This window comes from Thalassophryne amazonica, chromosome 11 (assembly GCF_902500255.1).
Source record: "Thalassophryne amazonica chromosome 11, fThaAma1.1, whole genome shotgun sequence".
Taxonomy (NCBI): domain Eukaryota; kingdom Metazoa; phylum Chordata; class Actinopteri; order Batrachoidiformes; family Batrachoididae; genus Thalassophryne; species Thalassophryne amazonica.
Window position 1 is genome coordinate 73,614,018 of NC_047113.1, and position 72,089 is coordinate 73,686,106.

General features: G+C 41.9%; 1 protein-coding gene across 1 annotated transcript; it reads left to right on the forward strand.

The window, feature by feature from the left end:
* The first annotated feature begins 18,683 nt into the window (after window positions 1–18,683).
* adad1 (adenosine deaminase domain containing 1 (testis-specific)) lies at window positions 18,684–48,879 on the forward strand. The gene is made up of 12 exons (XM_034181366.1): window positions 18,684–18,881; window positions 19,022–19,143; window positions 19,500–19,670; window positions 21,647–21,730; window positions 22,498–22,623; window positions 23,824–23,947; window positions 27,646–27,816; window positions 28,863–28,938; window positions 29,079–29,235; window positions 31,493–31,727; window positions 31,916–32,048; window positions 48,173–48,879. The coding sequence occupies exons 1-12, from the start codon at window positions 18,715–18,717 to the stop codon at window positions 48,284–48,286; spliced, it is 1,680 nt and encodes a 559-aa protein (XP_034037257.1). The 5' UTR covers window positions 18,684–18,714; the 3' UTR covers window positions 48,287–48,879.
* The last annotated feature ends 23,210 nt before the right edge of the window (window positions 48,880–72,089 follow it).

Sequence of the window (72,089 nt, forward strand, 5' to 3'; positions counted from 1 at the left end):
CTTTACCTATCACTGGTATATTGTAATTCTTATAACATTGTCTACATTTGTAGATAGTACAATCACTAGTCAAATTTCCAAATGAACATTGTTCATTAGCTGCACAAGTAAAATTGTCTTGGGTCCTGCTTTGGGTGCTGTTTTTCCATGAAAGAGTCACCACTTGATCAGCAACCACCAGTTGATGTCCTTCTGTCATTCCCCAGCAACAGGGGACCATGGCACCACCTACAAGGAGGAGTATGACCCAGCAGCCGACACCTCCAATCCCGGGGCTTCCACTGGTTGCCATGACGACGCCCACCTCCTGTGGTTCTTGATCGCCCGATCAGCAACTCCCACCAGGGCATCAAGCCTAGACAACACAAGTGTAACTACGGGTAGAATGACAACGATTAGTCTTCTCTTACATAACACTTTGATACAGGCACATTTACCCATTTTTCTTCACCCTGATAGAGTATACTAACAGTTGCATCATTCCCTTGAGCTATAATTTCTGCCGCCTTAGGCGGTCCGTTAGGTTGTTTAACCCAAACTTTGGCACCTGCTTGATCTGAGGAACCAAAACCTTGTGTTCCTCTTGTAGTTATCACTACAGGTTTTGGTATCTCCTGTACCAACCCCATTTCACAGGGTTTAATTATTAATTGAGCAATTTTGTCCCCTTTGTTCAATATCAGGGGTTGTTCTCCAAACAATCTACAAACCACTCCAATTTCACCTTGATAATCTGCATCTATCACTCCGGCTTGAATAGTTAGCCCTTTGAGTGATAGACCACTACGTGGCAGGACATGCCCTATGTCCCTTTTGGACACTGTAAACCTAGTCCTGTTTTTACCACTTGAATTTGGTCAGGTACCAATGTAACAGTTGCCAATGTTCTCAAATCCAGTCCTGCTGAGCCTGGAGTTGCTCTGACAGGTAATTCCGCTTGTGGATCAATTTTCCACATTTTGATGCTGTCAGTAGTCTGCTCTATCATTTCTCCTGAAATCATCCTTATCAATGGTGTGGATCCGGACCCTATAGGTCGATTGTTTAACTGATCCACTGCAGTAGTCAAGTCCTGTTTCCATTGTCGCATAGTGCGATCTTTTGACAACTTCAATAGGGTCTCTTTAAGGAGCCCATTCATTCGTTCTACTAGTCCCGCCGCTTGCGGGTAATAGGGAATATGATAAATCCATTCAACATGATGTTCTTTGGCCCACTCTTTTACTTTATTCCCCGTAAAATGAGTACCATTATCAGTTTGAACCTGTACTGGTCTGAGCTGGTCCCTGAATTTTTTCTGGATTGCCATGAATTAATGAGGCCTCCGCTCCTGTGTCCACTAAAGCCGAAGTAACTTGAAATCTCGGCGGGCCACAAGAGCTTGACCATTTTCCTAATCCTCATCATAACAATCAAGACTCCGGGAACGCCTTCCCTTATTCTTTCCTTTCTTTCTATCTTTCTTGACCTTACGCGTAGCAGCTATGTGCACCATGTCGTCATCGGAATCCTCCTCCTCTTCCTCCTCAATGGGAGGGGCACTCGGCTTAACTCCTTTTTCTCCTACCTGCATGATCACCATATGCACAGCCTTCAACTCCACCCACTGACTTCTTTTTCCTTCTCCTAATTCTTCTAAAGATTGACCTAATTGTGGGTTGAAAGCTCCTGCTTTCCATCGCCTTTTTCCTGCTTGATATTGACAAGAACCATCCGTAAACCATGCTCGACTTCTCTCATCATCTGACAAATCATCCCATCTTTTTCCCGCTTTCACAGGAGATTCCTCTAATGGTTGAACTTTAAAAGGCACCTCATCTTTCTCAGGAGCATCAGCTACTTGTTCATGTAGCAACGAAACCCCCTTCTCACCTGGTTTCACTCATTCTGACACATACCATTTCCATTTTATTACACTAGCTTCCTGAGCTGTTCCTATTCGGTGTGTGGTAGGATTACTCATTACCCATGAGAGAATAGGTATCTGAGTTCTCATCATTACCTCATGTCCTACTGTTTGTGATTCAGTTTCAATTAGAGCCCAATAACATGCTAAAAGTTGTTTCTCAAAGGGAGTATAACGCGTACCCGCATCTGGGAGTTTCCTCGACCAGAATCCTAAAGGTTTGCGTATCTTATTTTGTTTCTGCCATAGACTCCAATTAGCATAGTCATTTAAAGCAGACACTTGAAGTTCTACTGGTCCTGATTGCATTTTCCCTAAAGACACAGCTTGTTGTATGGCTTCTTTTGCCATGTCAAATGAGCATTGTTGTTCCTCTCCCCATACAAACTCCTTTAACTGTCCCTCCAACTGTTTTACCTGTTGTTCTAATTTTGTCACTTTTTGTGACTTAGCGCATTCTGATGAGCGAACCGTATCTAACATTAAAACTCGCTCTTTCCAAGCTTCCGCACAAATCCACATCATTTCATGAATACCTCCCAACGGAGCTTTCTCTTTAACCTCCACCCGTTTTAACATCTCACATAAAACCGGTGGCGTTGCGGTGGGAATCGCTCCAGTCCACGGCCCAGGGCGTCCCCCGCGTCGCCGTAGAAGCTGGCCTATTTCTTTAAAAGTAATCCCATCCCACCCCGGACCACTTCTTCTGTTGAGATGCCACCTCCGCATCTCCTTTTCCCTTCCTAAAACAAGACATTTCTGTGTGTAGTCTGAGCGCAACCGGATCCTGCCGACAACGCCAAAAATGTTTTGAAACAAGGTTCGGTCAGATCGGCACACAGAAATGATCACACAGACTGCATTTTGCTAGAACAAACAGGCGTATATTTATTCCCCACAAAAGCAGTTACATCAAACACAAGTGGTTGCAGCGCATAAAATATCTCTTTCTCTCTTACCGTGACGCCTTTAAGGTGGAGAGCCAACACCTTTCGGTAGAGTGCGCTTGTCAACCGGCTGGGCGTTCGTACGAAACCCGCAGCAGACTCTATCGAAACTTGGCTCTGCCTCCTTTTATGTGATTCTAGTGTGTGCACGAAGGGAGGGTGAGTGGCCATCTCAAACTCCCTGGCGCACATAATTCCTTTAATCAACAGGCATCTGAAAGTTATTTTCTCTTGCAAAAACATAATAAAAGCAGTTCTTCACTCCCAGTTCAGAATGACCCCAGCATGCTTCACTCCCAGTCGTTAGTGGCTACAAAAACAAATTCGTGCAATCAGTGTAATAATAACAAGTACATCATTAGGGTTACTTTAAGACAGGGGCAAAACAACATAATCTTTTCTCCACACACACCCCCAACACCCTGACATTCTGGCCCACCCACCCCAAAAAGAAAGACAATAATGGTTATTTGATCAGACTGAAAAAAATCATCTTTTCCAGCTTCATTAATGGGAAAACCTGGTTGCGGATGAGGTCACACAGCCAAGTGACTCATGTTTGTTTCCTCCATGTTACACGCTTATAGGACGATTATGAAGACACCGGAGACTGCAAACTCATTTCAAACCACGTCCTTTCCCTTTTCAGCTGTGACTGATCAGAAAAATGAATTTGGTCCCTACAGTCTGTGGGGGTGTGAACCATATTTGTTCCTGCGGTGACCTCACTGCTCGCTCGCTGTGGGCTGCCTTGTTCCATTTCACTTTTGCAGTCCCGCACATTGCTAAGCATTGCCCACAAGAGGGTACTTCATAGATCTAGAGGAGAATTATGAGTGAGACTCTGGCGTCATTCGCCAAACGGACCCTTGCTTTGAAATAGTTTCAGTTTTGACTGTTGTGTTTAGAAAAGTGATTGTCTAAGTCTCAAACACAGGAAGTCACCCCCCCCCCCCCTTACCCACACACCAACGATGGACGAATGATCTGACAACATTGTTTTAGCAGCTTATACAGTGAGGCAAATAAGTATTTGATCCACTGTCAATTTTGCAAGTTTTCCCTCCTACAAAGAATGTAGAGGTCTGTAATTTTTATCGTAGATACACTGCAACTGTGAGAGACAGAATCTAAAAAAAGTCATAAAGTCACATTGTATGATTTTTAAATAATTAATTTGCATTTTATTACATGAAATAAGTATTTGAATAGAAAAACTTACCTTAATATTTGGTACAGAAACCTTTGTTTGCAGTTTCAGAGGTCAGATGTTTCCTGTAGTTGACGGCGTCATGTGTTACTAATGTAATCTTTGTGACTGTGGTCCCAGCTCTCTTTAGGTCATTGACCAGGTCCCCCTGTGTAGTTCTGGGCTTTCTCAGAATCATCTTTACCCCACGAGGCGAGAGCCTGCATAGAGCCCCAGAAAGAGGAAGATTGACATTTTCTAAGAATTGCACCAACAGTTGTTGTCTTATCACCAAGCTGCTTGCCTGTTGTCCTGTAGCCCGTCCCAGCCTTGTGCAAGTCTACAGTTTTGTCCCTGGTGTCCTTAGACAGCTCTTTGGTCTTGGCTATGGTGGACAGGTTGGAGTGTGATTGATTGTGTGAACAGGTGTCTTTTACACAGGTAACAAGTTCAAATAGGTGCAATTAATACAGGTAAAGAGTGCAGAATAAATTTCAATTCAATTTATTCATTTCATATAGTGCCAAATCACAACAGAGTCGCCTCAAGGCACTCCACACAATTCAAAAAACAAAAAAAAAAAAAAAAAGAATTACAAGATTATAAATGCACAGCAAAAGAGTATAAAAAAGTAAAAAGCATAGTAACATAATGTGCCAATATGCTAGCCATATGAAATAGAATAGGAGGGCTTCTTAAAGAAAAACTAACAGGTCTGTGAGAGCCACAATTCTTGCTGGTTGGTAGGTGATCAAATAGTTATTTCCTGCAATAAAAAGCAAATTAATTATTTAAAAATCATACACTGTGATTTTCTGATTGTTCTTGTTTTAGATTCTGTCTCTGACAGTTGAAGTGTACCTATGATTAAAATTACTGACCTCTCCATTCTTTGTCGGTGAGAAAACTTGCCAAATTGACAATGCATAAAATACTTATTTGGCTCACTGTATCTACAGGTCTTTGTGGCATCACAAGTTGGGTATATGTGATCTTTGTGATGTCACAAGGTGAGAACATTTCAAAATGTAGAATTATTGGAAAAACACCCTATTTCACAATTTGAAAGAAAGAGATCAAAGAAATTTTGGGGGAGAAAGGTCCAGATCTGGCTCAAAATCAAGCCAGCTGTTCCAAAACCAAAGGATATGTCCAGGTGCGGTCCTGGAGGCAGGCCGACCGGGCAGCCGCCTGGGGCGGCATCGCGGGGGGGGGCACGACCGTGTGGAGAAAAAAAAAGGTAAAAAAAAAAAACCCGGGGTGGGGGGGGGGGTGTCCTGACGGGGGGGGTTCGTGGTTATATTACAGCAGAGCAGCGCCCCCACCTTCCCCCCCCCCCGTCCCATGGTAGCTTTCCTCTCACTCATATTCCCGCAGCTTCACAGTGCTTTAAACAGTGTGGACGCTGAGCATCCACAGAGTTCAATAGCGAAGCAAAGAGTGCAGTGAAACGAGACGAGTCATTGGATAAATGCTGGGCTTTGTCCCGCCCATCGGACGCTCAGCGTGTCTGGTGGTCTATGGGGCAGTGGGCTGGCCTCGGCTGGCCCGGACGCTCAGCTTCTGCATGATGATTGGATGATCTGTCTGAGGCTGAATCCCTTTTTGATTGACAGCGAAATGAGCGAGTCAGTGATCTTTAGGTGTAAACATCCGTGGGAGCATTTTTTAATTTTCATTCTGTTCTGAGTTGAACCCGAGACTTTCCTAATCCTCTTAGCGGCATTTTCTTTGTTAAAAACGACTAGCGACAAATCGAGCTTCTATTTCTGGTGTTTTTTTTTGTAGCTGCTTGTGTTTGGAGACTGACTTCTATCACTCTTTCTGACTTCTATCGCAGTTTCTGTCCCTACGGAGCAGCGGGTGCTGCTGAGCTCCTCCACCGTCACAAAGCACTCACAGGCGGACACACTTCACATTAGCCTCGCGCCAGTCCCAGCTAGCGAGCTAGCTAGGTAGCAAGCTGCACATAATGGCAGACAATTTGAATGTTGTGGACCGGATTTTGGCGAAGCCATTTGATAGTCTTCCTTATGAAGAAGCCATGGCTGCTGTCATGGCTTCAGCTCTTAATGGTTTGCAGGCCAAAGTTAAAGCAATAGCCCCCAGTGCAATGTTTGTGCATTGCTCTGCACACAGACTGAATCTGGTTCTGTCTCAGGGGGCTAAATGCTTATCTGAGTGCAGAATATTTTTTGCATCACTCTCTGGGTTTGCCACATTTTTCTCAAAATCCACAAAGAGGATGTCTTTTCTTGAGTCTGCAGGCTGCTCAAGGTTGCCCAGAAATGCTCCTACTCGATGGAATTTCACATCACGGATAGTGAGCACTGTGGCAAACAGTTATGATGCCCTCCTACAAACTTTTGAGATGATCATTGCAGATAAGTCCATGGATGATGACACATTAGACTGTGCCAATTTCTTTGCATTTGTTATTGCAGTAGTCATTAAAACCGGAAATTTGTTCTTGAAAATAGCTGTTGTGAGTTAATTTGTGGGATTGTGGGTGTTCTGGACGAAGTTAGTGTTTTCATGAGTGGTGGGGCCACGTTAGTGTGCGCGGGGGGAGGGGGGGCACGTAGGGGGTTTCGCCCGGGGAGTAAATCACTCTAGGACTGCCACTGGATATGTCACCATTATAGAACTCCTCCCATTACTTTTTGAGATATTTTGCTGAAAATCTCAAAATAACACTTACTCTCTTTGATAAGTATAAAAGCACTTGAAGCTGTTATGGATGAACACTTCTGGAATTTTACAATGGTATTAACAAACTTTTTGCACATTTGCAACCCTGTTTCTTACAATACACATAAGTTGGAATGAGGACTCTACAACTCCTGCTGGACTGAAAGTCAGTTCAATCACACTTTCTGTGTAGGCTCTCAGTTGTCCAGGTGGTTTCCATAGTAGAGAAGCTTGAATCTTCGACTGGACTGGGTTGCTTGACGTGAGGATGTTTCACTTCAAATCGCAGAAGCTTCCTCAGCTAAAATTCTTGCTCTGGTAGTCTGACTTCCGTCTTGACTCTTGTAGAGAAGAATAAAACAGAAGCCAACAAAAGCTGGAGTTTTTAACCTAACCAGACCCCTCCTACCGAGAGGCAGACTGCTACAGGCTAGTGACTAAACAATAGCTCTAATTAGCACCTATTGTGCTCTAGTTAGCACCCTCCTAATGATGGGACGGACGCCTCTCCTGATGGCTCCCTTGACGACTCTCCTGATGACGTGAATGACTCATTACCATGAACAAAAGACTGAAACTGCTTTGAACTGAGTACCCCATTGTAAACAGGGGACAAAGCGTGTCTCAGACCCCCTCCCCGGTTAAGGCTGGGTTTCAACTGTTTTACAAAGAATGCTTCCTTGACACCTCTCTCAAACTATTTCTTCTCTCTGGCTAATATTTTAAGTTCCTTGTCCTCAAACGTGTGGTTAGTGTCTTTCAGGTGGAGATGAACTGCAGACTGAGGTCCACTGGCGCCCTCTCTGCGGTGCTGGTATAGCCTTTTGTGTAAAGGTTGCTTAGTCTCACCTATGTAGTGTTCATTACAGTTTTCCTGACATCTGATAGAATACACTACATTGCTCTGTTTGTAACTAGGGATCCTGTCCTTAGGGTGAACTAATTTCTGTCTCAAGGTGTTAACCGGTTTAAAGTAAACTGGGATTTTGTGCTGTCTGAAGATCCTCTGTAGTTTTTATCCTACTCCTGCTAAATAAGGGAGAGACACTCCTCTTCTTCTTGTCTCCGTCTCCTGTCTATCTGGTCTCTTTGTTTCACAGGTTAAACATCCCCAGCCAAGGCTGGTACCTATTTACATGAATTGCCTTGTCCAAGGATAAGGGCAGGTTGTGTGAATGGGAATTGAATCCACTTCTATAGTGCATCACAAAAGTGAATTTACTCCATTTTGGAATAAGGCTGTAGCCTAGGAGTGGGCAACGAGGTCCAAGACACTGCAGGTTTTCCTTGCAATCAATCACCTCAAAAGGTGGGTTTGCTGATCAGCTTCTCCCCTGAACATAAACACCTGATCAATGAAATCACCTGCTGAGGTGATTGATTGCAAGGAAAACCTGCAGTGTCTTGGCCCTTCATGGCACATGATTGCCCACCCCTGCTGTAGCCTTATTCCAAAATGGATTAAATTCACTTCTTCCCCTCAAACTTCTACTCACAACACCCCATAATGACAAAATGAAAAACATTTTGTGAAATTTTTTGCAAAGTTATCAAAAATAGAAAATTAAGAAATCACATGTACATAAGTATTTACACCCTTTGCTGAATACTTTGTTGATGTAGCTTTGGCAGCAATTACAGCCTCAAGTCTTCTTGAATATGATGCCACAAGCTTGGTGCACCTATCTTTGGGCAGTTTTGTACATTTCTCTTTGTAGCACCTCTCAAGCTCCATCAGGTTGGATGGGGAGCGTCAGTGCACAGCCATTTTCAGGTCTCTCCAGAGATGTTCAATCACTCAATTTTTAGCTTCATGGCAAAGGCTGTGAATACTTATGTACATGTCATTACATTGTTTTTCGATGCTTTTTGCAAAAATTATGGGATATTGTGTGTAGAATTTTGAGGGGAAAAATTATTTTCATCCATTTTGGAATAAGGTTGTAACATAACAAAATGTGGAAATCATGAAGTGCTGTGAATACTTTCTAGATGCAATGTACATATTGGTCATCCAGTTTCTTGCCCAACTGAGTTACCTGCTCTGCGCTGTGGAAGGAGTTCAGTTTGCATAAATTCCCTCTTCAGTTTATGCATGACGGCATCCATGACACCCCGAGTTTGTCTTCACTTTGACCATGGATTGAGACACAACATGTTGTGCTGCTGGTGGTTTGTCCTTTGCTGCAAGGAGCAGACTGTCACCACCATGTGCATGTGGTTCTTTTACAAGTATGATGTTGCTTTCATAATCACAAGTAATTGTAAAATCTTGGATCATCAGTGATTAACATATATGCAATGACACTGTGATGAAGTGCGTTACATATAAAAAATGTATTGCATGAATTTTGTGACATGTGAGAAGCAGTTTTTTAGGGGGTGGGGGACTCTGCTGATATCATAAAATCATTCATTTTCTATACCCACTTACTCCAGTCAAGGGTCAAAGGAGGGGCTGGAGTCTATCCCAGCAGTCACAGGGTGTGAGGCGGGGTAGACCCTGGACAGGACACCAGCAGGGTCACATACTCGTATAGACAAACAAACGCAGTCACACCTACTAACAGTTTAAAGTTTCCAAATCACCTAATCCAAATATAGAGTAAATTCACTTTTTCCCCTCAAAACTCTTCTCACAACACCCCATAATGACAAAATGGAAAAAGTTTTTTTTTTTTTAATTTTTGCAAATTTATTAAAAATAAAAGCTAAGAAATCACATGTACATAAGCATTCACACCCTTTGCTGAATACACATGCGAACACGGGGAGAACATGCAATCTCCACACAGAAAGTACCAGGTGGGAAGCGATCACACAATCTTTTTGCTGCAAGGCAACAGTGCTAACCACTACACCACTGTGCTGCCCATCACAAAATCATGAATTTATTTATTTTTTAAAAGATGGGAAATCCCCTCATTCACCACGAACACACTGTGTGTGCGAGCTGGTCCTGGCTGAATGAGTCATCTGGGGTTGGCAGAAACATGTTTCCATCACAGCAAAAAACACATGATGAAGGCGCTTCACACAGGTAAGGTCTAACCTTACCAACCCCCAGAGCAACAGTGGTAAGGAAAAATTCCCTCTGAGGAAGAAACCTCAAGCAGACCAGACTCAAAGGGATTACCCTCTGCTTGGGCCATGCTACAAACATAAATTACAGAAACAATTCACAGAACAATTCACAGAAGAATATACAAGAAATGCTGTTGGTGCACAGGACAGGAGGGTCGCCAACACAAACACAACTCCCATCTCTGAATGGAGCTGCACCTTAAACAGAGAAAAAACAGAATCAGGCATCAGAAAGACAAGAAATACTGTATAATTTGCCAGCATTAAACAACAAGAAAAACAAAAGAAATACTAAGGTGATCGCCGGACACTAGCCCTAAGCTTCACTAAAAGACCCAGAATTTAGGTAAAGTTGAGGCCGCGGCACACTCCAATTACTAATAAATGAATTAAAAGAGTAAAAAGCACAAAACAAAACTATACCAGTATGCTAGCCATATGAAAGGGAAAATAAGTGCGTCTTAGGTCTGGACTTTCAAGTCCAGACCTAAGACGTACCATAATTCATATATGATGATACTGATAATACTGATGATATTGACATATGACCTCCACATTAGAGATATTACAAGGACTGCTTTCTTTCACCTGTGAAATATAGTGAAGATTCATCCCATCCTGTCTATGGCTGATGCTGAGACCCTGATTCATGCGTTTGTCTCTTCTAGGTTGGACTTGTTCTATTTTCTGGTTTACCGCAGTCTAGCATTACGGGTCTCCAATTGGTTCAAAATGCTGCTGCCAGACCTTTGACGCTAAGCAGAAAGTTTATGCACTTAATACGCACAAATCTGTGTGTCCAAATGGTTGATAAATGAGGCCCCTGATGCTTCCGGCCTAAAGGTCATGAGCTTTAAACGCAGTAGATCTGTAGTAGGTGTCTCCAGCAAATGCTTGGCTACTGTATGAATTATTCTCTGTCCAAGGAGGAGGATGAGGTTTTTTTTATGTGCATTATCATGGAGCACCAGTTTTGACACAATGGCCATGCAAAGGCCCAAACCTACAGACCTGTGCCTTAGCACTCACGACGCCAGCTAGTGGACCGGCGGAAGGGCACATCCACCTTAAAAACTGGCTCGGCAGACGTGGTGACTATCAGGAGATCAAGATGGGCAGGTGATCACCAGTCTGGACCTCAAGCAGCTCCTTCTCGTGATGGATGTGGCAAAGAACACCACCATCTTGACAGGTCATGTTTAGTTCAGATTATGTGGGTACTGAGCATCAAGACATTAAAATATCACTGATGGAATTAATTATGTCATGTTTAGAAATGACAAGGAAGAACGCAAGCGATACAGTGCAGATGACCATCATAATACACCCTCTGCTGGAGCTGTATAGCGCCTTTGTAAACTGTATATCCGTTGTAAAAATGCAGTCCCCCCAACCAGACAGGATGTCTGTGTTTGCTAAGTGGAAATAATTGCCTATGTGTGAACTTCTTCGTCATTCTGTGATCAGAAAAGTTGGTTAATATTCTGCATTTATGATAAACAACTAAGTGGGAGAGGGTGAACCCCACTCAAACGACCAAATTAACCAGATTCCAGCAACTCTTTTGTAAAATGCAGTCGGAAAAACTATTGCTGTGTGGTGAAATTACGGCTAAAATTATTATTTTTTTAAATGTTCCACTTCCACCCATTTATCATGAGTGGTCCCAAGTAAGCATTGGTGCTGACATCCTTTTTGTAAGTTTCATGTTGTTTCTAATTTCTGTCAATTGTTTTTCTGTTTTTTGTTGGTTAACCTTTTTTTTTTTTTTGTAATTATGACACGTTTCTAATCCCATGTAAAACGACGCACAACATGTAGTGGATTTTTTTTTCCCAAGCCTTGTAATCCTTCTGGTTTCTCTGACGATCTTTGTGAGACGTCAATCACAATATCGACCACCGCCTCACGTGCCAGTAGACACGCCCACTCTCTGGTAGCTTTTGCGGCACGCGTGTCGAAAGTTTCAAACTCAAGTAAGTGACTGAAAAAAAAATGCATTTCTTGTGTTTAATTCTTATTTAACGGCCGTGTTACTTAATGTTGTTAGGCTGCTCGCAGCGTTGAAAAGTTAAAAATGCGATTATTTAACGTTAGTTTCCTCACGAAGCTAAAGCTAGCTTATAATTGACTTTTTACCTTAAGTGCCATAACGCCTGTAGAGGGCAGCATGGTTATACCTTCAGTGCTTCTGGAAAATGCAAAGGGAGATTTTTATTTTATTTTTCTAAAATGACAAAGGTTCAAGAGATCATTAATGTGACAAATGACATTACAAACGTTAAATTATTTTTACTCTAGTCTTTGTCAGACTGTCCCATTAATCATATTTATTAAACAAAAATGCTGCTTTACTCCTATCTGGCAGTAAACTGAATATATTCTGGCTATGCTCAAAAGGCATTTGAAGGTCATCTTGGGCTCTGGATAACATTGATCAAAGTGGCTATTTGTACATAGTTGTATTAATAATTCCAAATTCTATTTGCATGTAGTGCAGCCATGTTATGATTAAGGATTATGATTAGGGGTTGAGGATATGTAGCTACTTTTCCGTAACACAGCTTAGGAATCTACGTATCAATAGCAGGTACGCCACTATCCATTCTGTTTATACCTGCATCTATTTTTAGCATCCAAATGCTGTCATGGTGAATTATAGTATCGTCGATCAGACAGAGATGACCTGCATTACTGTAGATTGCTGAAGCTGATCAGGAATCAGGGCGAAGTTTGTGGAAAAACTGTGCCAGAATGTGAAAAGTGATTTTCTGCAATTATTTTCATGGATCTAAGCCCATTTTATTTTTAAACCTGTTCATTGAACATTAAAATCTGGATGACAAACCATGAATCAAACATTTTTAACTGTGTTAAACCTGTTTGAGCTCCAGGCTATTAATTATCAATGGCTAAGATGAACAGAATCTGAACATTGTAAAAGCACAAACTCCCACATTTCAGATTTAACAGTGGTGGATATTCAAGCAAGTTAACTTTAATTTGAAAAGTATTTAACATATACGAAGTCTGTCCATAAAGTATCGTACCTTTTTATTTTTTTCAAAAACTATATGGATTTCATTCATATGTTTTTACGTCAGACATGCTTGAACCCTCGTGCGCATGCGTGAGTTTTTCCACGCCTGTCGGTGACGTCATTCGCCTGTGAGCACGCCTTGTGGAAGGAGTGGTCCCGCCCCCTCGTCGGATTTTCATTGTCTGGAAATGGCGGAATGAAAAGGACTTTTTTCCATCAGAATTATTTCAGAAGCTGTTAGAGACTGGCACCTAGAAACCATTCGAAAAATTTATCTGGCTTTCAGTGAAAATTTTACGGGCTTCACAGAGAATAAGGACTTTAACTACAGCTTTAAGGACGGTCGGTGCGCCGAGCTGCGACGATGCGGCACAAACCACTGGATCATTTCTAAGCTGATGGCTCTGTGGATACGAGACCGTCGTGTGCTCTTTCTCTGGTTATCACAAGACCTGGACATCAGCCATTTTCCGGCAGATTTCACTTTTAACAAGAGATTTTGTCATGAAAAGCCGCGCGGAGGCTTCGCGCGTCACGACCGATTCACTGATGAAGCGAGACAAAGGAACACCTCCGTTTCGGAGTGTTAGAGGACAAGTTGGGACATGTCTATCTCGGCTTACAGTGCTTACCGGTCGAGTGAGTATAAAAGAACTTGTGGAGAGCTGGACATGTCCCAACTTGCCAGAGGCATCAGTGGAGGCTCTTCACAAGGTGTCAGCTAGCTCGGAGAAGGGGAGAGTGGGCATGAAAAGAAAGCCAAGACCACAAGAAAAAACAAAGGCACAAGCAGCAAACGTAAACACATGCAGAAAGTGCGGCGGGGCGCATAAACCTCGTCAATGTCCAGCATTTGGCATCATATGCCACAACTGCAACAAGAGGAACCACTACGCGAAGATGTGCACGTCAACACAAGATAAAGGAGCCACTGCCCGAGGCGTGCGTGATCTTGAGGTCGAATCTCTGTTCATAGGGACTATGTCCTGTGCTGGACCCAAAAACAGTCAGCAGGATAATGCGTGGTACACAACAGCCAAAATACAAAACACAGAGGTCAAGTTTAAATTGGACACTGGGGCAGACGCGAATGTGCTCCCTCTGAGCATTTTGCAGAAGATTCCGGGTCCTCATCAGCTGCAGCCCATCTGCATAGCTCTTGTGGCTTATGGAGGAACACGTCTGAAGCCAGAAGGCACCGTGAGTCTTACCTGTGATGTGGCCAGGACGAAGTCAGATCTTCAGTTCTTCATCACCAAGCACTCCTCCACTCCAATATTAAGCAGAGACGCATGTGAACAGCTGAAGCTGGTGAAAAGAATGGAGGCCATTGCAGTCAAGGCACCAGCCACAAAAGAGGAGTTAGTGGACACCTACCCCTCCATCTTCAGTGGTCTGGGACAGTTTCCCGGGGTGCATCACATTCACACAGACGCACATGTGACCCCAGTAGTGCACGGCTGCAGGAAAATCCCCATCGCTGTCATGGACAGGCTGAAAACCACGCTGGAAGAACTCGTCGAAAGAGATGTCATTGCACCTGTGACAGAGCCCACAGAATGGGTAAATAGCCTTGTCATTACAGAGAAGAAAAACAGGTCGCTCAGGGTGTGCTTGGACCCTCGTGACCTGAATGAGTCGATCAAGAGACAGCACTTCTCAATACCTACCCCAGAAGAAGTACTCCACAGGCTGTCAGGGAAAACCATCTTCTCCATCTTAGATGAAAAGGATGGATACTGGCAAGTGAGACTGGACAAGCCCTCCTCAATGCTCTGCACATTCAGCACACCGTGGGGCAGGTTTCGCTTCAAGAGACTTCCTTTTGGCATTAAGTCAGCCAGCAAGGTTTTCCAACAGAAAAACTGTGAGACATTCGGCAACATTGAAGGAGTGCATATAATTGCAGATGACATGATCATCGCCGCTGCATCTGAGGAAGAGCATGATGCCATTCTGTAGAAAGTCATGGACACTGCACAGAGAAACAACATCAAATTCAACAAAGAGAAAATTCAATACAAGGTGGACTCAGTCAGATACATGGGACATGTTGTCACCTCGAAGGGTGTGAAGCCGGACGAGTCCAAGGTGTTAGCCATTAGAAACATGCCGCAGCCTGAGGACAAGAAAGGACTACAGAGGCTACTGGGAATGACAAGGTATCTCTGCCAATACATCCCAAATGAAGCCATGATCACAAGCCCACTCAGAGAGCTGCTACGAAAAGATGCTGCCTGGCACTGGAGCCATGAACACACTGCTGCACTAGACAAGCTCAAGACCGCCCTCATGCAGGCCCCAGTACTCCAGTTCTTCGACCAGAGCAAGCCACTCACCATACAGTGCGACGCATCAAAAGACGGACTCGGCGCCTGTCTGCTGCAGGAAGGTAGGCCACTGTCTTATGCTTCACGAGCACTCACAGAGTCTGAGAAGAATTATGCTCAGATAGAGAAAGAGCTGCTGGCAATAGCTTTCGCAACCAAACGCTTTCACCAGTATGTCTATGACAACACAGTGACTGTACAATCAGACCATAAGCCACTAGAAGTCATCTTCTAAAAGCATCTGAGCAAGGCACCAGCACGACTTCATCGCATGCTATTGCAGCTCCAACGGTATGACCTGAGAATAACCTACACTGCAGGCAAGGACATGCACGTTGCTGATACCCTGTCCCGCGCTGTTGCCACTGACTGCAAGGATGACGTGAAAGAGGATCTGTTCAAGGAGAAAGTAGTGCATACAATGGAAGCCACAGACGCACTCGACGCAGACACACTCTCAAAGCTCAAGGTGGCCACGGCGACAGACAACGTACTGCAACAGGTGATGGAGCTACACAACAAAGGCTGGCCGAGGCGACGGAGCAGTGTTTCCATCAATCTACACCAGTACTGGCCTATGCGAAACTCCATCAGCATCAGGAATGGCATACTGATGACTGGTGACAGGATTGTGATCCCACAGAGTGTGAAGCAGCTGATGCTTGACAGACTGCACTTCGCACACCAGGGGATACAGCGGATGAAAGCACAGGCAAGAAAAGTGATGTACTGGCCAGGTATGACGCATGACATTGAACACATGGTGGAAAGCTGCGGCCTATGCCAACAACTCCAGCCACAGAATCACAAAGAACCTCTGATTCCACACGAGGTACCTGAGCTGTCATGGCTGAAGATTGGGGCTGACATCTTTGAGCTACATGGACAGTCATACCTCCTGATGGTGGATTACATGTCAAAATACCCAGAGGTGCTCCACTTACCTGACAAAACCGCCTACGCAGTCATACGCAAGATAAAGACCGTCTTTGCCAGACATGGAATCCCAAAAGAGCTGGTAAGCGATCATGTTCCTTTCGCCAGCTCTGAAATGAGACAGTTTGCGTCGTCATGGGGCATAAAGCTTGTCCACTCCAGCCCTGGATATCCACAATCAAATGGCCTTGCAGAGAGAATGGTAAAGACAGTAAAGCATGCACTTATAAAGGCAACACGGACTGGCACAGACCTGCACTTAGCTGTCCTGTCACTACAAAACACTCCAGTGACTGGCACAGAGTTTTCACCAGCACAAGTCCTGATGTGAAGAGTACTGCGAAGCACCTTGCCAAGCTCCACAGCTGTCCTGCAACCAGCTGTCCCGCATGGATTTCACTCTAGGCTGAAACACCTACAATCCAGGCAAGAGCACTACTACAACCACAACACAAAGACTCTGCCAGAGTTTGCTCCTGGTACCACAGTTCACATGGCAACATGTCGTGGCTGGGAACCAGCTACTGTCCTAAGCAAAAGATTGGAACCACGTGCATACAATGTACAGACTCCCAGTGGTGTCACATTCCGGAGAAACCGACGTCACCTGAGGAGAATCAACCCCAGTCTACACAGAGAAGACGACGATGAAATGCTGGAGCAACCCATCGCTTCACAGAGAGAGGACAGTGCATCACAGGCCCTGCAAGACCAGCGCACTCCTGCCTGTGAACCAAACAACCCCACTCCAGTTGCTCCCACCTACAGCACCAGAAGTGGGAGGCTTGTGAAGATGCCTACAAAGTTCAGGGACTATGAGTTAACATAATACTTAGGTTCAGCTTACAGATCAGTTAAGTTCTGACTTTGTTTACATTTACGCGTTTCAGTTTAATTAGTTAATTTTTTACTTCCATATCTTTATAATCAACAGAGTGACTGAAATGAAAAAGAGGAAAAGACAGAAAAAAAATTTTTTTTAAAAGACTTCATTCATGTAATGTGATTGTTTTTACAGTATAAGGATATCATTTAAAATGCCTAATGCAGATGTTATTTCTTGTTGTGATGTTAAAGTTAAAGATGACTCTCATGTTTAGAAAGGGAGGATGTAGTATATTGTTGGAATGATCTGGGATCATCATTGATCGATTAGTTCACCTGAGGGGGCGCATCAGTATTTGATATGTCGAGTCTGTTCTTCAATGTAGTGTGTGGCGGGAGAAAAAAGGTTACATACAAAGTGTTCACCCAAAAATACGCCTCACCGTTTAATTTTATAGTGTAACAAGTACACAACAATGTGTGGCAGAGCAGGCAACTTTTATGAAGGAGAACAGCAAAAATGATCCATGCGTTGTGGATGTGCTGAAACGTTATTCTACCCAGCCACAAACTGGCTATAGACATCCAAGCTTTTGTAGCTTTTCAAGTCCTCTGAGGTCCAGGTGAAAATAATGAATAATTCATTATGCCCATGTACATAACACCAGGCAGTGAACTCTCACTCTCCAACCAGCAGATGATGGTATTTCACATGATCTTCATCACCAGTTAACTTCATCACACTGTGCCTGCTGAGTCCAACTCTATATCTCACAGCTGTCTCACAAAATTTTGCAATATTTTTGCAAACTTTCACCATAGGAGAGTGTAGAATGTGCCCTTCCTCTATTGTTTACTCGCCGATGTTGCCAACATGGACAAAACGGCTGGCGCACTAAAAATTCTGACATCAGTGAAAACATTCATACATGTACAAATACGTAGCATTAATCATGTGACCTATATTAACCACTGAGAGGGATGCTATGTACAGATAGAATTTCACTATTTGAGTTTACTTATTTATTTTCATTTATATAGCGCCAAATCACAACAAAGTTGCCTCAAGGCACTTCACACAAGTAAGGTCTAACCTTACCAACCCCCAGAGACTATATGGACAATGATCCACATTCTTCACCATTTTTACCTGAGACCATAATATGGCCATCAGGTTTTGTGAAGACTTTGCGTTTGTCCATCTGTCCATCTTTCTATCTGTCTGTGGTCAGCAGAACTCCAGTCCTATTACTGCCAGGGTCTTCAAATATACATGAAACATTCTTGGGACACAGACCTTAGACAGGTTCAAAGATGGCTAACCTTTGCTTATTTGAAATGGTCAAAAGGTCACATTCTTTCTACACACTCTCTCATTGTTTACATGCTCATATGGCTGAGGGTGCTGTATTTGACACTTCATGGACCTAACAGCTAATTGAGAAAAGACTGAATAATTGATTATGAACATAATGTGTAGTTGCTCCTTGAACATCCACCATGATGCACATCCTTTCCAGCTCGAACCTTTTGTCTGGCCAATCGGTACAAGTCCTTTTCTCAAAATTGCTTCCCCTCCATCCACTGCCTTGGTCATCAGATAGAATAGTATAAAATGTTTTTAAAGTAGAACTGATCAGGAAATGGTTTAAAATACTTTGTTCGTAGTATGAAAGACATAATTATGTTGTGCTTGTGTTTGTTGTCCATCCCAGTTCAGATATTTGGATTTTGACTGTTCTCAGGACTGGCAAAAAGTTTTCAAGATGTTTTCAGCCCGAGGTTCAAGAGGAGCCTGTTTCAGTGAAATTCTCATGAAGAATTTTCCTGGCCCATCAGAGCGGACTGAATCAGAGAAACAGCCTTCCGTTTCAGATAATTTGAGTGAAAATGGCTTTGGCCGCCAAGTGAGAAACAAGGACAAACACTGTGAGTTTCAGTGAACCAGTACTCAAGTTTTAGAGGAAATCAAAGAGCCATGAGTCTTTTGCATATGAAAGGTGTTTATAAAAAAGGAATTTCATAATTTTTTTTCTTTCATTTTGTCAATAAAGGTCCTGTTATAAAGCAGAGTTTCACTCCTGAGGTGCTGATTAAAAAATACAAGCAAGGCAAGACGCACGCTGTGTCTTTGCTGTATCAGCTGGCCCAGGTTTTGCATTTCCACTTGGAAATGAAGGAGACGGTGACCACAGGTGAACGCTGTGTTTGTGTGTGTGTGCGTTGTTTTTTTTTAGATTTCACACATTGGTGCTGAGCAACTGTAGATGTTTCAGTCTGAATGTGACTGACTCTAGTGGTATCTACAGCCGCTCACTGGTCATCATCATCACAAAGTCTGATAGTTATAAGTACTGTAATGCACATTGTACCTCAGTGTTCTGTGCTACATTTCCCAGCTTTGGTTTGAATGAAATCCTACAGGCTCTCAGCATGTTGATTCCCTTCATTATTAGGTTTATGATCCTACAACAGTGGCTGAAAGAGAAAACAAATGTAAGATACAGAATTAAGAATTTGGTTGTAGTTAATCTGTTTTCATTTCTATTAGGCAACATTAAAGGGTTTTATTTTGCCTTCTGCGTGGTGATTGACGGGGTGAAGTACAAAACCGGAATGGGGATAACTAAAAAGGATGCCCGGCTCAAAGCGGCAGAACTCGCTCTGCAGGACCTGCTGCCCTCTTTGAACACTGGGAAATCTTCCCTTCCTGATGTGTCAGGTTAGTTGACCAATGTGTAATGCATTTCTGCAGCAGACCGGTGGTTCCTCCAATTTTAATGACAGGAGGAATAATCTAAATGTAAATATTGGCTACTAGTGAAATCTAGCCTCGTTTACTTTATTGGGTTCTCTAAAATTATTCGTGTCACAAATTAAAATCTCTTTGAAAGGTGTCTGGCTGTCCTGGCTGTTTAGATAATACATAATTGGCATTTTGATGTTTATTATAATCATTTATGACAAAGGGAGTGTAAACTCATGTCACCGTAAAGCAGGGGTATTCAACTCGTTCCAGAAAGGGCCGAGAGGGTGCAGGTTTTATTTTCAACCACCCACTCCACCAGGTGATTTCACAGATCAACATCACTTTGAGCAGATTGAATCAGTGAATTCACCTGGTGGAGGGGGTGGTTGCAAATAAAACCTGCATCCTTCTTGGCCCTTTCTGGAATGAGTTGAATCCCCCTGCCATAAAGGGTTGTTGACCTGACCTTACATTGTAAACCTAAACCAAGTGAGCATGATTTATTTTCAAGACCCCAGATGCATGTAAAAACTAGGGGTAGAAGAAGATAGTCACTGATCCTGGCTTTGAGCTAAACAAGGAGAGGGGGAAGGATGAGAGGAGGAGGGGGGCTTCACTCATTTTTGTATGAAAACTGTCAACAGTCTATGATGAATACAGAAATTAATGGTTTTCATGGAACTGTTAAAAAATGTACAAACTGTTTATAAATGATCAAATGAGGGGTTACTGAAGAAACTGCGGACCTGCTACTTCTGAAAGCAGCGAAGCAGAGAACCAGTGAATCAGCGGGTCGCAGCGCTGCTTCATTGCTTCAAGCAGAGCCGCTGCAGAAGCAGTGGGTCTGCAGTCAGCGTAGAGAAATGATCATTTTTCTGATACACACCATTAAAAACAGCGACCGCTTCAGCGTGATGTGAACTGAAGGACTGAATCGTTATCGGGAATCGTTATGCAAAAAGGCTGTTGATGTTGGATTGAATCATTTCTTAAAAGGAACCAGTATTCCGATACCCAACCCTACCAAAGATATTCCAGAAAGGGCCAAGAGGGTGCAGGTTTTCTTTGTAACCTCTGACTTCCACATGATTTCACTGACAAATTCATTCCATCAGCCCAAAGTGATGGTAATCAGCGAAATTACCGGCCGGCGTCAGCGGTTGCAAAGAAAACCTGCACCCTCTTGGCCCTTTCTGGAATGACTTTGGACACTACTTGATTACATCAAGGATCGGTTCTGCGCCCTTTCTTTTTTTGCAGTGATGAACAGGTTGACATGTGAGGTCAAAACCAGAAAGATCCGCACTGCCACAGTGTTCCCATGCAAAAAGCTTTATTAATGAAAATGTGACATTTCGGGCAAACTGCCCTTCCTCAGACCCTTCCTGAGGTCAGACAGGAGTCTCCATGGACTCTGCTGTTGGCAGATGACATTGTGATCTATAGTGACAGTAGAGGGCAGGTTGCAATTAGACTGGAGAGCTGGACATCGGCTCTGGAAAGAAGGGGAATGAACGTCAGTCGCAGCAAGATGGAGGTCCCAGGGACGAGGAGAAAGGGAGGTCAAAGAAGAGGTGGTTGGTGTGACAGGAAGATGCAGAGGACAAGGCGAGATGGAGTCAGATAATCTGTTATGCTTCCCAAGGGGAGCAGCTGAAAAATGAACATAAAAACACAAATTATTAAACTATTATCTGAAATGGCCAAGTGTACAAAATAGTCACACAAAATGTAAATCTCATAAATCTGTAACTACTATATACTGGCGTGCAGGTTTCTGTGCTGTGGGCAGCTTATTGGTGGGATTTATATCATTGTGAACCATTTTGAGCAAAGTTCCATCTGATTTTCATTGGGAGTCTAGCATCCTGGTACAAATTCATATTTTGTAAGCTAGCTCATATGCTGTACCTAATGAACTCCTTTGACTGTTTCATTCCTGTCCATAGAAATGCCTCCTCCACTACCAGTCAAAGAAAATCCCTCCAGCTCCGAAACCATTCCAAGTCTACCTGTACATCGTAGCGTAGGAGGTAATTTATTTATTTTCTTTCTTTCTTATTAACTGAGATGGTTCATGTTCCTGTCACGACTAAGGGTTGGGGGGAAGGGGGTGGTGTTCATTCTAAATAATGGCTAATTGGCTTGAAAGAGTCTGTGACAGGTTGAAGACGCCAGCTGTCACCCAGTCAACAAATGTGATCTTGATTAACTCTGTAGTGTCAGAAATATGATGCATGTTAAGTCATTGTCTTTGCCAGTGACTATAATGATTTTTATGTACATCAAAACTTCTGCTCTGGAATGTGAATTGCAGTACCTTTTTCAGATCAGTATATAGGGAAAGCTCATCACACGTCTAGACAGTGCCATCTTATTATGGCCATAGATCATAATGCAGTATTTTTTTTCACTTTTTTTTTTCTTTTTTTTTCCAAAATGGAAGTTGTGGGACCAGCTAAACAAGTTTAAAAAATGTGATTAATAGTCTGGAAAATATGGTACTGTCAGAACAGAAACAGGAAAGAAACAGCGAACAATATTGTCAAATTGCAGAAATCCAGATGAATACAGACTTCGGCAAATCAAATTGAAATAAATTGAAATTACCTGTAGATGTTAAATATCAAGTATGACTGTAGCATGAACCATTTTTCTGTCACTGGCTGCATAATTTTTTCCATATGTGCATTAATGTGAATGAGTAAATCTTGTCTTGATTCAGTTTTATTTATTTTTTTACATTCAAGAACCAATGAAAGTTGAAAGGTTGCGCACCCCCCCCCTTTTGTCCCCCCAGAAAGGTCAAATTCAGGGATCCTACCGATTCCTCAAGCTGTGCGTGATCAGCTTTCTAAACTGATGAACAGCCACTTGGAGTTTTCTGTCTGTACAGGCACCACAGCAGCGTTCATCCTTCAGACATGTAAGCTTGCGCCCTCTCGGGGAGAGCTTTGTGGTCGATAATATTCTGAAGTGTGGCTTTGTGAGAAAGTGCTGTAATTTTATGTTTGAGGTTTATTTGTAAATTAAATGTGACTTCAGTTGCTGGTTGAGCAAAACGTGTTCTGGGAATTCATTTTTTCTTTTTCTGCTGCTTGTCTGGGTTGCAGTGACAGCAGGGTAAGCAGCTCATCCCGTACTTCCCTATCCTCTGCCAAGTTCTATAACTCTTTCTGGGGTATTGCCAAACAAGCTGTGAGATGTAATCCCTCGAACATATCCTGGGCCTTCCCTGGGGCACCTTCTCAGTTGGACGTGCCTGGAAGACCTCCTGAGGGAGGTGACAAGGGGGCATTCTCACCAGATAACCAAACCACCTCAGCTAGTACCTTCCAATGCAAAGGAGTCCCTCCCAGATATTCAAGCTTCTCATCCTGTCCCTGAGCGGAAGCCCAGATTCTCAATGTAGGAACTTCATTTCTGCCACTTGTATCCACAATCGTGTTCTTTTGGTCTGTACCCAAAGTTCATGATTAAAGAGTGGGACAGGAGTGTAAGTTGACTGGTAAATCGTGAGCCTTGTCTTCTGGTTCAGGTCTTTCTTCACCATGATGGTGTGGTACAGTAGCCACAGGATCTTAGTTGCAGCCCCATCCATCTCTCAAGCTCACGCTTCATCTTACCCCCAGGTGTGAACAAGACCCCTAGATACTTACTCCTCCACTTGCGGCAAAAATGGTCGCCCTGATCCAGAGGGGACAATCTGCCATTTTCCGACAGAGGATCATGATCTCAGATCAAGCATGCCCCAAGATGTAATTCTGAGATCACTAAACTGGACACCCATCAGTCCCTGACCGTGACTTGAAATCCTGTGCATGAAAGTCATGGCTGAATAATAGTATTGTCATATTATTTATCATGTGTTTCCTGAAAAAGCAGACTGGTGTGTGCATGTGAGAAGGGAAAATGTAAGCTCATTTATATGAGAAATCATTTTTCTTTTCTGTGTGTCTCAGCTCCTAATGTCCTGTTGGTCAGAAATCTTAGGTGCTCTCGAACTTCAGTAGACCAGGACCCACCTGCTTCAATCTACTCTCTTGGACTTTAATATTCATATTTAATAGCTAAGTACATGTGCTGCATTTAACTGTGCACTCAAACTTGCCTTTCTACTCTCTAGCCAGCAGATACCAGGTGGTCGCTTTTGGTACTGGAGACTTCAATGCCAAGGAGAATGCCTCGCCAAATGGACGAATCATTCATGACTCCCATGCGGTGGTAACTGCCAGGAGATCACTGTTGAGGTCAGTCAAAACATGATCCTGACAACACTAGCTCTTGTAAAATTACATTTTACGAGAGAGTTTGTTTTTTAAGTGAGAGAAAGAAAAATAAACAAACAAAAAAGAAAACCTTGTTAAATTCACTTTTCAATTTTACACCAGTAAAATTGAAAAGTGAATTTATTCTGCTCTTGCAGGAAACTTGTTTTTTGAACTCTGTGTGCGAACATGAGTTTGGATCACAGAGAGCAGCATCTCACAAACCTTAGGGCCCTTTCACACATAGCACAATTGAAGCCGACTAGCGCACGAAGGAGGAATTGCATGCCATTCATCAAAACTCGGAGCCACCTCAAACACCTTGTACATCTGACGCCACAAGCATTACTGCACACAAACTGTCAAAAGGCAGTGAATGCCCTGCACGTTCTCATTCAATCCCCCTCTCAGCAGGTGTCGGGCAAATTCCCGGTGCCACACACAAACATCTAACATCGCTCGCTGGACACTTTGAAAAAGCCGGGCTATTCTTGCTCCTGCTACAATAGTAGACAGCAGGCGACCACATTCAACGTATCTGTGAAAAGTGGCTAAGTGCAACATGAGTGTGGCGTCACCTAGCAACACACATGGGTGTAACTGTGCCGACCTCCCCCCTCCAACACACACACACAGCATGAATCCAACATTGTCCCAGAGTCTGTTCGCTGTCCAGAGCAGTGTGCTGCTGGACCAGCTGATTGCTGTGTCCTGCAGCTCAGCTGGAGTACATGTAGTGTGTGGGTGTGTGGGCACTCACGCCCTCATGAGGACTGGCCAGCATCTGAGCACGTAGCATAGTGTGAAGCCGGCCCGGCTGGCTGATGTCACTTCCACCACGTAAATTGTAGTTTACATGACAGAGTGGAATTTAAATAAAACAAATAAGGGTGATGGCATGAACTCATTCTTGTGTGATTGCTTTGCTCATATGCTTTTCTGTAGACATACAGCGCATGTCAGCTGACCGCCAACTGACTGACAGCTGGGCGTGACCGTGCATGCAAGGTGTTACATTACAAACACAAACATCAGACAGATGCAGGACAAACACATAACAATATATACATAAATTAAAAATCACAGAACAAAGCAACAGAGAGTGAGCCTTTTTGTTCTGTTCTGACAGAGGTGGGTGTGTCCCCCTGTGATGAGCTGGTCAGATATCTGTGCTCGCAAGTCATAGCTGGGGAGCAGCTGTACTGGCTTGTAGGATAGGACCTCACATAACTGTGCTGTGAGGTGCGGATGTCGGCATGCTGTCCTCACGTGGGAATAAATTAAAACATACTGCTTCAGCTGACCAGTGCATCAGCGCACCGCTACACTGGTGAATATTGTGCCATGCAGGAAATCAACCCACAGGATGCCCCCACGAGGCACATATCACTGTGGGATTTCCTCACATTGTAATAATTAAAACACATATCACATTTGCAGCGGATCACCGCGTGATAGACACTCCATGTCGGCTGATGTGTTCACGACGCAAGAGCCCGGCTCTTTATGTGACGGGAGCCTGCTCTTCATGAAAAAGCGCATCAGGTAATTCATGTAAAACATGAAAGGGAGAACAGTAATCCACATCATTTCATTAATTCCTGGTGTACGTCTAGGCAGAGGCTAAATCTGCTCTTTTGGACTTGTGAGGCTGAACGAAGTTGGACGAAAGTCAAATGAAACGTTGACATTACAAAAACAAAGCAAGTGAAAAGAAACCCTCTAGAGCTAAAGCAAAACGAAATATGGGAATTGAGGTTGTCGGCGGTGTTCAAAAGTTTCAAAATTCGAAGTGTCAGCTGCAGGGCCGAAGCTGAACAAAGGTTAAACAATGCCTCAGAAGGTCCAGATTTCTTGTTTCATTTGGGCTTCGTTGTCCTTCATTAGTGCTGTGTGACTGGGGCAGGGTTCTCCCCAGAAAATGGAACAACGGCGTTGCACCATTATACTGTTAGGACAGCGCCATTGTACTGCGCCGTGCTGTCAGATACATTTTTTAATGCAGTCAGGCTGCTTGTGCTGAACGGAGTCAGACTGCTGCCTGCTCGTTCCTCCCCTGCCGGCAGCTAGCAGAGCAGAGTCACAGTGCTGCAGCTCAGAGAGTGAAAGAACAAAAACTCTAAGTCTTCCAACAAAAAGAGCTACTCCTGCCTGCGTAGCTAGTGACACATTAAGGTTTTATTTTACAGATGAAAGCCTTCATGTTTCCTAAGTTTGCACAAATAAGGGGCAAAGACGGTATGAGAGCAACGAGTCTCTCGTTCCCTCACAGAGAGAGGGAGGAGGGAACGTGTTAACTGCAGACGCTACACACTGTAAAAAGCAGCAAAGCAATTTTAATCAACCATCATCTTCACCACACAGCCTCAGTGAAACAGTAAAGTGTGAAAAAAAGTTTTTTATGCAGGATTTCATCATTAAAAGAGCAGAATTACTTCTTGCAGAACTTTTTTTTTCTTTTTATTGTTGTTGTTTATGCACCAATGACACCAGATCAAATTATTTGTATGTGAGAACTTACTTTGCAATAAATTTTATTCTGATTTGGCTATCAAATCAGTCCAGGTTTAGCTCTTGTTCAAACAAGACAATTAGGGGTTACATTGTTTTTAAAAAGTATGCAGTCCCACTTAGAAATGTTAAAAAGAAAAAACTAAACTGTCAGCGTGACAGAAAAACTGCCTGTTTTACTGGATTAAAGGTACAGAGTGTCATTTTTGAAGAGGAGCGCAAATGTTATGTCCATCAAACATTAATGTGTTTTTAAACTTTCCAATGTTATTTATTTTATTAGACAGTTACATGCAAAAGAACTTTGATATTATAATATACTGTCATTTTTTTCTATTATTCTTGCTTTCAATGCATCTGAAACCAGTCAAAATGACTCGCAACGCGCACCGCCTCGGGCGAAAATTGCCAACAGCACCGCTATACTAAAAATTTCTGGGGAGAACCCTGCTGGGGCTTATGTTTGATATATTTTGTAAAAGTTAACAAGAAATAACCATTTCTATGTCTAAAAACATTGTATTTGAAACCAGATAACACAGCTGACGTGATTTACAAGACATCTTACGGCTGTTAGCATGCACGCCCGATGTACACACATCGCACAAAGTCAAACGGTAGCTTCCGGTAAATTCAAAACCTCTTGGATGCGCACACGCACGTCTTGCTGCAGTCTGTTAAAAGCAAAAAGAAATAAAATGAGCTGTAATTTTGTAGCACGTTTCACAAATAAACTGACATTATGATGCTTGGATTTCAGTAGAAATTTCCAACTTTAAATATGGAGGAAAGGTTTTATGCTTTTTCGTGGTATAGCTTGTATAGGTTAGAGTGGTGTGCTTGTGACTGGAAGATTTGTTGTTCACAAAGGTGCCTTTGACCATGGTCCTTAATCCCCAAGTGGCTCCCACTGTGCAGTTGAGCACCTTGCATGGGACCGTGCAGACATCAATGTGTGAATGTGAGGCACCGTTGAATAGATTACGACTCTGCATTAGACGGAAACACGCTAATCTGTCAATAGACTGTTGAAAAATAGCAACCACAGGAAGAAAAGAGTAAAACATCCAACTAAATGTTGATGTTTAGCACAATAACGTGAGAAAGTTAGTTGTAATTAACAGCATGTTTTTTATATGTTGTGGAAATGAATTTATGCATATTTTCAGGTTTCTGTACCGCCACCTGTTGATGTTCTTCAGTGAAACGGCCAGTCTGAAAGAGAAGTCTATCTTCCAGCAGAACAGCAATAACACCCTGCTGAGCCTGAAAAGTGATGTCACTCTCCACCTTTACGTGAACCAGCTGCCCAAAGGTGCTGCACAGATCCCCTCCAACCTGTAAGTTTCTAATGAGCTGCACGAGAGGACAAAAAAAATTCTGTAAAGTTCTGGCTGTGTCTGCCTCTTCAGTAATGGATTGTTTTGTTTTGTTTGTTTTATTTTTCTGTAAAAATTAATCTGTTGGTAGAGATTTTGTAGTTTTTATATAAGCTTTTGATAACGCCATCTTTCACCGAATTAAATATTTGTTCTATTGAAAGAATGAAACAGTCATTTGTTTTATGTAACAGCTAAAATAGATCCTTGTCATTTGCTATTTTATTAATTTATAAACAACAGAAAAGGGACTTAATTTGCTGTTCCATTGGTGCGTTGATGTCAACAGTCCAACATGAACTTTAAATTGAAGTCCAAAATTGTTCTCATTCAACTTAGAAAAACAGTTAGATAGTTCAAAATGAATTGCAACGATGTAGTCTATGATTTCCTGCACTGACTTTGTGTACGTCCAAAAAACAAACAAAAAAAGACTTAGTGTAGTTCCTCAGTCCAGCAGAAAATCACGTCAGAAATTTATCCAGCCTTTCATCCTAACAGCTCTTCCTGCCTCCAGATGGCTTGGAGTGTAGTGGATTTTGTGTGTGTGTGTGTTGTGTGTGGTGTGTGTGTGTGTGGTGTGTGTGTGTGTGTGTGTGGTGTGTGTGTGTTAGCAGAATTAGCAGCATCAATTAGTTGTTTCAAATCATCATCCGCCAGCAAAACAAACTCCGCCATGTTTAGCTAAACGCCCGACCGCGATGGTTGGGGTGTGCAATAGCACATTTCATATAGCACCAAAATTGCATGCTGAAAAGAATTATTGCACAGTAAATGAAACACAACAACAAATGATATGAATAATCCATGTCACATGACATACCACCCACCAATCAAATGACAAGGATCCACTCGCTGTTATATAAAACTAAATGGAACACAAACAGTGGAGGATGCATTGTAAGTGTCAGGTAAGTCTTTCACACCTGCTTGGCATGTTTTAAAAGTAACGTCTTTTTTTAGTAATGGCTAACAGCAATACAAATTCTACCCAAATTTCTTCTCAGGCGTCTCAACCCACTCTCCATTTCAGCTTGGCAAGTTAACAATGAGATCAGCCTACACCTCTCAGTGGCAGGCAAGGTGCTGTTTTTTTTTTTTTACGTTTAATTTTGACATTTGTAAAAAAAAAAAAAAAAAAGATACTTTCGAACTGTGTTGGAAATGTTTTGGGTGACCAGAAATAATATATATATATTTTTTTATTATTTATTTCTAAACAGGTCTATTCAGTTTTTTCATCCACCTTTGAGCTGTCTGCTAATAAGCTGGTCAGCATGTCCACCACTGACAAGATCACCCAGTGGCAAGTGCTGGGATACCAGGGCGCCTTGCTCAGCCACTTTATCGAGCCCATATATGTCCACAGCATCCTTATTGGTAAATTAGCTTTTTAAGTCCTGCTTTATAGGCTACGCTTATCCAGATTTTATATAGGTAAACATTCTGCTCATCTTGTTCTTCCTGACCATTTTGGCAGTGACACCAAAAGCCTTGAGCAGATGATATCACAGATCAGATAGTGCATCCTAACTTCTGCTAAGGATCCACATAACTGTGAAAATTCAGCGGATCCGCGGAATTCCGTGGATTTCATCATGGAGAGGGGTGCGGGAGTGTCAGTGTTGTACTCTTTAATTGTGATCGTTACTGAGTTTTTAAAATGTTTATCGCAAAGCATTCTCTTTTTTTACGACATCATGCAAGTTTTATAAGTCCGTGGACACTGATCTGTGTGTTACAGATACAAATCAGTTTCCTCGGATCCGCAGAGTTTCGAGGAAAATAAATGCCACTCAAAGCCTGGCTGTTACGACAGTTGTCGTAAAGCGGGACTGGTTGGTTGCTGCGGTGACGCTGTGTGGCTCCTGTGTGAAGCAAGCTGAACGAAGCATGTGGACATCGCAAACTTTTAGAACTTTCAAGTTTTTAAAAGAAGAATTTTGCAGCATGTCTGTCACGGAGCGACATCAGACAGAGCAAAGATGGCGAGAAAGACGTTTTGAAAAAGTCTGATAAGGACAAGAATCCGTGGAATTGTTGCTGGCTTCATCAACACACCTGAAAGATAAACGGGAAAAGCGAACTGGTAAGAATTTTTTTCTCTCTCTGGAAAATAAACATTGTGCTGTTCAAACAGGATTTCAGAAAAGATGATGTGCCTTTTTTCTTTCATTAATCTAGACTTTCTTTGAAAAAAATACATTGTGGCTTTGAATGAATTTAGGCTACATGAATTTACACAACAATGTAAATTAGTTTTTATTAATGTAGACTTTTTTCATGGGAAAAAAGACGTGGCTTTGAGTGGATTTACAGGAATTTACACAAGAATGTATGGCTTTTTATTATTAGGTATGTTATTGATATTTTACCCTGATTTTTTTTTTTTTTTAAATATTCTGCAATCTTTAGCTGTGGTTTTAGACATGCTTTAACAGTCTTTTCAGTCTTCATGAATTTCATGTAGTTTAATTGTTCTGAGTTAATGCATAATTTGGTTTACAATTAAAAGGAAAATCATTCCAGGTCCTACTTCCATGTCATATTCTGTTATGAAAGGTTGAATCGGGGATCATTTAAATATGCACTAATTTTGAGATTTGTTGTTCCAGGAGATGTTTAAAATGTATCAGTAGATGAAAATTTAATTTGGTTTCTGGGCCCCACAAGGCCCTAGACCCCCTGCGAATTTTCCTCGGATTTCACAATTTTCATTTCACAGCCCTGACATAAGGATGCCATTTAATATCATTTATACTAAATACCATTTATTATCAGTACTGTGATCTTGTTAAAATTATCAGTAAATATCTGGTGGGTATTACAATATGTAGTATATATTTATTGAAACTAAAGAACATCTTTAAGTGATGAAAAATAAATCAGTCAAGTTGTGACTTCTTACAGGTTTTATTCACATTTGCCTGTTTTTAGAGCTGGAAACACAAAAACACCCAGAAAAAATATGAAGAGAAATTTTGTATAAAGTATGAAAAATAACAGAAATATTGCTTTATGTTCATAAATCTGTGGCCAGCTTTCCTTTAGGGCGCGGTCACACAGCACACGGCGTTAGTAAAAGGAAAAAAGTCACAAATTGCCGAGAAAAGTCGGCGAATGAGCCTGCGAGTGCAGAGTGCATAAAAGACTGAAACAAAACTGAAATTAACAAAAGAAAAATGAAGCGAACAGTGACCTTGATGCCTATAAACAAAATCAAAACGAAACACCAGTGTATGATCATTTCTGCAGCGAGTCTGTGGACAGCACAGATTCACAGAATGTGGTTTTTACACATTTTTTGTTGCAGTATTACTGTAAACTGTCTTTATGGCAGTGAGATGTGTAACATGCTAACTGATCAATTTGTTAGGTTTTTGTTAAAATTTGAATGTTTGTTCTGCTGGTTGACACTGCTGAAAATTTCTCCATATTTGTACTTTGCATGTATCACATTTCATGTTATTGTTGTTACTGTCATCATCATTAATTTGTGTATGCTCACTTGCATTTCTGAACCAAGTTGTCATTTGATTGTAATTGCTTGTTGTCTCTGTATACAAAGTAGGTGTTGATACATTTTGTTGGAGGATTTGCAGACACTGTTGACAGATGTTTTGACTGCATCTTTCAGGTGACTCTGCTTGCAGTGACATAAGAGGCATGGAACTCTCTGTGAGTCAGCGTGTAGAAGGGATTACCTCCCAGCTACCTATGCACTACTGCATGGCGCGGCCACTTATTAGTGTGGTGCCCTCTGTGGCAGCGGGCAGCACCAGCAGTGGCCATCTGAACTATGGCATCAACTGGAGTGAAGGAGACTGCTCCCTGGAGATTGTGGACGGTCTGGAGGGCAAGACGGTTGAAGAGTAAGGCTGAGTTTTGAGGAAGCGCTCAGTAAATAGGAAGCTTCGTTGCCAGTTCACTTTATTTTTCTGAGAAATACAGCAATTTGAATTGATATTTTATTGGTGCTCATGTCAAAACTATTGCACTTTCCACTGTTTTGCTAGCTTTGTCTGTGATGACATCACCACCACATTGCTTCTTATCTTAGATCACCCTTTAAGAGCGGTTCTGCTCTGGCGAGCCGTCTGTGCAAAGCGGCAATGCTTCACCGCTTCAAGTTGGTGGCAAAAGAGGCCCAGAGGCAGGATCTCCTCACCACAAGCTGCTACAGAGAAGCCAAGGTAACCTCATCACCTCCTCCGTATGAATCTGAATGCCATTCTGTTGCAGCAAAGGACAAGTTTGTTTCTTTGCAACCTTAAGAGTTTTGATTTCAGCTCATTAACATAATTTAGTTTTCTAGATGTCAAGATGGTGCAGTTGTCTGCCTTAATGGTTGCTCCCAGGACTCAAGGAGGTTACATGATGTAAATGCATCATCGGCATTTTCTCCCAGACTTGATCATCTGTAGCAGTTGCATCTTATGAGACAGGCATGTGGGAATTTCCCAGATTTCTGTGGATTGTGTGATTAAAAATGCCTGTCTCTCATGATTCATGCAAATCCTTTGACGTGTGGCAGGCAGTGTAGGTATTTCATGGCAGCCATCACAGCTCCACACTGGCCATAATGCCCAGAAAAATTATTTTGCACCTATGGCGGCCATGACCTTTTGTGTTCCAAGTTCAGTTTCCAGCTTATTTGAGATTTAAAGCTGAAACTATAGCTTTGAAGAGTGCTCAAAGCTCCTTGCAGGAGTTAAAAACAAACCGTTTGCTGACCATAGGTTATGGCTTAAAGTTCTCTGTCACCACGACGGATTTCCGTCATTTGGAAAATTTAACCACACATACGCGTGTGCACGTGGTGTCATGTGTGTTTTGGGGCTGAAATATGATAGTCTCACTGTCAAAGCAACATCCCATTCCGCGCTAATCAAAGCTGCAATGTCTGCGTGGATGGCGCTGCACTGAGGAGGAAGGGATAGTGAATTTTCCTTCCTCTCCATTCTGTTTACAGCTTGCCATGAGCCACGGTCTTTCTCCTCCCTGTCTTTGTGAAAACATTGGCAGAGACTCCCCAAGTAGAGCGGGGTGTGGCTTTGCTTTGAATCAATGAAGCATTGATCCAACTCACTGCTTCGATGCTTTGTAGTATTATTTCGCTTTATCTTAATTTCCCCCCGCTAAAACCTGAAAGAGTATATGTCTGTAATATTTACCTTTTTTATATTAAACCAACCTGTTATGATCTTCTAAAACAGTTGATAGATGTATTTTATAACTTAAAAACGGGACCGATGCTAACACGTTAGCATGTCTATGGTGTTTTCAGTGTTAAGGTTCGCGTCTCAGCACAGTTTGTGTGCATTTGTTTTCTGTATAATAATTAATGGCTTAGCGTTTGTTGTCGTAAAAGAGTCAAATGTATTACGAATTGTAATTTTGTTATTTATATATTAATAATAATAATAGCAATAACAACAAAAGTAATAACTAATAATGCTACAATACAATTTTAGAGAAACAGACAAAAAGAACCTGATAAAACAAAACACAACAGAAAAGGTAAAACCAACTAACAATGAACATAAATATACTCAACAAAAATATAAACGCAACACTTTTGGTTTTGCTCCCATTTTGTATGAGATTAACTCAACGATCTAAAACTTTAGAGCATTTGCCCAATCAAATCGGTTACGACGACGAACTGGAGTCAGGTGGAGACCCCGATGAGGACGACGAGCATGCAGATGAGCTTCCCTGAGACAGTTTCTGACAGTTTGTGCAGAAATTCTTTGGTTATGCAAACCGATTGTTCCAGCAGCTGTCCGAGTGGCTGGTCTCAGATGATCTTGGAATCTAAACATGCTGGATGTGGAGGTCCTGGGCTGGTGTGGTTACACGTGGTCTGCGGTTGTGAGGCTGGTTGGATGTACTGCCAAATTCTCTGAAACACCTTTGGAGACGGCTTATGGTAGAGAAATGAACATTCAATACACGAGCAACAGTTCTGGTTGACATTCCTGCTGTCAGCATGCCAATTGCACGCTCCTTCAAATCTTGCGATATCTGTGGCATTGTGCTGTGTGATAAAACTGCACCTTTCAGAGTGGCCTTTTATTGTGGGCAGTCTAAGGCACACCTGTGCACTAATCATGGTGTCTAATCAGCATATTGGTATGGCACACCTGTGAGGTGGGATGGATTATCTCAACAAAGGAGAAGTGCTCACTATCACAGATTTAGACTGGTTTGTGAACAATATTTGAGAGAAATGGTAATATTGTGTATGTGGAAAAAGTTTTAGATCTTTGAGTTCATCTCATACAAAATGGGAGCAAAACCAAAAGTGTTGCATTTATATTTTTGTTGAGTGTAAATAAACATAGAAATAAATAACCGTTAACTGTGAACACCTAGTGACTCCACTTCATCCCTGTTTTATTTAAGTTTAATGACAATTTGTTTCGGTCAAACCACATCTAATCTGTGTTCTTACACAAGAAAAAAATAAAATGCAGTAAACTGCACATTTGTGTCTTTTTTCATGAAAATAACTTATTAAAGATCACATATTAGTCAGGAATTTAAAATACTTTTGTGGACTCTTGCTGTAATATGTTGTCAGTGGTTGAGATAGTTGCTGTAGGCATCTAAAAATGCTCATAATCGGGTGGAACCTGATGGAAATCTCTGTGGTGTGTTGTATGTGCAAAATAAAAAAAAAAACATTACTCCCAGTATGTTTTTCACGAGAATATAACATCATAACTTTATTACAGGCTCAAACGTTGATGTTGCATGACAAAGGCCTTTTAATAACTTACTTCAAGAAGTAATGGCAAAACTCACATGTAAGTAAAAAAAAACAACAAAAAAAAATGATTAATCGATTACTAAAATAATCATTAGTTGCAGCCCTAGTTTGTTTTACGAGTGAGAGCATTTTACCGATTAAATGTGAATACGCCAGTTTTGAGTTTCTCAGTCCGCATGCATTTTCAAAACTGGTGACAGTGTTACTTTGTGCACAGCAGAACAACGTTGTCAGTTGCTTTAGGCCCTAATTGTGTATTTTATTGACTGTACAGTAGAGCCCGACCGATAGGGATTTTTTTTTTAGGCTGATGCCGATAACGATATTTGGATGAAAAAAATGCAGATAATCGATAAATCGGCTGATTTGCAAAGCATTTGGTGCATTCACTGGATTAGAACAAATCAAAATACTACAGAAGATGAAGAATTTTTACTTGACAGTTTGAAGTGAGTTTTCTTTGTTTCAGAGGGCTTCATACCCATTAAAATTCACCAGAATATACAAAAGTTTACTTGCTCTTTTAAAAATTTTCTGGGGGAGCACCCCCAGACCCCGCATAATCAATAGTGTGTTTTTACTTCACACTTTGAAGTGACTTTTATTTGTTTCAGTGGGCTTCATACTCATTAAAATTCGCAAAATTTGACTTGTTCTTTTAAAAACTTTCTGGGCGAGATCCCCCAGACCCCCATAGTTTGAAGTGGGTTTTCTTTGTTTCAGAGGGCTTCATACCCATTAAAATTCACTAGACTATACAAAATTTGACTTGCTCTTTTAAAAAAAAATTCTGTGGGAGATCCCCCAGACCCCATAGTTTGAAGTGAGTTTTCTTCATTTCAGAGGGCTTCATACCCATTAAAATTCACTAGACTATACAAAACTTGACTTGCTCTTTTAAAAAAAAATTCTGGGGGAGATCCCCCAGACCCCCATAGTTTGAAGTGAGTTTTCTTTGTTTCAGAGGACTTCATACTCATTAAAATTCACAAAATTTGACTTGCTCTTTTAAAAGATTTCTGGGGGAGATCCCCCATACCCTCCATAATCAATACTGTGTTTTTACTTCACAGATTGAAGTGAGTTTTATTTGTTTCAGAGTGCTTCATACCTGTTAAAATTCACCAGAATACACAAAATTTGACTTGGTCTTTAAAAAATGTTCTGGGGGGAGCACCCCCGGATCCCCCAGAATCAAGACTACACCCCACCCCTAAAGGTAATTATTTGTAATGTTTTTATTTTAATAGCTTGGTAAACCATTTGCATCTTCATTCATTTTATATAATCAACTGTAAAAGTAAGTCCATGATAGATTTAATGTCTTGTTAATGGATCAGGAGCCCTGCTGTGTGTTCGCACTAACTCAATGACTCGTGCTCAAAACAAGCGTTTTAGGCAGAACGCCAGCTCACAAAAGAGTGATTTCGTAGTCACTAAGAGACAAACACAAAGTTAAAGTAGACCTGCATTGAAATAAATGCAGTCAGATCTTTGGACCAAAAAATGACTTATATTTACACATAAGATCCTTCTGAATGTAGTAAAGTAAATCTGCAAGCCCAGATCTGTCATTCAGCGGAGAAATCTTCATTTAAAAATGAGAAATTTACAGCTAAAATTTAGCCCTCCACAAAACTGTCATCACATCTGGGACGCTGCCGAGACGTCAGGGAGAAGACACTATCCCAGCATGCATTGCGCGCGCCAACTGTAATTTGTGGATTTACGTCAGTTTGCATCTGCACCTTTTTCTTGTCTTATACGGAAGGATCTACTTTTTAAAAACTTCATATTGTCTTGCGGTACGCTTGGTGAGTACACATTTCTTTTATTTGTGCTTGAAAATTATTTTTGGGGACTTTTTCATACGCCCATTTGATTGAGTGGTGTCGTATTAAAAATCTACTGTCTTTCGCCTCCGGTGTTACCGTCGCGGGGTACGGAGGTGAGACCCGCAAAGAATCTAAGTCATTAAAAAGATATAAACCTCTCTCAGCGGCCACGGAGCTCTGCGGCTCCGATTACTGAGACGTGCGGCGCTGCGGATTTTACCTCAAGAAGTCTGTCCTTGCGAGCAACAGGTGTCACCGGCCGCTCCGCATCAAAACAGCGAGCGTAGTCTCTGGACTTGTGCCAAGTTGGCTGCACCTCCATTCAGTAGACAGAGCCGTGTCTGCGGCTGGACAGCAGACACGGGGGTGTGAGTGGCCCGCGGCGGCATTTAACGAGCGCATGCACTTGGTAAGCGCATCAGAGGCAGTGAGAGCAAGGCGTCGGGGAAGAACGTCGCCTGCTGTCGATGCCGCCGCTGATCTGAGCATGCAGAGCTGTATCTCGCATTCATTGCAGCTTACTTTTGGATGTTGAAACCAGGATGTGTATAACAGTAACATTACTAACAGATAAAATCAATTTCAGTGCGTGATCGGACTGAAGGCGGGAGCGCTCCGTCTTGTCCCCGACGTCATGGAAATGATCCGGATGTACAAACTGTTTTCATGGAGGGCTAAATTTTAGCTGCAAATTTGTCATTTTTAAACAAAGATTTCTCTGCTGAATTACAAATTTGGGCTTACAGATTTACTTTACTGCATTCACAAGGGTCTTATAAATACATATCAGCTATTTCTTTCTGAAATCTGACCACATTTATTTCAATGCAGGTCTACTTTAAAAGTTGGATTGCGGCGTGAAAATGACTGTTTAAATCTGCGGATGGAAATGAAGCCAGTGAGAAGGAGCGCAGAGTGCAGAATGGGAGCGCACAAAAAAGTGATTTTGCAGACATAAATGGACAAACACAAAGTTAAAAGTGGGGTCATGGTGTCAAAAGAAATAAAGTCAGCGAGAGGAAGCACAGAGGCGGCACTCCACGAACCCGTGGTTCAGTTCTAGCTCATCTGGTGCTTTTAATGACTCTGGAACACAGGTGAACAGCAGCCTGACGCATGCTGCACACCGGCGAGCTCCTATTTTTGGACTGCGTTTAAAAAATGTGACAACATCTTGAGTGGATGCTGTGAATTGAAAACCCACACTTTAAAGGGACCAAGTGTGGGAGGGCTGGAGGTTTGGACCAAACCCATGCCTAAATGTGCACAAACTTGCGTTATCATGGTGCTACATGGCTCATATGTGGCCTGATGTGGATCATATGCGGCCACGCGAGCCATTTGAGGCTGGACGGGGCTCAAATGACAGGTCGGTTGTGGTTCACTATAGGCTGATACCTGGCATATGCAAGGTACAGAGAGGCACATAGAGGCTCCTTAGTAGCGGATATGTGACGGCTTCAAACGTGGATCATTCTTCAAATAATCGCTGACACCCATGCGTAGCTCTTTATTCATGGCTTATTATTCGGTGGGACTGAGGCTTATGTTTTAAAGCATTTCCATGGTTCAGCTACATCAGGCTTCATTGCACTTTCTGGTCGGCCGAATCTGCCTCATTTATTTCAAAGCAAACATAAGCAGATCTAAGTGCCCCCCCCCCCCCCCCCCCCCCCACACACACACACACAATGCTGCATCCCAGAAGAATGTAGCTTGTGGACCTTCAAAAAAGATGAGTACCGTGTTCACGGGTCTGAGGGTCCAGGGCCGTGCAAAAGCCCAGCCCCCTTTTTTAAGAAAGTTGTTTAAAAACCCACCCAAAATTAAACTTTTTTTTTGTTTTGTTTTTTAAATTGTTTATTAGATGCTAACCTAAAAAAAATTAATTCCATGACCCTCAGCATATTGTAAAAAGCAAAAAATACTGTTTTGACGATGTTTTTCTCATTTCTTCCATGACTGACTTGTGATGACATCATCCTTTTGACATATGCTCTTACTTTGAAAGATGTTTGTGCAAGAAACAGGAAGTGTTCCGTTACAATGGCTAGTTTTGTATCCCCAGTCAAATGGTGAAGGCACTACTATCTGTTTGTGTTTGTTTTTGTCAGTCTTTTTTTCCATCCGGCAAATTGAGTTCCTTGTTAGCTGATGTCCACAAAAGCTTGTCAGAAACTTTTGTGTATGTTCGAAACTTTGAGGGGTGTTCAGATGCAGAGCTTTCTTGCTGCCTGGATGTTTGTTTGTTGTTCTGAGCGTGAGAAAGTGGGACACAGAGTAGGTATGTGACAAAAAATTTCAGATTCCATGGATTAACTCTTATGCTGCACCATTGGAAAGAACTTTCAAAGACCTTTCCAGTGGTACTTTAATCAATTTCATAGGACAATAATTAAGGAAATTAGAGCTAATGAATTGTTCCCTTATTAGGCTCGTTAGCAGCTTGACATTGTATATAAAACAATAGGAAACTGACTTCGGTTTTGTAACCTTTTGTGGTGTCACTGGAGGAGGCATAACTTCCTTGTTTCTTTATCAATTTCAACAGACAGTACACCATTTTAAAACTTAGGAAATATAGCTTTATGTAAAAAACAAACAAATATGACTGTCAGACTTGAAAAAGGACAGTTTTATTATTGAAACCATGCCAAGAAGCAGTCAACTGAACAGATCACATGGCCGTGTTTACAAAACACAGGGAACTGGCCAGTCAGGTTGCTCCAATTTGGTCACGTGACCAACACTGACTGAGAGTGCCTGATGTTAAAATACAGCCTTCATAATCGCCAGCCATCTGGCTATTACTAATTTATTATAAATAAGGTAATCCACAATATACAATCTACACATTTTAATTCAACTTCTGCACTCAGTTTGATTTGAATTAGGAGTCTAGAATACTCACAAATGACGTTTATATGAGAGAAAAACAAACAACAAATGGATGCCATGTGGGAGAGCTTGAGCAGCTCTCTTATTTTGGGGGCCCTATAGCAGTTATGGGAGTTGATCAATATTCACCAAATTTTGCAGTTATTCACTACTATCTATAGAAACATACTACGTATCTACTTTACAAGGAATACTTTATTCACTTTTTATCAAAACCATGCTGGTTTTCATCAAGAGAACACACAGCGATTTTCCAATAAAAATTGTGCAGATGTGAAATGGGCTGTTCCAAAATTTTTTCCACCAATCACAGCAGACGTGTACTACGTCATCAGAAAGTGTGTAAGTGAATGAAATACAACAGATTACAACAAAATAATGTTTTTAAAGAGCATTGCTGCACACCATTGCTAGACAAACGCTCATGACGCTGCCATTATTGAAAGCCCAAGTCAGCTGATGCAGAATGCAATGTTTGTCACATACCAGCAGAGGGCACACTCAGCACTTTTGGACTGAACATGGAGAAAATGGACTTCATGTGTTGACACCAACCGTCTGGATGTTCCACTGTTTTCACCTAGAGTTTTGACAGGAAAATTGTCGTTTTTTAAATCTTTTAACGAGCAGGAAACAGACAGCAACAAACAGATTAACTACAGAGTCGCCTGGATTTAAACAGGTAGGAACCTTTGAAGTTTCCATGAGAGCCAGAGGTTGTCTCACGTTTTTTAACATCCCAGTTAGTAAGACAACATGAAAGTACTCAAGATTGTGTCTTTGCTCATATGTGCTAATTAGTGATCTCTGATGTATTTTATTCCTCTCACTCTGAGCGTTAGCAGGTGCATTTCCGGAAAACATTTCACTCTGCAATTTTTGGCATTTTTCAGTGTGTGACGCACTTACAAGCAAAACAGAAACATCACAATGACTGATAGACAGAGAGAAAAGAACCTGCTCCATTCAAAACCGAAGCTTTTGAGCTGCTGTTTGAACGTGATGGCTTGGATTTATAGAGAGCAGACAACACGCTGAATCCGAAACTCTTTGAGTGTCGGATTTTGGAGCCTTTGGTGATTGGCGCTGTTTGTCTGGATGCCGGTTTACTGAAGCTGTGGCATGGATGCGGGACATCTGACACGGTTTTTAACAGACTGCCTGGGCACGGAGATGGATTTGTTACATTGGAAAAAGTCAGAATACATATTTCCAGGAGTTCATGGATGTTATTTTACTCATACATGCCACGATGAATAGAGAGGCAGAGTTACAGCCGCAGTGATCTCATGCACGCGCGTTTCTTTGATTGCATGAAGTTTACATTTGGAAATTAATCCACAACACGACGGTGAGTATGGCATGTTCCCCTTTTTTGTTTTGTGGCTAGATTTCTTTTTTCCTTTTATTGTGAGAGAATGTACATTTGAAGCTGTGTATGTGTGCTGCAAAGCTTGCTGTGTGTGTGTGTGATGTATTTTTTTTGATAGCAACACTCATAATTAATTGTGCACAAAACTGATCCTGGAGCAGAGATGGTTATTGACAGGCTGCGTTTATGGCTCATGGCTGTAGGTGCACATCAACCTTCTTGGAGCCACAGCTTTTACTGCAACTCCATCAAAATGAACAGTTATCAATTAAAAATGAGTCATCATAACACGACATCACACTTATGCCTACTTTGGAATTAATCTGTGCCTCCGTTCTTAATGCTAGCAGCTACATTCCATTGAAGCGCACCCTGGGATGCTTCTAGTAGTGACGTCACTTGATGGAAACACCAGAGTACTCACGTGTACTTTGTTTTCGGAAGTCTCCCCAACTGTTTTTTTGCGAATGCCGTATAGTTTCAAACCGGCCACAGTAGTGCACAAGGTAATCCAGGTGGTTCATCGGATTGTCACTAACAGCCTAAATCTAAATTGTTATGATTTTGGTGTGACATGTCCTTTAATATAAACTGTGCAAAAATGTTTCAGTGAAGTAAATTCAAAAGGATTGGAAAAAAAAACAGACAAGTGATTTATTGTTTATTGGCGAGGAAGTCAGCCAATAACAGATAAGGGCCATATCAGGAGACTGGCATTGTGTGTTCGCCGCTCCTCTGGTTTTTCTCGTTTTCTGCTTTTTAACTTGCTTTTTAGTGGCTTGAGTGTAATTTTTTTTTCTTTAGGTATGTACTTGACGTGATTCTTGGTGCCTCAGTGTGCATTTTTAACTATTTTTGATTTAGTGCCTTTTTTGCACTGCACGACGCCGCACTTCACTCCTTCGGCTAGCGCGATGCTAAGCTACTCTGCAGCTGAGCTACGGAGCCTGAACGACAATAATGTCCCTCGGAACATTCTCGCCATCAGAGAGCTTGGTTTGCTCCGCCGACCTTGTTACATCCACAGAGGCTCCCAGAGAAAGTTTGTATTCCATTGGACTGGGTCGTCTGTGCCGGTTATCTGATCAGCTGAGCGCATCAGCACTCGGCGCTCATGTCATCAGAGCGCTGCAGCTTCTGGGACTTGTAGTCCTGATATGACGACAACAGTTTCTGACACTCTCTGGGCGCTAGATGGAAAACGTGGAGCGGATATTAAGCTACTCAGGCCTGTTCAAAGATGTCAGTGTGTCAGCCCCACGGAAGTCTTCAGTCTGGGTCTCCTTAACATCAGATCACTGTCCTCAAAATCCCTGTTGATTAATGATCTAATTATGGATCATCACTTGGACATGATTGGGTTATGTGAAACCTGGCTCAAACCCACAGCTGTTCTTCCTCTGAATGAGGCCTGTCCACTGGCGTATACATTTAGTCACGTGTCTTGTGGTGCGAAGCAAGGCGGGGTTGTTGCTTTTATTTATAAATCTAGGTTTACCTTGACTGTTGGGGGTCATAAATATATTTTGTTTGAGCTTCTGCCTCTCCGCTCTGCCCATGATGCTACGTACTGTCATGGTCAGAAGTATGGAAATCAGTCATGTTATTTTGTCACTGTTTATAGGCCTCCCGGCCCATATTCTGAATTCTTAGATGAATTTAGTGCGTTCAGCTCTAGCCTGTCAGCTAGTGCGACAACATTTTGATTATTGGTGACTTTAACATTCATATAAATAAGCTCTCTGATCCCCTTTGCAAATCATTTATGGAACTTGTGGATGTGTTAGGATTCCAGCAATGCATTCAGGACTTGACACATATTAGTGGAAATACCCTTGATTTGGTTCTCGCGCGTGGCCTTGCTGTCACGAACATCGACATTTTGCCTCTTGCCTTGGTGGTCTCTGACCACTCATTTATTAGGTTTACATTTACGTTACTGCGTTTAGTGGAGCAAAAGCCTTGTCTACTTCTGCGGCGACGCATTAATCCCTCAACTATGACTGAACTCAAAGATAGACATTCTCCAACCCTGAAATTTTGGCTTCAGGGTTGGAGAATGTTCAATCAGTGGATAGTCTTGCAGATGGCTTGAATTAAGTGCTCAAGGCTACACTGGATAAGGTTGCACCTCCTCTAAGGCCGCGCTTTCCCAAGGCACAGTCGCCTTGATTCAGTGGTTACCTGCGTGACCTTATGCCACGTTCACACCGGGCGCGATGCGAGCGACAGGTTGCCATGTAATCCCTATAGAAGGAGGCATTTTGGCGCCAAGCCGCGCGACGCGATGGACGCGAATGAAGCAATTTTGAGCAATTGGCACGTTTGTGGCGCGATATTGCGTCGCCCTCCTCCCCAAGTTGAAAAATCTGAACTTTTTCATCTTGTTGCACCGCGATGACCAATCAGGGACTGAATATGTAGGCCTTTAATATAAACACTGTGACGTGGAGATGTCTGGAGTTTGACTGAGGATGTGAACATGTCCTGTCTCTGGTAGCCAGCCTGTGAGCAGGACTTATGTCCCTTTTGTCCTTTATTTCACAATTATGACAGAGTTTTTGGAGCGAGCAGCAGCCCCGCAGCAGGGGGAGCGGAGTTTCTTTTTTTCTTTTCTTTTTTTTGCCTCTTATATGCGCGCTCGAGCGAATTGTCCATGAAGATTATTTTACTTACTAACTACACAGATGTAATTAAACAAATGGTAACTGGTTTCTAAACACAATTATGAGAGAGTTTTTTGGGGAAGAGCGAGGAGCAGCCCCACAGCAAGCAGCGGAGTTTTTTGTTTTTGTTTTGTTTTTTTCTTTTTTTTTTCTTTTTTGTTTATATGTGCGCGCGTGAATGGGACAGGAGGTCCTCAAACTGGGTCCTGCAGAGGCGGAAGGACCGCTTGAAAGCGGCCGTCATCCAGACGCAGCTCCTGCAGCAAATGATAATACTCCCCAAATTGGGAGCTTTCCACAACAACTCACTCCGTGTGATCAAGGTCTGTCGTGTTAACTTGACTGACAGCCGGAGCCGGAGAGTGGAATGGAAGCTCCTCCTATTTGATGACGCACTGGGGCGAATTTTCGCAGCGAAAGCAGAAACACACTGGGCGATGATGGCGCATCCATCGCCACACGACTGAAGGGAATTTGTGGCGTCTGGTCGCGCCCGGTGTGAACGCGGCATTAGGCAGAAGACTATAGGTATGGAATGGAAATGGCGTAGTTCCAAATTAGAGGTGTCCCACCTTGCATGGCGTGATGCTGTCTTAGATTATAAGCATGTACTCCTGGCTACAAAGTGGGCCTATTATTCTGATTTGATCAATAAAAACAAGCATAACTCAAAGTTTTTGTTTGAAACTAGCTTTTCTCATTCATGGACGGCCACCTGTTATTCACTCTCCCTTTTCAGCACAGGACTTCTTGGACTATTTCGAGAAGAAAATTGAGGATATTAGGTTGAGGACATCTCAGCAAGCCTTGGTCCAACCACCGCATACTGTTATGGAGGTGGATGGTCCCACTGAGGTGTTACCCAGATTTAAAAGATTTTGATGGTATCTCGCTAGGCGCACTGATGAAGCTTGTGACTAGGGATGGGTATCGTTAAGATTTTATCGATACCATTATTGATTCCGCTTATCGATCCGATTCCTTATCGACATCTCTTGTGAATTTTTTGTGTACTAAAAGCAGGCTTTACAGGTTTTCTATGTCAGCGGGTCAAAGAACTTTTTCTTATCGTGCACCCGTTCTATGGAACAGTCTTCCTGCGACCGTGAGGCAGTCGGAGTCCGTGGACATTTTTAAGTCAAGACTTAAAACCTATTTTTATTCTCTTTCTTATGAATAGTTTTTATTTTGTTATCTGTTTATTCTTTTACTTCTGTTTTTAATTATGTATTTGAATTATTAAATTTTCATTTATTTTAATTTTTTATGTTGAACTGTTCTATGTGGGGTGCCTTGAGACGGCTTTTATTGTGATTTGGTGCTTTATAAGCTGATTAAATTGAATTGAAATTGAACAACATTTTATTGAGTCTTAAGGTAAATAAATGTGAAATTGGTTACTGAATTCTTAAACTCCGGATATAATAAACTCTACATGGTGGATCTTTCATCTCTGGACATGAATAGGAATAAACAAAATCTGTAGTTTTTATCAAAAGCATTTCCTTTCAGACATTATTGGCATAAATGTCTTTCCATACATCTGAGCTGAGCTCTTGCAGCTGGCTGCGCTGCATGTCAGGATGTAATTCATAAAGAATACAGCACGTCTCATTTTGGGAGGAAAATAAAAACATTTTAGTGGATTGTAGTTTCTTGTCTGTATTACGTTTGTAAGAGGTGTCATTTTATTTAAAGCAGCAATTCGTTTTGAAGTTAGTAATTCCGATCGGACTCTGTCTCAGCAGAGAGCCGCGCAGTGTTTGGACTTGCTGTTTCTGAAGAGCAGCGAATCAAAGGACCAACGAGCTAGTGGATCGAAGCATTGCTTCATTGGCTCACGCATCAAAGTGGAGTCGCGCTGCAGAAACGGTTGATTACAGACCTGCTGTATGAGACCAAACTCGTAGACCAAACCCTGAATATCCGTAAGACTTTATTTGTATGTCCATATGACTCTGAAACTCGGTAAAACACGTATAATTTACGGGCAGTCCGTATAGGTTGACATGTATGGACATTGAAAGTTGCTGGGCATTGCATTGGGGTCACCAGAGTCCACAGGAGAAAACGTTTAATATCTGAGGACATTCTGAATGTCACACAGGAGTTGCAGTGCATGTAATGGTGGGCACAGCTAACCAAAAAGTTAGCTTTGATAACAGATATTCAGCTAACTGAAAAGTTAACTTTTATGAAGCTAAACCGATAAACCACCCAAAACATTATCGGAAGCTACAGCTAACCGATAACTTTCAGTATTGTCTCCGGTACACTTGCAACTAACAAGCTGAATCGCTTCTGGTAGCGTCAAAGACAACCACAGATCCAAACAATGAGTCAGCACTTCTGTCTTTGTGTACCCTGCCCACTGCTGGAAGCTCCTGTTCACTACATAGCTTGCAGCAGTGAAGCAGCTGAGAGGAGCAGTGAAGCTCAACTCTCTACTCAATAGCAGTGTCGCCATGAGGCGGAGGTCTTGGAAAATAAAGCAGTGCTGACTTATGGTTTGATTTATAAATAAAATTAATACGGATAGAGTAACTCCAGTAATGTCAATTATGTCATTTGTACAAAGTTAAAATATAACACACATGTTTTAATTTTAAATAATGCATGAATTCTGAAATTTTGTAACAAACAGACAGATGCCAAAGGGATTATGGGTAAATGAGCCTCCGTTAACACTGATTGGTTGACTCATTCATTCTATGTAAAAACCAACACGTTAATGTGAGGTGTGTGTATTGGTGTTTACATACAAATGTGCTTTTGTAAAATATGCCTTTTTATTTGTAAAAAAAAAGCCATTTACAAAAGTCAAGTTGTGAAAAGACAACCGTCTGATATAACCGGGGTCAAAATGAATAGAACACTGTCATCTACTGGCGTCCAGACACTCATACGGCCATGAACACTAATGGCCAGTAGATGGCAGTAGAGACCATGAAAACTTGCCAAAACAAATATTCCAGATAATCTGTCTGATATATTTAAGATGTGTGAAATTTAATAAATCCAAACTGAATTTCAGACGGTGTTTGACATAAGCAGGACTCCAAGCAAACAGGAAGCAAATTGCAGCTCACAGTGATTCCAATTGAAAATAATGGAGAAGCAACCTGGGCTTCTTCTGGCATTTTTACATAAAACAAACACAATAACAACAGCTATAAACCCAGATAATATATTCATGACAGTTTTAGGCACAATATACAAAGGGTTTAATGCTGTTGTCTGTGTGGAGCCTGATCAGAGTGTCTCAAATGCATTTCTTCTGTCGTGAATGTACTGAGATTACCCATAATTCACATGGACACAGCATGTCCACACTAAAACCTTCAAAATTAGTGCATTACTTTAAAACATATATCTGATATTTTCATTTTATAAAACTTCAGACATGACGTTAATTTAAATAACTTGTCTGAGATCAGTGTGGTTAAAATTTTAACCATAAGTTAAAACTGCCTCTGGATGACTTGGGTGACATTGCCAGCATATTGGTATGGGATTAACTCCTTAACGCCTATTGTCGCATATATGCTACAATATTCGACTCAAATATGCAACATACCAAATTGACCAGTATAATTTGTAACATACCATTATTATTATTATAACATAAATTATTACCATAATGCCAAAATACTATTTATGTTTTGTGCAAAAGTGAAATTAATAATCTCAACATTATTTACCATCTACTTAAAGGCAAAAACACACACAAAACATTTTTTTTTATATACAGCTATATAAATTCAGGCGTTAAGGGGTTAAAAGAAATGATCTTTTATGGGACCAGTTCTCCTTTGCCTGCAAAGGATAGAGCAGTTTCTTCTGGAACCAGCTCTCCTCTGTTTGCAGAGGATAGAACTGTACATGTACTACAAAACATTTATCAAGTAAGTACTCAAATCTTTAATTTTTGGACTTCATAAATGTTTGTAACTGTTTAAGCTTTGTTCACCACCCCTACAAAAATATGTTGGCGGTCTAAAATTTATCGGAGTAAAATTTATTGGAAGATAATTAGTCCGCTGATGGTTTTCAAAGTTATCCGAAAAGCTAATCCGATAATGAAAACATTAACTTCGATAATTAGCAGTTAGCGGATTAGTGGAACTGTGCCCACCACTGAGTGCATGGATTGATGGGACTTCCAGTCTGTGTAGGTAGCTGAGAAAATAGGGTAGACAGTGAGACCTTTTAGTGGAATCTGTGATCAGGACACTCACCATCTGCAGTCTCGTGACCCTCGACCTGTTTACAGATGAATCCGATGACTTTGTTCCTCCGGTCCTACACCTTATCACATTGCAGTCGTGTGGGTGATGGCGCAGTCCTGACAGATTACTCTGCTGTACTGACCCACTGGGCCACCTACTTTGAGCAGCTGATCCGCCACCTGGGATGTTAAACATCTCCACTGTTGAGGTTCTTGTAGCTGATTCTGCAGTCAACTGCAAGCCACCAAATGTTTGTGAGATCACAAGGATTTGAACCAGCTGAGAGCAGTAAAAACTCCAGGAATCTGTGGTGTTGGAGATGGAACTCCTCAAGACAGGTGGGTATGCTAAGAAAGAAAAGGGTGGTTGCTTGGATCAAAACAATTACGGGGTATTGCACTGCTCCCAGTGCTGGCAGATGTGCATATATGGGTTGTTGCTAACAGGATTCAGTGCCTGTTACCAACTAAGATGTTTATTTTCTTTGACTCAATCTCTGTCAAGACCTTTGTGATTATCTCATTTATTATTTTTAATTGCAGATGCAGGCGAAGCAATACCAGGAGGCCAAAAAGGTGCTGAAAGCGTACCTGATGCAACAAGGCTATGGTTCATGGCTGGTCAAACCTCCGCTTCGCGATAACTTCAGCATGTGAGCAAAACTACAAAATAGATTATCAAAAGCAGTTGTGTTGAAAATTAACCTGCTTGAGAGACTTCTTTGACTTTGATTACAGCTAAAAGGTTTTTGGTGTGGTTTCTGAAGGGGGTGAATGACTTTAATATTAAGGGCAGTTTTGTTTGGGAACTCCTTTTTTGTTGACCCTTCATCTTACTTTTCAGATGATAAATATCAGTGTCAACAGTTGTGGATAAAATGGCTGTCTTTGCACAAGTACATTGAACAACTAGAACCTTCATCTCATTTAACTTGACATAATTTTGTATTCATACGCTACATAATGATGAGCACTTATTTTTTTATACTGCTTCAGAAGGGCTTTATGTATAATGCAAATGACCATGTCGGGCAAATTGACATTGCTTTGCTATTTTTGACAGCCTCCTTTACAGTTTTTTTATGTTCAGATGTTTAACAAGAAAATTTAATATTGTATCGCAAGACTTAATTTTCATTTTCAGTAAGCTAATATTTGTGTGTACCTTTGCTTGGGAGAAGGTGTAAACTTTCAGTGTTATGCAGTTTCAACAATTTGTATTATTCGTCTTTGCAAATGTACTCGTTCACAGCTACCACAAAATTCTAGTTGAATAAATTAATCAAAGCACTGATGTTTGAATATGATTATTTTGCAACATAGTCAAAAGTAATATAAAGCACTTTAAAGGTTGACACATCTCTCATCATTATGTGAGCTTAATCACATTTTTAATTTCTATATCGGTGATAATTTTATTTTATGTTATTAGTATGATGATGAGTATGTATGACGTGATGTGTATTGAATTGATTAGTTCATTATCGGATGTCAGCAGAAATAAGTTAAATATCAGCAGAAATAGTTAAATATTTCAATAATCAATTAAACCATTTAATAATTTATCATGGCAAAATACCAAATTGATTAATTCCAGCTTTCAAAGTGTCAGGTTTTGTTACACAGTAAATTTTTCTGAGTAAAATATAATCTGCTGGGATAACATTTTGTCACAGTCTAAATAGAGTAAAATACACTCTATCATAGAGTGAAATCAGATGTACCATCTTGTCAAATCAAATGTTTCTACTCCAATAAGAGTTGATTTTACTGTGTGATAGAGTATATTTAACTCTATTTGGACTGGAACCAAATGTTATCCCTACAAAATTTACTGTGTACTTTCCTTTACATTTTAAAACTGGAAACCTTTAGACTTTGTTTTAAAGACATCACCTTGTTTTCATCAGCTAATCTCACTAAGAATGATCATGAGTTGCAGCTATAATAAGCTAGTAGGGTCTTAATTTGATATTGTAATCTAGAGGTGCATCTCAAAAAGTTAGATGATCATGGAAAATGTTAAATATTTTTTGACAGTTATGTCAAAAAGTGAAATTTTACATATTCTATTTTAGGGATATCCTGATCTGTTTGAAGTTATCAAACCTGGACCTGTTTTTCCTTTTTGATTGATTGTAACAGATAAGCAGCAAATAGGCAGACAGCGCTGATGAATTCACCATAAAGTTGCAAAACATGTAAAAGTACGTTAACACTCATTATCTACTTTACTTGCAGATCATCAATTGTGCACATTGGTCTTGCTCTGTTTCATAGCAGGGCTGGAGTGCACTGGCTGCTATAAGTTTTGAAAACGTACAGCTTTCCTTTGTTTCAAATACGCACTAGGTCTGTTTCTGACAGATGGAGCATGTGATACAACCTTCTTACTGATCAATGAGGTTGTGCTTTCAAAAAAAAAAAGTTTTTCTTTGCATTGTCTGTTTTCCTCCTGTTAACAGAGACTGTGCAGGGGTGTGGGCAGAGAGCTGAGGGGTTGGAACAACCCCAGAGCGTTAAAGTTCCACTGTTGAAGACATGTTAAAGATTTCTTTTTTAAATAATAGTAATAAATTAAAATTTTGACTTTCTAAAATAACAAATATCAAACTTTTTCATGCTGTTCTAATTTTTGGAGATGCACCTATCTGAAGCACTGAGGTATTCCATGACGTATCTGTTTTTTTCTTAAAATGTCATTATAAATGCTTCTGGAGGGGTAACTTATATGTTAACTGCATGATAACCCTTACTACTTTTAACCATATTGAAACAAATTTGACACTATACCTTTTAATTACATTAGTTGAATAAATTGCACATACTTGTAGTATAGATGTATTTATTATGCACAACTGCAACAAATACCAATCCTTTTTGCAATGCAAACTTTCCCCAAACAACAAACACAAGGCAACTTAACTTTATACAGAAACTGCAGACTTCTACTGTGAAATATTAACTTGGTTTGTTTGAAAGACATAAATCTGTCAGTCAGCATACTGAAGGTTTGCACTGTTAAGGGAGATTGCACAGGAGAAGTTTGCTCTTTAGTGTGACAGTTTGTCTTCATAAGCACTTTATTTAGGACCTGAGCAAGAATCTGTGTGGTCTGTGCAGATATTTGCTGTAAAAGGGCTCTTTGATGCCATCTGAATGCTTGCTCCACCGGATTGATGTACATGTTGACTTTGCTGTTGTTTTACAAATCCGTATACAGGAAATGCTTTGGTTTCCTGTGTTTGTGATGCACTGGGTCACTTACATTTGTATATTCAGCAGCCATGTGAATGGATTTACTTGCGTTTTATTTCCCACTGGTAACTGGAGGAATTACCTATGCATTCAGGGAATTGCATCCAAGGATGAAGCCTTTTCAGTTGTACGTATTAATCTAGATTGTATTCGTAAAATTAGTTTACAGTAATTTAATATGTTGTGGCTTCCATGTCATTGCGTTGTTCTGGAAAATTTAATGGAGGAAGCTCCTGACAGTGCCTTGATAGTCATAATTTCAGTTGTGTGTGTTTTTTTTAATGCAAATATTGGAAGAAAATCTGTGATGATGGCTGATTTTAAAACTGAATAATTAAATTTGGATATTTGTCATACAAGTAGAAGCGTGTCCAAGCAGCACCAGGATGAAGTGGTGTTAGTGCTGTGTACATTAAAGCAATACAGGTAGTTTGAAATTTTTTTTTTTCTTCAGTTGAAGAATTTAACACTTAATAGGACACTTACCATTGTTCTACCGAAAAGTGTGAATAAATCTGTCCAATATCCTGTTAGTTCATGGCGTTGCCGTGCTTTTTCCCCATGCAAAAATCTGTAGTGGATGTGCGGTGTACCGTCATGGTGCTTTCTTGTGTTGGACTTGAATCTCTTTTGACTTCCATTATAGTTCCGTATTACAACAAAGCCTAACAAAAACGTCTTTATTGTGCTCTTGGCAACTATGATTTTTTTTTTTTTACGACTTGAATGAGAATTTGTGAATAAAATAAATTTAGTGCAAGTTCTCTGAAATGTTGTCAGGTGCACATAAGGTAAAGTGCTGTATACAAGCCTACTGAGGTGTTACTCGTAGGGTTAGAGGTAAACAGGATGTGCAACTCCCTTGATGTGGTCGCAGAGTGAAAAAATGTCATTTCTCTGAAGCTGCCATAGATCAGTGTAACTGTGCCATATATGCTGACAGTCTGGCCACAGCGTCTTCTTTTTTGTAACCATCTCAACTATTGTAGCCAGTATTGATTTAGTTTTTTTTTTTTAAATAAATTGTTCTTTAGTTTATGTATTAGAAAATGGTGTAAAAATGCCATTTGCAGTTTCCCATAGTCAAAGGTGGCATTTTTGTTTATTTTATTATTTGTCCAGTTAATTTTTGTTTTTTATTATTTGTCCAGTTAATAGTCCATACCACTTCTATATATTCAGTAGGGATGTGAATCTTACAACTACTCACGATTCAATTCGATTCCGATTCTTGGGGTGGCGATTTGATTCAGAATCGATTTTTGATTCAAAGAGCTCTGAGAAATAGTTTTAAAAAATGTTACGTAGAAAATGTTTATGTTTAAGAAAATGCAGCTTTACAAGGTTAATCAAGTGATTCTAGATGTAAATTTAGTTCAGAGTTGGCTGGCACTTTAGCGAAGCGCTGGTCAGTAGTCAGCAGATACCGCTGCTCCTTGGTGATGGTGTAGCATTTGGGCTTGCGGATTTGAAGTGTTTCCGAAGTACTTGACTTTCATTTTGCAGATTTTGCACACTGCATAAGTCATGTCAAGCTCCTTCTTACACAGCAAATAATAAAATCCAAAATGCGCCCAAACATTTGCCTTCAGCAAAGATGGTGGCTGAATTAGCTCTTTGTCTGCCATGCTAAGCTGCAGCTCACAATTGTTTGAAGCACGGCGGACCCTCCCCTTGCGGGGACGCTGTAGTACGGAAGCCGTTGCCTGACAAACAGTATACGCGGCAAGTAAGCAAGAAAATGTTTAAAAAAAAATGCTTTTTAAAAATCGATTGTGGACATTTTGGATCGATTCAGAATCGTAATAAATAAGAATCGCAATTCGGACGTGAATCGATTCTTTCCGGCACTCTAATATTCAGTGTACATCAGGGTTCGACATTAACACTTGTCAAATTGTCTGAAATGGTGACAAAAGCACATATGTTGGAGGGGGTACTAACTTGGGTTTATGACTAACCGGTCTACGTGCATTTTGTGGACTTGGAAAAGGCATAGGAGAGAGTAACCAGAGGTGTCTTGTGGGAGGTGCTGCAGAAGAATGGGGTACCGGATCTGCTGCAACGCTCCATGTGGTCTCCATACAGCCAAAGTAGGAGCTGTGCCTGCGTTCTCAGCACTTCATCAAAATAGTTTCCAGTGGGTGTTGGACTCCAGCAGGGCTGCTTCTTTTCACTAATCTAGTTTTTGATTTTTGTGGAAAGGATTTTAAGGTGCAGTTAGGGATTAGAGTGTGTTCAGTTTGGTGACCTCAAAATTGCATCTCTTCTTTTGTGGATGATATGGTTCTGTTGGCCTCATGAGTCAGTGATCTCTGATGCATACTGGGCAGATTTGAGGCAGATTGTGAAGAGACTGGGATGACGATCAGCACCTCCAAATCTGAGACCATAGTTCTCTGTTGTAAGACTGTGTGTTATATGGCTGGGGGGGGCCTGGCTGCCGGTTTGTTTGTCTGTTTGTTTTCCTCCCAGGTGGCGTGCATTTGGGACTGAGTGGCTGTGTTGCTGAGGCTGTCAGGACCTCACCCTGATCACCTGCGACTCGTCAGGACTCACAGCTGAGGTGCATCTGGCTGGATTGGAGCATGTTGGCATTTAAGACTGGAGTGCACAGTGTGTATTTGCCAGAGACTCGACCTTGTGACCAGACGGGTGAGATCGTCGTCTCGGGAGCCATCTCATCAGCAGCGGATGCTGAGAAACGTCCAGGTTTGATGCACGGTCTGTGAAAGAGGAGGGGGTGAGGTCTCACGCTCGTCAGCACACTTCCTGAGGTACGTTGGATTTTGTGACTAACAGTTATACAGTCAGTAAATGTGGTGTCCCTCACACCTTATTGTATTGAGCTGTATGTTAGTCATGTATCAGCTTCCACTGCGGTGGAGTTTTGTGAACGGGATGTTCCATGCCTGCAGGTTGGAAGCTGATCAGCAATCAAGCCAGGAAGTGTTTGCTGTTTGTACACCTTTAAGTGTTCTGTGTGTAGAGTGTGGACTCACATAATGGTTCCTTCTTTCACAGACTCGGTTGTTGCGGCCACCTGGGGGGTGTCGGCGGGGTCCCTGGGTCCGAAACAGCTTCTGGCTCCGGACCGTTAGCGCTGCTGGGAGCGCACCACGCCAGGCCGCACCTTTTTGTATTATCACTGTTATGTATTAAATTCAGTTAGCCTTTGTACCGTGCTCTGCTTATTTCATACTGGGTCCTTCAAACGCTGGTCGGTTCTCCGAGCTGCGTCCGACACATAACAGTAGTCTCTGGCCAATACACCACGGACCCAGCGTTAGCAGAGACGGTAACGCGCCGGGAAGGCGGCAGCAGACGTTCAGTGGTTATCCGGATCAGTTGCGGGGCTCTCCGCCCGGAAGGTGCGTGTTTGAGACCCATTACTGGATACTAATTTGTGCTCTCTTGCAGCCGTGTTCCTGTGTTGTGCCTCATCCGTGGATCGTGGTGGAGTGTGACTGGCGACGGCTTCGCGTCACACTCCGACCGGATGGGAGGTGTAAACGGGAGCTGCAAGAGTGCGTTTGTAATGGGTTCACGCGCACGGCGGAGCTCTGTTAGCACGGGTCGCTGGGCTTCCGGTGTTACAGTCGTAGCCCCGTTTCCCCGGATAAAGGTAACTACTGTGTCTGTTGTATCAGCTCCGGCGTTATTTAGTTGAGCACATTTTGGTTGTGTGTTGCACTCAGCTGCGCACACAAAAGCAGCTCGTTTGTTTTTTTCTGTCGCCCAAGGGGTTTTTTCATTTTTAGCACTCTGGTTCCCCCTTGTGGTGACTGAATCACGGTACCGTCAAGCTCTGGAGTAGGAACAGGTGTGTTCCATTTGGTTGAGCTTGACGGTATAACTCACTGATTTGTTTTGTGTTAGTTCATTTTGTGTGGGTGTTTTTTGAGTTGGTTTTTGTGTGGGCTTTTCTTTTTTGTTGTCCACTATTTGTCTGGGGGTGTGACCCTGTAGCCTTTGCTAACCAAAAACAAAAAAAAAAAAAAAAGAAAAACGGGGACCCAAACAACTGTGTGTTGGTCTGTTTTTTTTTTCTTTTGTTTCTTTTTGTTTCACATCCCCAGGGTTAGATGGAGCGGTCCCCTGGGGGGTGATGGGGTGGTATTTGGGTTGTTTTTTCTCTTTGTTTTTTGTTGTGCCCTCTCTTCTCCTCTGACTCCAGCCGGGTGTGCCGTAGTGTCGGCATTGCTGGAGGGGTGCAGTTGGGTTGTGCTGGGCGTTTCCCAGGTGGCCTCTGCACCCGGGAGGGGAGGGGGGGGGTTTTTTTTTTTTTTTTGAGGTCTCACGCTCGTCAGCACACTTCCTGAGGTACGTTGGATTTTGTGACTAACATTTATACAGTCAGTAAATGTGGTGTCCCTCACACCTTATTGTATTGAGCTGTTTGTTAGTCATGTATCAGCTTCCACTGCGGTGGAGTTTTGTGAACGGGATGTTCCATGCCTGCAGGTTGGAAGCTGATCAGTAATCAAGCCAGGAAGTGTTTGCTGTTTGTACACCTTTAAGTGTTCTGTGTGTAGAGTGTGGACTCACATAATGGTTCCTTCTTTCACAGACTCGGTTGTTGCGGCCACCTGGGGGGTGTCGGCGGGGTCCTTGGGTCCGAAACAGCTTCTGGCTCCGGACCGTTAGCGCTGCTGGGAGCGCACCACGCCAGGCCGCATCTTTTTGTATTATCACTGTTATGTATTAAATTCAGTTAGCCTTTGTACCGTGCTCTGCTTATTTCATACTGGGTCCTTCAAACGCTGGTCGGTTCTCCGAGCTGCGTCCGACACATAACAGTAGTCTCTGGCCAATACATCACGGACCCAGCGTTAGCAGAGACGGTAACGCGCCGGGAAGGCGGCAGCAGACGTTCAGTGGTTATCCAGATCAGTTGCGGGGCTCTCCGCCCGGAAGGTGCGTGTTTGAGACCCATTACTGGATACTAATTTGTGCTCTCTTGCAGCCGTGTTCCTGTGTTGTGCCTCATCCGTGGATCGTGGTGGAGTGTGACTGGCGACGGCTTCGCGTCACACTCCGACCGGATGGGAGGTGTACACGGGAGCTGCAAGAGTGCGTTTGTAATGGGTTCACGCGCACGGCGGAGCTCTGTTAGCACGGGTCGCTGGGCTTCCGGTGTTACAGTCGTAGCCCCGTTTCCCCGGATAAAGGTAACTACTGCGTCTGTTGTATCAGCTCCGGCGTTATTTAGTTGAGCACATTTTGGTTGTGTGTTGCACTCAGCTGCGCACACAAAAGCAGCTCGTTTGTTTTTTTCTGTCGCCCAAGGGGTTTTTTCATTTTTAGCACTCTGGTTCCCCCTTGTGGTGACTGAATCACGGTACCGTCAAGCTCTGGAGTAGGAACAGGTGTGTTCCATTTGGTTGAGCTTGACGGTATAACTCACTGATTTGTTTTGTGTTAGTTCATTTTGTGTGGGTGTTTTTTGAGTTGGTTTTTGTGTGGGCTTTTCTTTTTTGTTGTCCACTATTTGTCTGGGGGTGTGACCCTGTAGCCTTTGCTAACCAAAAACAAAAAAAAAAAAAAAAAAAGAAAAACGGGGACCCAAACAACTGTGTGTTGGTCTGTTTTTTTTTTCTTTTGTTTCTTTTTGTTTCACATCCCCAGGGTTAGATGGAGCGGTCCCCTGGGGGGTGATGGGGTGGTATTTGGGTTGTTTTTTCTCTTTGTTTTTTGTTGTGCCCTCTCTTCTCCTCTGACTCCAGCCGGGTGTGCCGTAGTGTCGGCATTGCTGGAGGGGTGCAGTTGGGTTGTGCTGGGCGTTTCCCAGGTGGCCTCTGCACCCGGGAGGGGAGGGGGGGGGGGGGTTTGGGTTTTTTTTTGTTTTCCCTCCCCCAGTTTCCGCCCTCAGGGTTTGACTGTGGTGTCCTCTGGGGGGGAAACGGCGTTGGGTCCATCTAGCCGTGGACGGCCGGGGCTGGGTCCATTGGTCGTGAGGGGAGGCGTCTCCTGGGGTTGACGAGTGGTCCTCTGGGGGGCGCTGGTAGTCCCCGTGGGTGACGGTGGATCCCAGAGGGACCTCGGCCGTGGTTATTACTCCTGGAGCTGGCGGGTGGCCCTCTGGGGGGTGTTGGTCCCTGCGTGTCGTTTGGGGGGGAGGAGGGGGGGTATTTTGGCATTTTTGTTTGTGAGTTTACATGTGGGTTGTTTTTCTTTTCTCCCCTTCCCTGGGGTTTGATTGGACGGTCCCCTGGGGCGGGGGGGGGGTGTTTTGGTTGTTTTGTGTTATGACTAATCACACATGTTTGGTTAAAGGCTGACCGCACAGGTGTAGGAACTCCTGGCCACACCTGTGCTGAGACTGTCAAACAAGGGCAAAGATGCAGCCAGTTCAACCAGTCTGTTGGAGGACGAACGCAGACGCGGTTTCCAGCCATGGTCCCTGGAGGGGGGTGTTTCTCCTGGGCCAGGTGTGTGTGGTCGCCGGGAGGCTTCCCGTGAGGGTGGGGTACTGTTATATGGCTGGGGGGGGCCTGGCTGCCGGTTTGTTTGTCTGTTTGTTTTCCTCCCAGGTGGCGTGCATTTGGGACTGAGTGGCTGTGTTGCTGAGGCTGTCAGGACCTCACCCTGATCACCTGCGACTCGTCAGGACTCACAGCTGAGGTGCATCTGGCTGGATTGGAGCATGTTGGCATTTAAGACTGGAGTGCACAGTGTGTATTTGCCAGAGACTCGACCTTGTGACCAGACGGGTGAGATCGTCGTCTCGGGAGCCATCTCATCAGCAGCGGATGCTGAGAAACGTCCAGGTTTGATGCACGGTCTGTGAAAGAGGAGGGGGTGAGGTCTCACGCTCGTCAGCACACTTCCTGAGGTACGTTGGATTTTGTGACTAACAGTTATACAGTCAGTAAATGTGGTGTCCCTCACACCTTATTGTATTGAGCTGTATGTTAGTCATGTATCAGCTTCCACTGCGGTGGAGTTTTGTGAACGGGATGTTCCATGCCTGCAGGTTGGAAGCTGATCAGCAGTCAAGCCAGGAAGTGTTTGCTGTTTGTACACCTTTAAGTGTTCTGTGTGTAGAGTGTGGACTCACATAATGGTTCCTTCTTTCACAGACTCGGTTGTTGCGGCCACCTGGGGGGTGTCGGCGGGGTCCCTGGGTCCGAAACAGCTTCTGGCTCCGGACCGTTAGCGCTGCTGGGAGCGCACCACGCCAGGCCGCACCTTTTTGTATTATCACTGTTATGTATTAAATTCAGTTAGCCTTTGTACCGTGCTCTGCTTATTTCATACTGGGTCCTTCAAACGCTGGTCGGTTCTCCGAGCTGCGTCCGACACATAACACTGTGTGGGGGGTCAATGGTCTCAGGCACCTTACAAAGGCCAGAATTAATTGTGTGGATATAATTAATTATTTTGCCACAAGCAACTGTTGAATTTGAAACAACAAAAAAGTTGTATAATTTCCTACGGTACTTGAATGCAGCATCAGTGGCAGCAGCAGCGCCTGCGTGCGCTTATTATTTTGTATTAAATATAACAATATGAGTGTAGGAATGATAATCCAGTCCTTCTGTACATGTAGCAATGGGTAGATGAATTAAAATGATTATATAAAGAGCTGTTCTGGAAGGAAGAATTCACGTTGTCGATCAGTGATCAGCTGGTGGAATAAACGCACGTGAGTCAATGCGCACGTTCACACGCACGGATTAATTTACTGCTCTGATATTTTCAATCATCTTTACACTTATATTTATATTTATTCTCCCTTTTGACAATTTTCTGTTATAAATCAATATATATGGCTTAGAACATAATACAGTAATACAGCAGTGACCACAGTAATACAGCAGTGACTACGGTGCACTTTTTTTTTTTTTTAATTGGAGCAAGACGGAGTTCTGATGATGATGGAGATGATCCCTCTTTTGTTCTGGACGAGGAACCAGAGCAGGTGGTCCACAGACGTGCACGCAGATGTCCACAGCTTCTATTTGCAGTTTCTCCAGGACTAAAGCGTCAAGATCGTTAGCTTCGGTTTTGTTAAGTTCCTCTTTCGTCCCTTTTGCGCTCTTGCTTCGCAGACTGTTCGATAATAAAAGCTCTTTCGTCCACCTTTTCTCAACGAATTGTGACGTTTTCTACTTTTTCCTTTTGTTCAGGAATCGTCGTGTGCTATGTGACTGGGCCATTAGATGGAGTGTGAGATACAACCCTCGATTTTAACGGTTGTGTGATTATACAGGACAAGTAAAAAATGTGATCGGACAACGCAGATTGCCTATAATGTTGCCCGAATCTGACAATTCCAATTTTTCTTTCTGAACTGGTCATTTATTTTTTTTCACATCATTATAGGTTTCTGAGCTTTCCTGGACCATAAGCACTGATGACAATAAGGTTAAAATGACTGCACTAGTGACAGGCTGCCTCCCATGGATCAGCACCCAAGTGAACTGCAGATTATTTGCAAAATTTAAGGAAGTGTGATATATATATAATAGGTGTGTGGCTTGAAACAGTCGGTAAATGGGATCTAACATATTCACAGTCTCATCTCTGTGTTGTCTTCAAATCAAAATGTTTCCACAGCAGCAGAGATCTTTTAGTGCGGCTTTGAAACCAAGTTCATATGGAACTGTGCTGCTGTTTGTATTTTATTACAGTTCATTATATCAGTTAAACTTAAAACCAAGATTAGAATGAAGAGGACAAAAAAATCGGTGGCCCTAATGAGACACTACATGAAGTATATATTGTCTAAGAGCAGGTGGGCAGTTTGTGGCTGAGACTCAAATCCTGTTGCCTCCAGTTTCATGTGATTATTGACAATTTAAGTTGTATTTGTTGTTAAACACTGAAATTATAAATTATGACATACCGAGAGATACATGTGTGAGGATCCAATGTGTGCATTGCGTATCTATCTGTTCCAGTACAAGACATAACCACGGAATCTGGAAAGTGGAAGGATTATTTACTGGTCAGTACAGCACTTTGGACGGAACCAGACTTCTAGATTATGAACCAAAACACACTCCTCCCCAAATCAATTTTTCAAAGAGGCGGCTTAATGGAAACTTTTTTTGGGACCCACTGGGACTGTACAGTCTATTTCCTGCACCATTAGTCACTGACTTCACTATGACTTGAGTTTCCGCACACAAAATGTTGCGGACTGCGTGACTGCTCGGTTTGCCTTTAATGTCAAGGAAATGCACCCACCTACAGAGGACTCGAGCTTTCTCTGACCACATTTAGTGACGTCACTGCTAATGGGAATGGAAAATCCCAAGACAAAATTCAGTCCAGAATACAACCTCAAAAACACATCTTAAATCTTAATTAGGTCTTATAATTTCTTTATTTACACTTTGGAATAGCAGTTTTATATTTTTATTTTGTAGATATTATCCAGAAAGCCTTTTCAGCATTTTCTACTGTGTGCACATTTGTATGGTTTATAAAGGGAAATATGCAAGTAACTTTAACATGCATTACATCACACTTTCAAGTTTCAAGCACCAAGTTACAGCACATTAAATATATAAAATTCACAGCTTTACAGGACCTGTACCTCACATCACATACATTCTTATTGCTGGAAATAGACTGAGAACCTTTCAATAAATACTGCACCTGTTTTCTTTATAGAAATCTACAACCAAGTCCATTAATACTTAATAATAATAATAATACTAATTTATTTATATAGCACTTCAAGCAGGAAAAATTACAAAGTGCTTAATATAATAAAATGGAATAAAAATAGTTCATATAAAAATTAAAAACACCAAATATAACTCAGACCAACAATAAAACATGATAAACCAAAGAAAATAAATAGGTTTTAAGATTTGCCTTAAAATGTAGGCAAAATAAAGATGACAAACCATTCAATATGAATAATTACAACATCTTGACTCATGCACATTAATATAGTTGTTGCTCATAACTTCTAGCGTTTTCAAGAAATAAAGCATTGCAAAAAAACAATGTATCGGAGATGACACAAACTTGTAATGTGGCTTCATTACGGAAAATCATTCTGGATACATTCTTGAAGCTGTCCTCAGCTTTTCAACGTTTAGTCGAGTCGCAGGAGATAACATAAAGTATGTTATTTGGGATGCGTAACACCTGCCTTTGTTACAGTGTTTCCTAGCACAGCTGCGGCATGGAGGTCACCCAGGCTGAAATAACTTATGTTATGATATGTTGGAGATTACTGTGAATTTTAATCACAGTTTCCAAATTGTCCACGAACTCACTGAATGACAGTTGGGTTGAACTCTCACAGATGCACTCCGGGGAGTCGCTCAGAGTCTGTGGAGAAAGCACAGTTAGTTTAGTCTTATGGAGCCAGTTGTACACTCCTAACTTTTTTCACGCGGCATTGCCGTGTCATCAAAATCGTACAAATGACTTACTTTGTTTTCAGTCTGGTTCTCCAAATACTCCATGGTTTTTATGATGTCTTGTTTGTCTTTGCATTCCACTTGGACAGCTCCATCTAGTTCTTTCAGAAAACAGTCCAGTGCTGTCATAATGCATTCTTCCTGTGAGAGACACAGACAGAAAGGCGTTTTAGCTTCTCTTCATGGCTCTTAGTCAAGCTTGTGGCTCTGCACAGAGAAGTTGACAAAAAAAACAAAAGACCGAACTGAGATGTGTGAAGACTTGGCAGCTGTAGAGCTCATTTCCTGTACTAGAGAACCTTTACATGTGGTTTAGAAAGACTCAGCTAAAACCTGACACTCGATCTGCTTTGATGCTGGGGTTCAGTGCCAAATGCGGATTTTTGTTTGTTTTTTTGGGACAAGGTATTGCATCGACTGAAATTGTTTACAACTTTCATGTAAAGGAAAAGTTTTTAAAATATATAAAAATACATACTTACCTTTACGTTTTTTGGAGAATAGAACTTTGAATCTAGCGGCTGTTTGGGAACAACAAAATATCAGCAATGTCAAAAAAAAATTCATGGTGAAATAACAGGGATTGATAAATTAATAAAAATTTTAACCATTAACTTACACACTTGACCTTCTGTCGGAGAAATGAAATATTTGCATCACTCTGGGGCAGAGGGGTTGTTTGAAAACTGTGTAAGAGAGTAAAAATACAAAAAGCAGTCTTGATAAAGTGCTCCATGCTGTATTTGTCGATGTTCAACAAGTTAATCGTTTTTGTTCCCCTTCACATATGCTGGATTGACTTTATATAGCCGTGGGGTGGAAAGGGTGGGCTGATTTGAGTTATCCATCACCTAATGCACACATTTTTTTTTTCCCTTTACTTTGAGTTTTTTTCTTACTGCTGCTTCATGGTAAAATCCCTTAGGCAGTCACTTGTAGCGTTTAACATCACACTCTTATGAAACTAGGTTACTTTTCCCCTGCTTTATGTGGTGGTTTTTCTTGGTGTGTGTGTGTGTGTGTGTGTGTGTGTGTGCGTGCTATTTTTAAATTAATATTTTTTGAGACATGTTTTAATTTTCTGGCACCCCCCCCCCCCCCCCCCCCCAAAAAAAAATCTTAGATTTTTTTCTTTTATGGATTTTTAATTGTTTTGAAACTGAATTAATTAGTAAATGTACTGCTGTGGGCGGCACAGTGGATTAGTGGTTAGCACTGTTGCCTCACAGCAAGAATGTCATTGGATTGATTCCCACCTGTGGCCTTTTCTGTGTGGAGCCCGGCTTCCTCCCACATTCCCTCAAGTTCCCCTAAGACAGTCTTCCCAAGGGATTAATAAAGTTCTATCTAATCTAATCTAAAGACATGCAGGTTAGGTGGATTGAAAATTTTAAATTGTCCATTGGTGTGTGCAGGTGTGAATGTGTTTGTCTATATGTGGCCCTGTGACAGACTGGCGTCAAGTCCAGGACGCTCTATGACTGCTGGGATAGGCTCCACCCCCCACCCCCTGTAACGCTTAATGGGAGTAAGCGATTGTAGGTGTATGTGTGTGTGTGTACTGCTGTGTGACACACATAGCAGTACACATTAAACATTTTTGTTAGTGCCCAAATGTTTGTGCAGCAAACACCAGTGGCATTGAATGGAGCACTCTGGCTTGTGTGTTTTGATGGAATTGTGTAATAATATGCTTGTGTTGTGTTTGTTGCCATCATGCTTCATCCTCCACACTGGTAGCTGTAGATGTTTCAGCCAGGGGAGCGGTCTTGTGAAATTTTCTGATGTCACTGCTCTTTTATCCTGTCTTCAGTCAGACCACACTAGGGTTGGGTATTGAGAACCGGTTCTTTTCAGGTATCGTTAAGAAATTATTCAGTCCACCGATATCAATAGTCTTTTTGCTTAATGAGTCCCTTAACGATTCCGGTCTTTCAGAGCATCCGTTGTTTTTGAGCGTTTGTTGTGAAAATGATCATTTCTCTATGTTGATTGCAGACCCTTCAGCAGCTCTGTAATCAACTGCTTCTGCAGCGTGACTCCACTTTGAAGCGTGAACCAATGAAGCAATGCTACGATCCACTGGCTCGTTGGTTCTTTGTTTTATTTCGCTTTATCTTAATTTTTCTCTGCTAAAACCCTAAAGAGCATATGTCTATGTGTAATATTTACCCTTTTATGTTAAACCAACCTGTTATGGTCTTCTGAAACAGTTGATAGATGTATTTTCTAACTTAAAAACTGGACCAGTGCTAACTTGTTAGCATGTATATGGCGTTTTCAATGTTAAAGTTAGCATTAGCTGTTCGCATCTCAGCAGGTTTGTGTGCATTTGTTTTCTGTATAATAATTAATGGCTTAGCGTTTGTTGTCGTAAAAGAGTCAAATGTATTAAAAATTTTAATATTTTTTTAAATTTATTTATATAGTAATAATAATAGAAACAACAACAGCAATAATAGTAATACTAACTCTTCAGAAGCGGCAAATCCGCTTCTTAACCCCTCGCAAAGCCATTAAAATATGTCAGTCGTGAGTCACTTTTATGTGGATTAAAGCCACTGACTGGGACTCTTGTCTTGTTGCAGTCAAGAAACAAGAATTGTCCTCCGTTCCGTTGGCACAGCTCCAAACGCTGCACGGTCAGAATTAATAACTTCAAAACAAATATGACACCTCTTTCCAAACGCTGTAAGACAGACGATAAACTACAATCGACCTAAAACGTTTTTTCCCTCCCAAAATGAGACATCCTGCATTCTTTATGAATTACATGTGCAGCACAGCCAGCTGCAAGAGCTCAGCTCAGATGTATGGAAAGACATTCATGCCAATAATGTCTGAAAGGAACTGCTTTTGACAAAAACTACAGATTTTGTTTACGGAATGGCTATATGCCCAGCTGTTGGTTCAGTAAATATTAGGGATGAGTGAGTACACCATTATCTGTATCTGTATCTGTTCAACCATCTGAATGATCTGTATCTGTACTTGGAGTGGGTGGGGCCTAACCGGGAAGTGGGCGTGGTTTGACTGGAAATGGGTGGGGCTTACATCTTACATATTTTAAGTCTGAAATTGATATCAGTTGATCAGAAATTGCTATATTTATTGTTTATTTGAAAAATATTTACAGAACATCCTTAAAATTGAGATTCAAGTCAATGATTTTGATCACAAAAGAGAACTATTTACAGAACAAGTTTTTTATGAACTCAGACCATGAATATTCTTAAGTGTATGAATGAATATTTACAGAACAGCCTCAGAATTGACATTCAATATTTTTGATCACAATAATAAAGGAACTATTTTACAGAACAAGTTTTTTATAAACTCAGAACATGAATATTCTTAATGGTATGAATGAGTAACAGAACAGCCTCAGAATTGACATTCAGTGTAGTAGGAAATTATGAACTACTAAGTGTGCATGAACAAGAGTTGTCATACTCAACACAACTTTCCTTTTTATTATTATTTTTTGGAATTTTATGATCAGTGATTTTTTTTTTCCAATTGTTTTTACTAGCTAACGTTCTTGGCATTTTGATGTGTGTGTGTGTGTGTGTCTGTGTGCATGTGTGTGTGACTGAGTGAGAGGGAGAGAAAGAGGTTGTTCTAAGACTGTGTTTTTTTTTTGTTTTTTTTAATGATCTGTGTGAGCTTGGTGATTCATGCAAACATCCAGTGATGGCAAACAGGGAAATAATATATCAGCCTTGTTCACTGTATTCTTCTCAAAAACATCACATTTAGTACAAGAAACGTTTTCTGACTGACTTTATATCACCAGCCAGCAAACAAACGGTTAAAAAAAAAACCTTGACCGGAGTGGAGGCAGTGACCGACACAACATGCGCCATTTTCAGCTCTGTCTTGTCAAATGCACAGCGTATGTTACGAAACAAGTTCATCAAGTAACTTTAAATACCATGCAAATCAAAACAGACGAAGTGAAGAAAAATTAAGGAGTACTGACACAGCAATGTGAGCTAGAGTCAAGCCAAGCACAGAAAGAGAGAGCTGATCCTGTGTGTGTGTGTGTGTGTGTGTGTGTGTGTCAGAGGCTGCAGAGATGTGTCTGTGTAGAGAGGGGTGGGCGCTGTGTGTGACTGGCCAATCATAGAGCGTGAAGACAATCAGTTAGCCAATCAGGATTTTCCTTCAGCACGAGCACAGATATTGACAAATTTTACTCGGATCGTGCTCATCAAAAATGCTTTATCCGTACCGGATACTCGTCTGAAACGAGTGTCCAGCTCAACCCTAGTAAATACGTGAGCATACGAGGGTAGGCTGAAAAGTTCTAAGGCTCTATATAATGCAGTTAATGCAATACTCCTTCATGGGGAGCCTTAGAACTTTTCAGCCTACCCTTGTATACACCTTTGTATACCCAACTTGTATACCCAACCACAACTGACCAATGAGCGCACTTGTAAGTTCACTTCCGGTTTCAATGCAGGGAAAAAGGGTGGATATTTTCTCGCTGGCTGCAGGAGGGTTCACAGCCCGCGGAGGGGCTGTGATCTAAAGTGGTTCTGTTTGGCTCATCACACCCATGGAACTGTGTCAAACTAAAACCATCTTACAGGCAAGAAGCAGCATTTTGTTCATAAAAACTGTTTCGTCCTCCAAACTGGCATTCCTCTTCTCCTCCTGCGTAGTGGCTCTATTCTCAGCATCCTTCTCCCTATATACCCTGGGTCCCTCCTCTGCACATATCAAAACCTTCTCAGTCTCGCTTCTCTGTCTTTGTCTGCAAACCGTCCCACCTGAGCTGTCCCTCTATGTTCATTCCTAATCCTGTCCATTCTCATCACTCCCAAAGAGCATCTCAGCATCTTCAGCTCTGCCACCTCCAGCTCTGGCGCCTTTCTTTTTGTTGGTGCCCGTCTGTAAGCCGTACACCACAGCTGGTCTCACTACTGTCTTGTAGACTTTCTCCTTCACTCTTGCAGATAACACTCTTTTGCAAATCACACCTACCACCTTTCTCCACCCACTCCACCCTGCCTGCACTCTCTTCTTCACTTCTGCCATGTTCTACCTTACTTTGGATAGTTTTGCCCAAGTATTTAAACTCATCTACTTTAACCACCTCTATTCCTTTTATCCACAATATTCCAGTGCACTTCCTCATTCACACACACTCAGTCTTCCTCTGACTGACTTTCATTCCCCTTCTCTCCAGAGCGTATCTCTACGTCTCCAGGCTAGTTTCAGTCTGTTCTCTGTTCTCACTACAGATCACATTGTCATCTCACAACATCATAGTCCATGGAGACTCCTTTCTGATCAAGTCCATCAACCCGTCAATCACCATTTGTTCAAGGAAGGGCTCAAAGCTGATCCTTGGTATAATACCACATCCACCCTGAATGAATCACACTTCACACACAATGAAAGCACACTTCATCTCCACTCCTCAGGTGTCCTCTCACTTTCCAAGATATTATTAAACAGTCCTGTTAGAAACTCCACTGCCATCTCTCCTATTCATTTCTATGCCTCCACTGTAATGTCATCCGGACCAACTGCTTTTCCACTCTTCATCCTCTTCATAGCCGTCCTCACTTCATCATTACTAATCCCTGGCATTTTCTGATTTACTCTCTCCACATCATCCATTTTCTCTCTCTCATTTTGTTCATTCATTAATGCCTCAAGATATTCCCTTCACCTTCTCAACACACTCTTCTCACTTGTCAGCACAGGACCATCTGCATCTTTTACCACCCTAACCTACTGCACCCTTTCCTGCTCAATCGCTTTATCTGGCCAATCGGGACAAGTCCTTTTCTCATTCCTTAGTGTTTAACTTCATGCATAGCCCACTATAGGTCTTTTCCTTAGCCTTTGCCACTCTATTTTCACCTTAAGCCAGATCTTTGTACTCCTGTGTACTTTCCTCATCTCTCTGACTCTGACTGTCCCAATTTTTTTCACAAACCTCTTCTCCTTATACTTTCCTGAACATCTTCGTTCCACCACTAAGTATCCTTGTCTTCCTTCCACTGTACAGATGTCACACCCAGCCACCTTCCTAGCTGTCTCCCTCACCACATCTGCAGTCCTTTTCCAATTGGCCAAATCACTAACCCTCCACCAGAGGTGTAAAACTCTGGCTTCAGAAAGTAAAAGTCCAGCCACATATTTGTTCCATCGTGCTAATAAACCAGCTGATTGTAATCAGTTCAGCTCTTCGGGCAGGTGGATGAGCTCATTACTGAGATCACCTGTTTTAGGTGCACAGGTAGAAGCAACACATGGGAGGATTTTTACTTTCTGAAGCTGGTGTTATACACCTCTGTCCTCCCCCACGTGCCTGTCCCACCTGCTCGCTGAATTTCACGTCAGATTCTAACATCAGATCCTTTGCTGAGCTCAGTCTCTTCCTCTTCTTCACCTTTAAAGTCATCCTACAAACCACCATCCTATGCTGTCTGCTATACTTTCCCCTGCCACCACCTTACAGTCTCCCTTTTCTTTTAGGCTGTGTCTCCTACAAAGAATGTAGTCCACTTGTGTGTACCTTTATTCACTCTGTCACCCTGTGCTCCCCCTTTTTCTGAAAGTAAGTATTCACCACAGTCATTTCCATCCCTTTTGCAAAATTTATTATCACCTGCCTTTTCACATTCCCGTCATATCTACCATTACTTCCTTATCACTTCTGTTCCCTTCACCAACATGTCCATTGATGTCCACTCCTATCACCAGTTTTTCATACTTGGGTCCAGTCTCCACCACCTCATCTAATTCACTCCACAAATCTTTCTCTTTCATCTCACAACCCTACATATGCTTCCAACACCCTCTTAACATACCTGTCCTTTAAAATGATGCCAACATCATTTCTCCTTCCATCCACCACACATGATACAACTGGTAACACCTCCGATGTTCCTGGCCCTTACTTCCCTTACACTTGTGTTTTTTGTACTCACAATATGTCTTCCTTTCTTCTCTTCATCATATCAGCCACTCTCTCCCTTTACCAGTCATACTGCCAACATTCAAACTTACGGCTCTCACTTCCATCCTTCTAGTTTTCCTCCTGTCCTGCTGTTGTGGGACATGTTATCCTCCTCTTTTTCTTCTTCACCAGCAGTTAGCTCACATTTCCATCGGCACCAGTGGTGGTCATTGTTAACTTGGTCCTTGAATAATCTGGTATGGAATTTCTCACCTGCATTTTGTGGCTGTGTGTGTGTTTCTGTGTGGTTGTGTGTGTGTTTCTGTGTGGCTGTGTGTGTTTCTGTGTGTGTGTTTAAGTGCTGGATGCCCTTCCTGACACAACCCTAACTGATTTATCCCGGCTTGGGATCACACACTCAGATCTCAGCCACACCCATGGGCTGAGATCTGGCACAAAATTAGGCAGTGCGGTAGGTCTTAACTGAAAGGTTTCTAAAATTAAATGGTTAATGATTTAAGGCAAAAGGGAGAGATGTTAAGAGAGTCAGTCATGGTGTGTGTTGAAATTGTCCAGTCATACTGTAGATCTGTTGAAAGATTGCTGGAGATAAGCAAAGATCTGTCTGCTCTTGCAACCAACAAATTATTCATAAAGTCAGGATTTTTTTTTTTCTTCATCTGAGCATGCTCTTGAAGATGAATTTTCTCCATTGCCACCTGTGTGGGAAAACCATCATTAAAGCACTCCATCCCCTGTGAACTTCACTTGTTAGCAGTGTTTTATTTGTATTTGTTTATTAGTTTTATTTGTTATTTATCTATGGTCCACCTGGTCGTTACTGTGAGTTTCTCTGTGAATTTTCAGACCTTTTGTCTGACTTAGTGCTTAGCTCAGATAAGATAATTATAGTGGGCGATTTTAACATCCACACAGATGCTGAGAATGACAGCCTCAACACTGCATTTAATCTATTATTAGACTCAATTGGCTTTGCTCAAAATGTAAATGAGTCCACCCACCACTTTAATCATATCTTAGATCTTGTTCTGACTTATGGTATGGAAATTGAAGACTTAACAGTTTCCTGAAAACTCCCTTCTGTCTGATCATTTCTTAATAACATTTACTCTGAGGACTACCCAGCAGTGGGGAAAAGTTTCATTACACTAGAAGTCTTTCAGAAAGCGCTGTAACTAGGTTTAAGGATATGATTCCTTCTTTATGTTCTCTAATGCCATATACCCACAGTGCAGAGTAGCTACCTAAACTCTGTGAGTGAGATAGAGTATCTCGTCAATAGTTTTACATCCTCATTGAAGACAACTTTGGATGCTGTAGCTCCTCTGAAAAAGAGAGCCTTAAATCAGAAGTGCCTGACTCCGTGGTATAACTCACAAACTCGCAGCTTAAAGCAGATAACCCGTAAGTTGGAGAGGAAATGGCGTCTCACTAATATAGAAGATCTTCACTTAGTCTGGAAAAAGAGTCTGTTGCTCTATAAAAAAAAGCCCTCCGTAAAGCTAGGACATCTTACTACTCATCACTAATTGAAGAAAATAAGAACAACCCCAGGTTTCTTTTCAGCACTGTAGCCAGGCTGACAAAGAGTCAGAGCTCTGTTGAGCCGAGTATTCCTTTAACTTTAACTAGTAATGACTTCATGACTTTCTTTGCTAATAAAATTTTAACTATTAGAGAAAAGTTACTCATAACCATCCCAAAGACATATCGTTATCTTTGGCTGCTTTCAGTGATGCCGGTATTTGGTTAGACTCTTTCTCTCACATTGTTCTGTCTGAGTTATTTCATTAGTTACTTCCTCCAAACCATCAACATGTCTATTAGACCCCATTCCTACCAGGCTGCTCAAGGAAGCCCTACCATTAATTAATGCTTCGATCTTAAATATGATCAATCTATCTTATTAGTTGGCTACGTACCACAGGCTTTTAAGATGGCAGTAATTAAACCATTACTTAAAAAGCCATCACTTGACCCAGCTATCTTAGCTAATTATAGGCCAATCTCCAGCCTTCCTTTTCTCTCAAAAATTCCTGAAAGGGTAGTTGTAAAACAGCTAACTGATCATCTGCAGAGGAATGGTCTATTTAAAGAGTTTCAGTCAGGTTTTAGAATTCATCATAGTACAGAAACAGCATTAGTGAAGGTTACAAATGATCTTCTTATGGCCTCAGACAGTGGACTCATCTCTGTGCTTGTTCTGTTAGACCTCAGTGCTGCTTTTGATACTGTTGACCATAAAATTTTATTACAGAGATTAGAGCATGCCATAGGTATTAAAGGCACTGCGCTGTGGTGGTTTGAATATTTATCTAATAGATTACAATTTGTTCATGTAAATGGGGAATCTTCTTCACAGACTAAGGTTAATTATGGAGTTCCACAAGGTTCTGTGCTAGGACCAGTTTTATTCACTTTATACATGTTTCCCTTAGGCAGTATTATTAGACAGCACTGCTTAAATTTTCATTGTTACGCAGATGATACCCAGCATTATCTATCCATGAAGCCAGAAGTGTCATGATTCAGCCGGGTTGGGCCTGGCTATTATTATTTTGAAGCCTTTTTTCCACGTTTGTGTTCTCCTTCATTCCATGTATCATAGTCATGCTTCTGCTGGTCTTGTTTCTTGTCTGGTTATTTTCTTTAGTTATTTGTTGCACTCTGTTTGCCATTTATTTTGTGTTACTTTATTATACTTTAGTCACAGGGTTTTTTGTTATTTACCTGCAGTGCTGCTTACTTGATTATGTTCCATTCGTTAGTTATTGCATTTTCTGTTTATCTGTTATCTTGTTTATTATTTGCATTATTCTCTGTTTTACAGTAGTTTATATTGGCTGCTCTCATTTGTGATTTCAGTTATGCTTTTATGTCTGGTTTTGTTCTCATGTTCATGCTCTGTTCTTGTCCTCTGTTTGATTTCTGTTCTGCTTTTGCTGTTTGTTTCCACTCTGCACCTCCCATCATGTCTTCATTCCTAGTCTCACGCCCAGTTACTTCTGTTCACTCCACGCCCTGCACCTGACATTGTTTTTTCCCTCACTTTGATGCAGTCTGTTTTGTTTCTGTTCACTCACACTCTTGCACCTGCTCCCGTGTCTTTGTCTATTACATCACGCCACTTTGCTCACTCCCTTCCTCACACTTATGCCCTGTCTTACTCTTTAGCCAGAAGCCACACCCCTTCTAGATTGTTCCTCACGTGCACCTCGTTTACACCATCTGTCCCTCACTTCTCCCTAATTAGTCCACAAGTATTTAAACTCCACAGTCCTTCACTTCTTCGCCAGATTGTAGTCTCTGTACTCTTTCCAGCGCCCTTCACAGTCTTGTTTTTGTCTTACCTTGTTCTGACCATTGCTCTGTACCTCGACCACGCCTTTTGCTTCCCCCCGGATGTCTGAGTTTGCTTGTGCCTCTGATCCCTGCTTGTTTGTGACTACGTCTCAGCCTAATCCTGTTTGTACCTCTGCCACGCTGACTGATAACCTGTGTACCGAAACCAAGCCTGGAATAAAGACCATGAGTTCTCCCACACCAAAGCCTTGTCTGGGGTTTGCATTGAGGGTCCAGCTGTCCCTGGTGACGGGCTCCTGCCCACCCTGACAAGAAGACACACACCATTAGCTAAACTGCAGGATTGTCTTACAGACATAAAGACATGGATGACCTCTAATTTCCTGCTTTTAAACTCAGATAAAACTGAAGTTATTGTACTTGGCCCCACAAATCTTAGAAACATGGTGTCTAACCAGATCCTTACTCTGGATGGCATTACCCTGACCTCTAGTAATACTATGAGAAATCTTGGAGTCATTTTTGATCAGGATATGTCATTCAATGCGCATATTAAACAAATATGTAG

Excerpts from the sequence above, each read along its gene's own strand:
- adad1 (XM_034181366.1), top strand. The coding sequence starts at position 18,715 with ATGTTTTCAGCCCGAGGTTCAAGAGGAGCCTGTTTCAGTGAAATTCTC. Across the intron at positions 18,882-19,021 it reads AACAAGGACAAACACTGTGA|TTTCACTCCTGAGGTGCTGA; the intron begins GTTTCAGTGAAC and ends TATAAAGCAGAG. Across the intron at positions 32,049-48,172 it reads GCTGCTACAGAGAAGCCAAG|ATGCAGGCGAAGCAATACCA; the intron begins GTAACCTCATCA and ends TTTTAATTGCAG.